General features: G+C 41.8%; 3 protein-coding genes across 7 annotated transcripts; 2 read left to right on the forward strand and 1 right to left on the reverse strand.

Moving 5' to 3' along the window:
• Window positions 1-5321: 5321 nt before the first annotated feature.
• Window positions 5322-12741, forward strand: tbx22 (T-box transcription factor 22). Its single transcript, XM_057360664.1, has 8 exons — window positions 5322-5393; window positions 5683-5845; window positions 6729-6827; window positions 7151-7325; window positions 7419-7586; window positions 10607-10671; window positions 10872-10957; window positions 12396-12741. Exons 2-8 carry the CDS (start codon window positions 5733-5735, stop codon window positions 12716-12718), a joined length of 1029 nt encoding a protein of 342 aa, XP_057216647.1. The 5' UTR covers window positions 5322-5393; window positions 5683-5732; the 3' UTR covers window positions 12719-12741.
• A 12796-nt stretch (window positions 12742-25537) lies between these two features.
• On the reverse strand, window positions 25538-46578 carry LOC130570493 (uncharacterized). Its single transcript, XM_057360821.1, has 3 exons — window positions 45640-46578; window positions 37746-37797; window positions 25538-26283 (listed from the first exon to the last, which is right to left on the reverse strand). Exon 1 carries the CDS (start codon window positions 46534-46536, stop codon window positions 45655-45657), a length of 882 nt encoding a protein of 293 aa, XP_057216804.1. The 5' UTR covers window positions 46537-46578; the 3' UTR covers window positions 25538-26283; window positions 37746-37797; window positions 45640-45654.
• A 10797-nt stretch (window positions 46579-57375) lies between these two features.
• LOC130570744 (uncharacterized) lies at window positions 57376-63431 on the forward strand. Of its 5 annotated transcripts, none has more exons than XR_008964992.1 (6): window positions 57376-59070; window positions 59204-60058; window positions 62360-62655; window positions 62749-62918; window positions 63002-63248; window positions 63338-63431. XR_008964992.1 is itself a non-coding variant. In XM_057361176.1 (6 exons), the coding sequence occupies exons 3-5, from the start codon at window positions 62490-62492 to the stop codon at window positions 63116-63118; spliced, it is 453 nt and encodes a 150-aa protein (XP_057217159.1). In that variant the 5' UTR covers window positions 58722-59124; window positions 59204-59258; window positions 62360-62489; the 3' UTR covers window positions 63119-63248; window positions 63338-63431. The 5 variants fall into 5 exon arrangements, 4 of the variants coding, with proteins under 4 accessions (XP_057217157.1, XP_057217156.1, XP_057217159.1 ...); XM_057361176.1 differs by having other exon boundaries at window positions 58722-59124; window positions 59204-59258; XM_057361175.1 differs by having other exon boundaries at window positions 58722-59070; window positions 59204-59258.
• The last annotated feature ends 8658 nt before the right edge of the window (window positions 63432-72089 follow it).

Consider the following 72089-nt stretch of genomic DNA (forward strand, 5'->3'; position numbering starts at 1 on the left):
GGCCTATTAGTGTAAATGCAATTTCAACTATTTTGAAGTGCGTCTTTTATAACACTGCTATCTTATATAATGCAGTGAAAGTGCATGCATAGTGGATAATTAGATCGTCAAACACTCGATATCCATTCATTCAGAACCACCGCCATGGACAGCACCTGTTAACGTGGCACAGGAAAGTAACCTCATCCTAAGGCATAGTTCTGGGAACACACGTAGAAAAGGTATACCTGTGGTTAAGGTGTACCTTTTGACTCTTCGTAGCACGCTAAGAGACAACGTTATTGGGAAACGCAGCCTTGGTCATTTATTGGTAATGAAATTACCTGCCTGGAACGTGCCAGCTACGTTGTGAGTTGGTAAATCATGAAATTACCAAAAATGACCAATAAATTACACGTAACCGGTACGTCATGTGTTAGCTGGGATGGCGCCGGTAACATACCGCAGTTTTGTCTTTCTTCCTGTAGAGCTGCTTTGAAACAACGCAACAAAAAAGCGATATATAAATTAATTGAATTTAATTGAATTGAAAAGCGTCTGCCAAATGCAGACGCTTTTACCTATAAAGGTACCTTGGTTACCTATAAAGCATCGCGTTAACTTTAAAATCTTGCTTATTACCTATAAAGCCTTACATGGTTTAGCTCCTCAGTACTTGAATGAACTCCTTTTGTATTACAGTCCTTCACGTGCATTACGCTCTCAGGCGTCCTGTCAGTTGGTAATACCTAGAATTTCAAAATCAAGTGCAGGTGGTAGATCCTTTTCCTATCTAGCGCCTAAACTTTGGAATAGTCTTCCCTGCACTGTCCGGGAGGCAGACACACTCTGTCAGTTTAAATCTAGACTAAAGACGCATCTTTTTAATCTTGCATACACTACTCTTCCATAATATAAATCTTCTGAGGGTTTAGGCTGCATTAGTTAGATCAACCGGAACCAAAAACACAACTGATGTACTTGTTGCATCAAAGAGTACAGAACAGTACTCTACTCTCAGCCAGTCTTGTCTCATTGTTCCAAGGTTACCACAGCGAGCAGGATGCAGTTCATGGCCTGACCTGATGGTAGAGCGGAGAATGGGAAGTGGGGACCTGACAAGAGCTGAGATGATAGAGCTGGATAAAGAAGGACGCGGTCTCTTGACATGTCTTCACCACAAAACTTCAAATGCTATTAGATTATTAATGATAATCTTAAACTATAATTTATTTTATTATTAAGTTTATTTATTTTATTTAGCCTTGTTGTGCAAGTTCTCTGGAGCTTGTGCAGAGGCAGCAGCTTTTGCCAGAGGGGAACTGGAATCCCCTGGTTGGGCCTGGGTTCTCCTGAGGTTTTTTTTCTCGATTAGAGTTTTGGGTTCCTCGCCACCGTTTGCATACTGTTTTTGCACTATCTGCCTGACCGGGGGGGCTGCTTTAGAATCTTAAAGTTTTACTTAATTAATATTGCATATAGGAATTTATTATCTGTTATATTTGACCTGTGCTTCTCTCTCCTTTATCCTAAATGTGTGCTCTCACTGAGCGTGTGTGTGTGTGCGTACTTGTCTGTGTACGTACGTGTGTGTGTGTGTGTGTGTGTGTGTGTGTGTGTGTGTGTCTGTGTGTGTTGGTGCGTGTTGTGTGTGTGGAGTGTTTTGTGTGTGGGTGTGTCTGTCTTCTGTGTTTTCAACCTTTTCTTGTTTTTGCAGGTACAACTTTGATTGTTTTGCTTGTAGTCAATGTGTCTCATGTACAGCTGCTTTGTAACAATGAAAATTGTAAAAGCGCTATATAAATAAAGTTGAGTTGAGTTGAGTTGGGTGGCCAACACTCCAGACGCTTGAGCATGATGGGGGAGATACCTCACAAATGCCACCTCGTGGCGTTTCGCCTCCCGGAACCTGGTGACCACAGTGACCACAAGGTGAAATTGGGGCATCAAGGAGGAACGCTCGGTCCCTGTCCTTGATGCCCGTGAGGTTAAGCCACAGATGCCTCTCCGTGGTGACCAGTGCAGCCATAGAACGGCCGATAGCACGGGCCGTCTGCTTGGTAGCACGGAGAGACAGATCTGTGGCCCGGCGTAGCTCTGCAAACACCGTCTCATCAATCACCCCGTCAGTGCTCACATCATCCAGCAGGTCAGCCTGGTACGCCTGCAAAACCGCCATGGTGTGCAGGGCAGCACCAGCCTGACCAGCTGCCTGAAAAGCCTTCCCCACCAGTGCAGATGTAAGCATGCAAGGCTTGGTGGGGAGAGAAGACTTTTTTAGGGACGACGATGTCCCAGGGGAGAGACAGCTCGCGAGCGTCTCTTCCACCCGGGGCACCGTCGTATACCCCATGGTTTCGCACCAACGATAGTCAAATAAATCGACGTCGATGGCACAAACACACGGGAGGAATAAGGCTTCTGCCACGAGCGAGATAATTCGCTGTGGAGATCCTCAAAAAGGGGAGAGCGCGATGTTGCGGCCCCTCCCGGCCACCAGACAGATATCTGTCATCTAGCTTTGAGCCTCTAGGGGCCTCTTGCTCCTGCGGCCAGTCGAGCTTGAGGCGGTCGACTGCCTTAGTCACCGCCCCGAGAAGCTCCTCAAGCGCCGCGTTGTCGCGAGAGGAACGTCCCGAGACGGCACTATCCAACCCCGCAGAAGCAAGAGATGCCTCGTCCTCCGCCCGATCCGAAGAAGCGCCGGCGCACGCTTCGGATTCGGACGCGAGGACATCGCGGTTTGGCGAGCGCACTGGAGACGCGGACGGACCCGCCTCTCGTAAGTCAAACCGCGAACCCCAGGACGAGGAAGAGGCGGCTCGGTCTCTCTTAAAAAACGAGAGCCGAGCACGAAGAACTCGGATGCCGAGAACATCACAGCGTTTGTACTCTCCCTCAAGCCCCAGGGCAGCATGGTCAGCCCCCAGGCACTCAAAGCAAAACTCATGCTTATCAAGATCGGAGAGGAGCCTCTCACAAGGAGGCACACATCTCCGATCTGAATCAGACATGATAATGTAGTTTATGTATTTAGGCTAAGTGACAATGTGCTTAGTGGCTAAATGTACATAAACTACTTCGCTAAGCTTGCTTTCTTTAGCAAAATAAGAAAAGAGGGAGACTTCTCCCTCACACACATGCACACAAAACGGTCCTTGAAGACAAAAGAACCTTAAGACGCGTCCGCTTTCACGCGTATTTATAACCTGCAGGTGCTGGTGTAATCAGCCACGTCACCTGCCGAGGTTATTTAAAGCCAAAAAATTTGGCGTGTTTGACACACGTGCTTCACAACCGGTCGAACAAAGACTGTTCTCCCATAGCGTTTGAAACGCAGCATCGAGTGTAGCTTTTGAAACGGAACAGTGTTTTCTTGAGTTGGGCTCTTGACCCTTGACTTTTATAGGGTTTTTTTTAGCATGCTGTATCTGTGTGCTTTTAAAGTACATTCGTTATGGCAATGCAGTGTGAAACTTTGTGTCTGATCATTTTTAGGTAAATTCTAACTTCTCTGAATAATATTTAAAGTTGAATTATTCTTTTCGATTATTTGTTATTAATATTTAATTAAGTAGACCTTGGAACCTTAAGTCAATCCTATTATGTCACAATTTGCATTTACTCAATTTTATTATGTAACTTTTAAGCAATAAAATTGATTGAAATTTACTAATTTCTAATAAGTTGTATTTAATTAAAAAATTGCTTGTAATCTGTTGCCATCATTTTATTGAGTAGATGTAAGGTATTACTTTTTACAGTGTATCTACTGTAATTGTGCAATGTATTTAGCACGTTCTATGGAACATAAAAAAAGTTCAAATTAAAAGTAAAAAAAATGCTGTATGTGTTTGTTGAACCACATTTTATTACACTTTTGGGTAATGTGGAGGTGGCAATTTCAAGTTAAGTTTTTAGGGCCTATGTAGGCCTATTAGATTTCTAGCTCCAAACAAAATGTTTCTTGTACACATACATTACCAGCACTTTATTAATAATAAACACAAAGTTTGTTCATTATGATTATGAAACTTTCAATTAACGATAAAGGGAAGAGCTAATCAATCCAATTTCTCAGCACATCAGGCATTCAGTTTCTTTAAGTATTGCCTTCTTCAGTTGTTGGAACATATGATAGGCAGTGTGTAATATATAAAGTTTGTAACAGCCTTAAAACCTTTAATCTCACATGGTTCCCCTAAATAATTAGAGGGTAGTTCACAATAGTCTCAAAGAAGAAACCATGGCTGCACTAAACAGCAGCAGGAGAAAGACAAAGACACTGACAACCACCAACTAAGCATTTTGACCATTTCTCTCTTAAACACAACATTTTTACTTTGCATAAAATGTGGAGTAACTTTAATACAGCAATCCAGCAACAAACAAGCATCCCTTGTTGGAACCAACAACTTGCCCATACTATAATCTTTTTATTCTTTACTTTATTACTGTATGTTCAATCATTTAATTTTTATTGTACTGTATCTTTTATTACTTTCGTTTAGTATTTTAAAAGATTTAAACAACCAAAAACATTAATTTAATAATAAATAAAAACTTAAGTCATAAATAGGCGTGTTTAGGTGTAAGCGCAATTCTCCGGCTATCCTGCAGGTCACATCATAAATCTGTCTTCTTACGATGCACTTAGGGCTTTACTATTGCAGCTTTACATACGTTTAGGCAGTGGTTACGGAAGAAAAATAAATAAATATGAAAAATAGAAACATTATAATATATGGAATGCATATTATTCCGATTTTTCTCCAAACGATGTACGTTTATGAAACTTAAGTGAAATATATAATTTGTTGGATTGTCAACCATAAACTGTCGAAGTGTCGAACCCCTATAAAAAATATAGAATCCATCACATAAAAAAGGAGTTCCATTAGCGATCTCCATTAAAACCATTACAAAATTCCTTCTTTTGCAGTGTGATTAGGCATTGTTCCATTATGATTTAAAAGTGTTCTTTTGGTTCCCATCTGCCAGGTAACATCCCACCAATAGCATCCATCACATACCAGTAGACACCAGTATGTAGTTTTCATTAAAACTAATACAATTCCTATTAAATCCAATACATTTTCTATTGTGTTTTGGGCAGGGATGTTGTTTGTTTTTCAGCAGGGATTATTTAATTGCAATATTACAGTATGCTGCCATTAAACAAGTTATGTATTTAACAATTCGTGTATTCAACAATTATTCATTTATTTCTAAATTAATATTTTTTATAGTATCATAAATAATAAATGTTATAACGTTTAGGTGTCATTTTGCGGTTGTCCTGCAGGTGTCTTTGTTTTGTGTTAGTCTGTGTCAGGATAGGTAGATCCACGAGGAATTTTAAGAGCTGCTTAATTTACGATGCTTTGGGGAGACAGTCAACGATGATTTGTAAGGTACTTTTTAACGATCAGAACTTTGAGGATTTTGCTATAAGACTGAAACTTACAGATCTGATTGGGTCAGAATGCAGGGACTTAGCACTCGCGCTCACGCGTTTTCGGTGGAGTCTTTGTTAAAAAGTTGTGAGAAAATAATGAATGAAACTCAGAAGTGTATGTCAGACAGTGATAAAGATACACTATCTGTCATCGACGAACAGGGTTAGTTTACTATAATGTCCAATATGTTTGTTTTATTGCTTGTGTTAAACTATATTCGTTTATTTTTCGTTGACTTCTGTAGATAAACAAAACGACAATAATATCAAAATCACTGAGACACGAAGAAAACTCATGAGAACCAAACGTAAGTCTGCAAGAGAAGTGCTAGTGGATCTTCAGGGCTCTGATCTGTGGAGGACATTTCATGAAATCGGCACGGAGATGATCATCACCAAGACTGGGAGGTAATTGATATTAATTTAAATATTTAATTAAATATTTCCATTGCAGTGAACCCTGTACTCTATGCAATAAGTAGACTACTGTAATCACCAGTCTTATTAAGTAATGTAACTCAAAACATGTATATTTAGGCAGAGTGTCTAAAACGTTAAAACTATGTATTTAACTCCAATTTGCAAATTAAATATTTATTCGGAAACACTTTATTTTACAGTGCCCTTGTTACACGTTACATATTTACTATAGTATTTACTATAAATTATGCATAATTATGTGTAAGTAACACTGAACCAAACATAATCCTAACCTAAGTACAGTTAATTTGTATTACTCAGTACTTAAATGTATAATTACACTGTAACACGGGCAATGTAAAATAAAGTGTAACCATTTTTTCTCCTTATTTAAATTACATTAGCTGAGATCACTTGTCATATATTCTTCAACCTCATCAGACATTATAAGAGAAAACTCAAAATGCAAATGAAAATGGAGGTAGCTAAATGAAGGGTGGCTAATAATTGTGTCCAGTGTTTATTAGAGAAAAAAACATTTATTTCACAATGTGATTTCCCCATACCTTCAATTGCTTTACTTCAATTTCTTTATAAAACTTCAAAGGAGAAACAATGCAGATTTATTTTCACAGCTGCGAGATTGAATTAAAGTGTGTGTGTGTGTGTGTGTGTGTGTGTGTGTGTGTGTGTGTGTGTGTGTGTGTGTGTGTGTGTGTGTGTGTGTGTGTGTGTGTGTGTGTGGANNNNGTGTGTGTGTGTGTGTGTGTGTGTGTGTGTGTGTGTGTGTGTGTGTGTGTGTGTGTGTGTGTGTGTGTGTGTGTGTGTGCGTGTGCGTGTGTGTGTATCTGTTATACAAATTTATCAGGAGAATGTTCCCCTCTATCCGAGTGAAAGTACACAATCTGGATCCATTTCAGCAATATTATATCGCCATGGACATCATGCCTGTGGATTCCAAACGATATAGGTACTATAAACTGAGCTAGACTTTAATGCAAATACACATGTAAAAATGACTAAACGAATTACACATCTGAAGAAACAAAAGTATGTTTACCAGGTAAATATAATTTCTATTGCTGTTTGCAAAAATTTTTTAGTTTTCTCTTTCCTATTCTTTCTTCCTATTCTGATTCCTTTCTTTCTATTTCAGATTTGCTGTTGTGTTGTCTGACTTGGTAGTTTTTTAAATTTATTGTTAAGCACTTATTGACCACCATATGAACGTAATGTTTTTTTGTAATATTAAATACATTTTCTAATATTGCATTATTATATTGTATCCCACAGGTATGTGTATCACAGCTCACAATGGATTGTGGCTGGAAACACAGATCATTCTCTTATCGCCACCCGTTTGTACATACATCCAGACTCGCCATGTTCAGGAGAGAAGTGGATGAAACAGGTGATCAGCTTTGACCGTGTTAAACTCACCAACAATGAAAGAGATGAGAGTGGCAATGTGAGTTTCTTCTTATTTACTGCATATCACCACAACAGTGCAACGATTGATTGAGCACAGAAAATAAAATGTCCAATGCAATTTGAAATTCAGATCATCCTGCAGTCCATGAACAAGTACAAGCCACGCATACACATTACTATGCACAGCCATCACATCGACCTGTCACAGATGCATCCATCACTGCCAGCAGAAGGCGTGCACACTTTTACCTTTCCTGAGACTCAGTTTACCACTGTTACAGCCTATCAGAACCAACAGGTAAGATCATAAAACACTTCTATTTATTCTCTCCTGAAGTACTACACTGAAAAAAGGGTTTCATTCAACCAATTAAATTTTTTAGGGTAAGGAGTCTATATTTTATAACTTAAGCCAATGAAAAATAATAAAGAAAAGGTATATATTTTAATTGGCTCAAGTTATAAAATTTAGATGTGAATCCTTACCCTAAAATATTTTAATTGGTTGAATGAAACCCTTTTTTTTATAAACTGAGAGCAGAATGTCAAAACTTCAATACATTGTATTTTCTTATTTGGGGATCTGATATCATATTGAAAACCTGGCATCTTTCTTTTAAATGAACCGGGATATAAACAGAAAGTAATTTTGGTGTTCCACACCCCTTTTACTCTAACTTACACACAGGCTTGTGCCGGTATCAAATTTCCATGCTGCGATTAATTGATTAAGGTTTCATCGCGGTAAACGGTATTATGGCAGTATTCAATTCTATGAGAAATGCAGGTTGAAAATATAAACCAATTTCAGTGTTTTCCTCTTGATAACAACTTTATTTTAAATAATAAAGAGAACCTCAAACATTTAAATATAAATAAAACAACACACAGTAATGATGTATAAAGTGAGTTTATTCAAACAGAATAAAGTGCAAACTGCAAAAGAACAACTTTTGTTAACTGCTTTTAAATATACTTATGTCTGTACAACGCTAGTACTACAATTCATGTTACTATTATTATTATTATTATTATTGTTGTTTGAATAACAAGCCAAGCCAGTGTGTTAACTATTATAGCAAGCTAAACATTTAAAAACAGCAAATTCACTCGCACCTTGAGACAGTGTATGACTTTATTGCGTTCCATCAACGTATCATTAAAAATAATTATTCTGCCACACTGTCAAATTTCATTACTCGGCTTACTTTTAACCCAAAATATTTCCAAACCTCAGACTTCACCCTTTTAGAAGGGGGATAAATCGTCGGTAGCGTTCCTCCTTCCGCCATGCTTCATCTCCGTGTGTATGGCGTTATTATATGGCGTTATTATAATGACAAATGTCGCGAGCGCATTATTACAAGGCGAGAGCGCATTCTTGTCATACGAGCGCGCGAATCTCTCCGCTCGCACGCCGATTTCCTTTGCTCGTGCACAAAACTGGACGCGCGCTTTCAACTATACGCTGCTCTCTTATGAATTGTCTCTCCTCTCGCTCAGTGAGCGTGTGCGCACTCAAAATGCGTTCCGTGCGTCCACGAATCCTTCGGTACTCTTGCTCTCGAGAGGTCCTCCTGTGTGTTCCAGGCATTATAGGCTGTCAAAAGTAGTCAACCAATCAGGGATAGGCTTCCACGGCGGGCCAATGAAAATGCGACCTCTTAACTACAGTAGGCCTAATTGTTAAAAATGCTTGATGAAGAGTTGTTTTTCGTGTTCTTTTCTACAAAAGTGTCATGTTAATGTGTAATTCTTGTAAAATAGTATATTGTAAATTGCTGGGTTTCATTCTTATAAAATCTTTTAATATATAAATCTTTTAATGAGTGGATTCTTGCGTGTGGGTAGGTGGGTGGATGGGGGGCACCATGAGGTCTTAATATGCCTCTGGATCCACCACGTTCTCAGGTAACAATTTTAATATATTTGATGCAACATTATTCATCAAATGTATATTATAAATGAACGGTAAGGGAGCGTTTGGTATATTGCATAGAAGTTCAGTTGTGTGCCCTGAACTTCTGGAACACTGAATGCAGAACACTTACAGTGTGTGTCTGCAAACGCATTAAATGCATAACCAAATAGGTATAGAATATTATATGATATTTCCAAATGCTCCAGTGCTATTATTGTTTTGATATGTACCGTTACTTGTAGTAAATATTATTTTAGAATAAAGCTAACTTAAGACACCAATCTAAATTGTTCGGTAATCAATTTAGTACTATTTTGACAATATTATGTTTAGTGTAGGACATGCATGAGGACCACATGAACTTGAGGGTGTTGGCCTGTTTTGTCTGAATAACATGGTAGTTAAACTGATGTTTATATGTAGCCTACAAAGCATCCTAATGCCCCGTTCATTTCTAATACACATTTGACTAATAATGTTGCATCAAATATATTAATATTGTTACCTGAGAACGTGGTGGATCCATCTCGCTTCGTTGAAAACGTCGAGTCACTTTCAACCAATAAGATGCCATGTAAAAGGTCGCGTTTTCATTGGCCCGCCGTGGAAGCCTATCCCTGATTGGTTGACTACTTTTGACAGCCTATAATGCCTGGAACACACAGGAGGACCTCTTGAGAGCAAGAGTACCGAAGGATTCGTGGACGCACGGAACGCATTTTGAGTGCGCACACGCTCACTGAGCGAGAGGAGAGAAAATTCATAAGAGAGCAGCGTATAGTTGAAAGCGCGCGTCCAGTTTTGTGCACGAGCAAAGGAAATCGGCGTGCGAGCGGAGAGATTCGCGCGCTCGTATGACAAGAATGCGCTCTCGCCTTGTAATAATGCGCTCGCGACATTTGTCATTATAATAACGCCATACGTGTGGTACTGTTTACATCAGAGTGCGCACGCGTCTTTTTGCTCAGCAGCGCGCGCACACACACGTAGGCATCTCCACACGGGGAACGGGATCGTTTAGAGTTCGTATTCCTACGCAGCATACACGCAGTGTACTTTTATCCGGTTGATGAAAAATAAACAAATACACGTTCAAAAAAATCTATATATTTTCGCGGTATTTGAAAGTGCCCGCGATAACAACATCGTGCTAATCCATTACCGCAATTTATCGCATTACTGAATATCGGCACATGTCTACTTACACAGCATAATTTGGGTTTAAGTTATGCTTAAATTGTTCCCAAAAGACTCCATTATTTACTCAAATCTTTTTAGGAACAGAAAGTGACAAATTAGGGTGCCAAGTCGTCATGTTTTATTGAAACTTTTTTGTATTGAGGCAGTTGAAGAAATGGAGAAACATTAGTACTGACATATTTTCTGTTATGTTTAAGATAACAAAATTGAAGATTGAGAGAAATCCATTTGCGAAGGGCTTCAGGGACTCAGCACGAAACAGGTATTTGAAGTTGTTGCCTATATAAACCGTTTATATTAAACATATATCAAACAAAGCTTTCTAATCATTTTTCATATTGAAATCATTAGGTCAGAATAATTGCAATTATGCTATAGTTACAAACTAATATTATGAGTTTTGAGTAGGTTATAATGAATAAGAATTAACTGTATATTAACTGTGGATTAAATGTATTTTAGGGGTATATTGGATGGGATTCTGCATTCATACCCATGGCACAGCCCTTTCAACCTTGATTTCAAACCTTTTGCTGTGGAGCTGCAAGGTATAAAGTCTACCTACTTTAATAGTCAATTTGTATTGTCTCAGTAATGCAGGTAATACCGAAATGTTAAAGGTGCAGTGAACTAGGACCACAATTTTAACCCGAGCTTTTGTTATATAAGAGGGAATCATATTCAAGCGAACATCCTGTAAGTGTCAGACCTGAAAACGCCCTTGTTACTGAAATAACAACTGTTATTGACACAAGGCTCAGCGAACGGCAGGTCCTGGAATGCACCTATCTATGACATAGATCTATCCTCCACAGAAGAATATCAACACCTACTTCTCGAGCCCCGACTGATTCACGTATGACAGTACTGAACACAAGCTGCACAGAACCAGATAGATCGAGTGTAAGCATCATGCCGTTAAAGATCGCAAAATATTGTGCAGTGCCTGGTTGTGGAAGAACACAGTCGCTGCATAACCTTCCTTCGGATTCCGACAATAGGAATGCGTGGTTGAAGTTCATTTTTAAAGATGTTCCAGCTCACGTGGGGAAAACATTGAGCGTTTGTTCGCTTCATTTCAACGCGGATTCCTTGAACAAGTCTTTGCGGAGAGACTAAAATTAAAAAGCAGTGCTGTGCCATCAATATTGGATCGGATAGGAATGGTGCAGCAATCTTATGTGAGTAAAACATATTTGTACTATGCGTCACTATTGCTTTGTTAGAGATCGCTTGATATGCCCAGATAGTATTACCTGGGGACCTCTAGTCATTTGTAATGATTGTAATCGGCATCGCTGTGATTTGGCAGGCTCATATATCATTTTTCAAGGTTTTATCCACAGTTTGGATGACAATAATGGAGGCTGTTTTGAAGTGTTTTGATATTATTTCTGGTGCTAGGTAATATCCATTTCTGCCAACACTGTCATTTTGGCCGGGTGTCTACCCTTTGTTTATTTATCATGAAAACTATAACATTTGAGACCCGCGATCGCGGTGATCTTCTGTCCGCTTCAAGGGTCTTAAATGCTGATATGTACGGTCATATATCACTAAACACCATACAACTATAGGCTATACAAACTATACGCAAAGCCTTGCCATCACATCCGGGAAATAAGTCCGTAAATTTGAGTAAAATCACATTACGTAAAGTTACGTGTCTAACCAAATTCACAGAAGGCTCCAACTAAGTCAACTACGCAAGCTGCTATCCAATCATAGCAGTGGGCGTTTACTTCCAAGTCTTCTATGTGGCCCGCCATTAAAAACCGAGCGTTTCTCCAGCCGGCCTCAAAACCAGGGTAGAAAATAGCCTATTACTTATTGATTTTGATGTTTTCGAATGTAAAAACCATGCAAACGTCATAAGTAGACACCAGACAATAGTATGAAACAATAAAAACAGCCAGTTCACTGCACCTTTATAATCAAGAGTTTGAATGGAGGGAGCCATCTCACATTGTGTTTGGCTTAATGCAGGCAGTTGTGAATCTTCAGCAAGTCTCTGCATCACTTCAACGCTAAAAGCCTTTTTGCCCAACCCCTGCTCTACAGTAGCCCATCCCATCACATCAGGTCCAAATTGCTTTCCTTCAAGCAATTTTCTAACATACAGAGCCTACTGCAACCCCGGCCTTGATAGGCTCAGTGGTTACATGGGATTGCATCCCCTGTTAGACCTTCCCTGCAAGTCTATGCTGCAGGTAAATCCTGCAGGATTCTTTCAGGACAGATCTTCCCATGCTTCCTTTCCCACATATTTACACCAGCTGCACCTCTGGAGACTATCAAGCTCAGAATAACAAAATGTTATCTGCCATTTTTTCTCCCCACCTATATACAGTATATATATAGTATTAAAGAGATAGTTTACCTTCATGTCATAAGCTCATGTAATTTCTTTCCTTGTTCATCAGAATTAACATGGATATTCTTTTTTATCCTGGTTTCTGTCCTTACAATGTGAGTGTATGATGCCTGTACCTTTCCAATGCTTCAAAAGTACAAAAAAAATTAATAAAACAATTACCTCAACCCATGTCATTTTCAAGTGTTTTGAAAGCATACAAATGAGTTTGTGGAAAACAATATAAACATGAATATCATGGACCTGTGCAAATTGATATTTTCAAGTTAAAGCATAGCATTGTTTTTTAATAAATATGAACTTGTTTTGCATTACTTGATGCCTGAAAACACACAAATAAATTTGACCAGTGACCAACTTACCTTTAGGAACTTCATATATATATATATATATATATATATATATATAACTTCATATATTCATAAGTAAAATATTATACATTCATCAATGGTTTATTAAATTCATTGCTAATACTTGTTTGTTGTTTTAAACCAGACATGATCAAATGTGGAAATTGTGGTGGAATCCCATCTGAGGGTTTTTCCCCCCAAAATCATTAAAAACCACACTAATGTAATGTAGTAGTATAATGATGTATACTTAAAATAGTTGTATAAGTAGAAAAAACAAGTGAAAATAACTGTGTAAGTAGAAAAACAAACATGGGACAAAAAAATGTGTTTCAAGTTTAGACACTTTTTGAGTTTCCCCTCCCCTGCTTCACAGAGCTTTGGTCCACTAACTGCTTTCCCCAATTATCTTACCTTTGCTACACACATAATTACGGTGGGAAGGAATGAACAAAGTTTGTCAGTAGTTGTAGAACTCCAGTAGGTTCACTTTAAACATCCGATTAAGCGATTCTCTTTAATATTGTCATTAATAACTTTATCATCATTTTTAGTCAAAACAATGTATTTTTACATGAGTTTACTGACTGGCCGCACTAGTCTCATCCAGCACCATATTGAGACTAAGCCGGGCGTGGTAGTGCGCAGCCGGCCGTATCGATTACCTGAACACAAAAAAGTGGTTCAGACGTTATTGAAGGTACAATGCGGGATGTTTTGTATGATCTATTAACAGAAATGCAATATAACATACAAAACTGTGTCTTTAGATGTGTATAAAAACCTTACGTAATGAAAAGTTATGTTTTTATTACCTTAGAATGAAACCAGTTGTATCTACATAGGGAGCAGGCCTATCTACTGTACATGGAATTTGTTATGTAGCGCAGCCATGTTTTGTACAGTAAGCTCTAACGGACAAACAGCTCTACAGAGCGTGTTTCGTATATGTTGGTCTTCTTCGTGTGTTTTTTTAGACGCAGCTTGCGTCATCACTGAGTTGAAGACGCACAAAGTAGTAAGTCATAGTACGGAGAGGAGGAGTAGTCGTCGTCTAGCTGAAGCAATTGATTGTTCTGTCTTAGAAGTTTTGATAAAATGGAGGACCATGGGTATTGTGCACAAGAGCCGACAGAGCATGAATCTCCGTCGTCAAAGAAGCGCAAACGTGATGCTGCCAGACGAATTAGAGACAAACGGCGGCAGAAATCCAGGATAAACATCGGTGTATCTATTTCCAGATGGAAGGCACTGTTGAAAGACAAATGTTTTCAAGGCGATGCCGAAGTTGCCTGTTTTCTGCTAGACTGGTAAGATAATTCAACATTTTCAATGTTTACCAAACAACTGTTTTGTTGAAACGGTAACGTTATCATTTTATACAAATGGCCATATAACCTCTGAATAATAATGTTTTTCCTTCCCTGCGGTACGTACTCCGGTTGTTCCTGACTTTACAAAGGGGGAGACAAACGTCTACTAACTTACACCTAACTGCCTATGTCGCTGTCAGATCAAACGCTTTGAACAGCGTTGCTATTTATGATTAGCTACCTTTAGTTACTTCACTACTCTCAGTGTGTACTTTCGCAATAGAATACATGTTAAATGATTAATTACGTTAATATATTGCCTTACCTTTGTAAAGAAACATCGTTGCTTGTATCACTGCTATCCGCTGTCTCAGTAGACGACATCTTTTTTTTACTGTTGCGGCCACCGTTGTACTTCGAAAGGGAGGGGTGAGCAAATGACTCAGAGATTCGTTGCAAAACTATAATACAACGCTAGTGGCCTCTGATTTTCAAGAATTGCGCCTTTAAGCGCCATGCTAGATATGGGAGTAATAGAGGAGTCCAGCAGCGATTGGGCGAGCCCAATAGTTTTGGTACCTAAAATGGACGGCTCAGTGCGATTCTGCATGGACTATCGCAAGGTGAATGCTGTGTCAAAATTCGACGCATATCCAATTCCGCGGGGTTGACGAATTGCTTGATCGGCTCGGCTCGTTTTTATTCGACCCTGGATTTGACAAAAGGATATTGGCAGATCCCCTTATGTACTTTATCCAAAGAAAAGACAGCTGTCACCACTCCATTTGGATTACACCAATTTGTCACCATTCCTTTCGGCTTATTCGGAGCTCCGGCCACCTTTCAGTATCTCATGGACCGCATACTTCAGCCGCACGTTGCTTACTTGGATGATATCATCATCTATAGGCAGGGCGTAGCCAGAACTTTTTTTTAGAGGTGGCCAGGTAAGACCCAGTGATTTTATTAGGGTGACCAAAAAATCCTTACAGACAGAAATTCTTTAACTTCTACTGTAATTTACACCAATTCTTCAATTACACATAGTTTGCTGGTCAAAAACATACACAAAGAACGTAAAGTAAACCATTTATTTGCAATGCTTTCATGTGCTAACATTATTTTAAAATAATTTGCTAGCTATCATTTGCAGTAAGTTAGCTTTTTTTTATATAGAAAATAAACATTGCAGTACCCCAACTTAAACTTTCGCGAAAATGTAATTAATGAATGAAATCCAGTTAAACAAGACTGATTTTACTGACCTGATCCTCCTGCTCGCAATGAACTTCCATGGTACACAGACAGCTAGTACACTGTCAAGAAGCGGTTAGCAGCTGTTCAGCTATAGCGCTCAGACTGTTTGCGTCAGTGCGTCAGCGTATGACATCATATTAACGCGAGAATGTTCTCGCGTCTTGTTTTGTGTGGAGGTAGCAAAATTTGATAGGGATGCATAAATTAGCAGAACACCGGTGCTGTACATCAGTCGTAAGCTGGTTATAGTTGTTAGAGACGATGTACAGCACCATCGAGAAAGAATGTCTAGCGATTTGGTGGGCCGTCATCACGCTCCGCTATTATCTCCTGCGACGGGAGTTCACGCTCTGTTCGGACCATGCGCCCCTGCAGTGGCTCCACCGCATGAAGGATACCAACGCGCGGATCACCCGTTGGTATCTAGCATTACAACCCTTCAAATTTCAGGTGGTCCACAGGCCGGGAACGCAGATGGCAGTAGACGACTTTCTCTCCAGGAGGGGGGGCTGCAGGCCGGATGCTTCCCCGGCCTCAGTCGGGCGGTGGGGGTATGTGACGAGGGGGGCGTGGTTAGACATAGTTTCGTAGTCTATCTATTAGAATGGCATGGTCTGTAGTATCTGATGTGGTAAAAGTCGATCTTGAAGTTTAAAAAATCTCTCAGACAAAGAAGGTTCAGGTGTCAAGGAGTTAACTTTATTTGATCAGGCCAAACAAAGTGAGATGTCCCAAGTCATCTGAAAACCAAGTGTTTTCCAGCCTACAGTTATAGTGAAACTTAGGAAAGGAGGTGCTTTCCTAAACCAATCAGGAAATTCCCTTTATCTTTTATTTTTTATTATCCAATCATTCTCGTCTGCCACTATTATTTTCTTGGCAACAAGGTTTGTATCTAATGGTGGAATGTCGACCTTTACTTTGTTTTTAAAAATAAGTTTTCCTGTTGGTACCTGTTTTCAGGCCACAAAGTGAACTACATGTTCAACCTTCTGAACTTTATCTAGGTCAGGCCTTAAACAGATCTCAAAGACATCACTGAATTTTGTATTGCTGAAATCTGTTCTATACTTGGTTAAAATGATTAAAATACACGTATATGTTCAAACAACACTCAATCAATGCTTAAGTATACTGATTATGTCATTAAATCATTAAATCATCTTCATATATTCACTTATAACATATATTCACTTGTAACACTCAATCATTGGTCTGATTATTAACACATCTATGGTAATATCATTCCTATGAATACTTCTTATAAGGGGGGTGTACAACAGAGCCCAAAAGTGCAATGTGCAAATACAACAATCAACAAAATGATCAGAATGATCATTAAATCAACAAAACCAACAAAATGATCAGAATTATGCACAATATATCAAAAGCAGCAGTCAGGTCCAGTAGGACTAAAAGAGAGATGGCGCCACTATCAGATGCTACGAGAAGATAATTTGTCACTTTAAGTAGTGCTATTTCCGTGATTTGGTTGGGCCTAAATCCTGACTGATATTTTTTATATAAGCTATTATCCTGCAGGAATGTGCATATTTGGCTTGAGACTACTTTTTCGAGCATTTTGGATAAAAAAGGTAGGTTTGAGATTGGTCTAAAGTTAGCTAATTCTACCGGATCGAGTTGTGGCTTTTTTTAAGGGGCCTGATGACTGCTAGCTTGAAAGCTTCTGGGACATATCCTAATGCAATTGATGAGTTTATAATAGTTTCAGTTACAGCAGGAAAAACCTTTTTAGTGGGTTTGTGGGAATAGGGTCTAAAATGCACGATGGACAGTCTCTGAAAACTGCTAGGACTGCATATCTTAGCAAACTTATAGAGGAAAATCATAATTACTGTAGATACCTATTCAACACAGTTGCGAAACGTAGATCCTCAACAGATTTAGAAGTTAAATTACCGTACAGTAGCAATGATTTTATGAACTTCTTCTCTAATAAAATTGAGATCATTAGAGAAAATGTTTCAGCTGTGTGGCCGGCCAATGAAGCATTCACTAATACACTTAGTAACAAAACCCCATGTGAACATCTTCAGTTATTCACTGCAATCGGTCAAGAAGAGTTCACAAAAGTGATAAAATCAGCTAAATTGTATTTCCCTTTCTGTCGGTCTCTCGACGTTGTGTCTAACCGACAGAATGGGGTTTGTCTTGAGAACCTATCATCTTCTGAGTATTTAGAAAAGGCCAATGAAAATTGGCGAATGAAATTTGCATGCCGGGCTCCTCCCCGGATGTCCGGGTATAAGAGGGAAGCCGGCGTGCTCATTCATTCACCTTTTGTTCTTCAGAGCCTACGCATCTGGTGAGCTTCTCTACGATCTGGGTGATCATTCTTTCTGCTGGAATCTACGACGTGGACAGCGGACGGTCCCTTCCTGCAGTGACTCTCCCCTGGGCGTCTCGGCAGTTCCGGAGGTGTTCGAGCAAAAATTTCCTTTTCTAAAAGAGTAAATTTCTCCAGCGTGGCTTGTCCCGCTGTTCTCATGGGTGCAACACACTCATCGAGGAGGGGGACGGACACAATGCCTGCTTCCAGTACGCTGGGGCAGACGTTGTGGATACGTCCTGCCGCACTGCGGGCGGTGACGATTCAGACGTTGCGTCACAGGTGGCTGTGTTCCCACGGGACTCAGCCACCGCCTCGTTTGCTCCCCGTTCCGTGGCGGCAGGACTACGGCCCTGCCGTCCGCTATGGCAAGCAGCGAGGGTGATATGAGGATTACTGTGAGCGATAATCCGCCAGCCACGGCTCACGGACCGTTCACACCTCGTTTCGCTCGTCTGACCGTTCCCCAAAAAAGACGGTCCGCCATCTTATTCCTCAATCACGTATTCGGACACGATGCGTGATGATGAGATTTCTCTTGCAGCATCGGGGGGTGACGTACTGCCATCCGACTCCGACGATTCCACGGGCTCCCTCCCTCGGGGGGTCGAGCCCAGGAAAAAGCAGATGTTGAGATGTCAGCCATGCTTTCCCGGGCCGCCGTGAGTGTTGGGTTGCAGTGCCCGCACTGCCTCTCCCGGCGCTCGTGGCTGGCTACATGGCGCCTGGGGTTTGAGCGCGGCTCCAAGCCGCGCCCGCCCCCAGTGCCGTGTTTACCGGAAATGCATGAGGAACTTTGTAAGACCTGAAACGCCCCTTCCCGGCACATTTCACGTCAAACAAAGTTCTGTCACCCTCTCTTCCCTCGAGACAGCTGGAGGATGCGTCGGTGTCCCCCAGGTGGAGTATGCCGCCGCAGTGCACTCGTGCCCGTAGGTGGTGGCCACTTGGGAGGGCTCGACCTAGACTCCCGTCCAAAGCATGTGGTGTCTCGGCATCTCTGGTGTCGAGAGCTTACATTGCGGCGGACCAAGCTGCCTCCTCTCTCCACGCTATGGCTCCTGCCAGGCCAGGGCATTGAGAGAGCTCCACGAGGGTAAGACCGACCCAGCGCTTATGCAGGAACTCCGCACCGCCACTGACCTCGCTCTACGGGTGACCAAGGTGACCACGGGGGCCCTGGGTTGGACGATGTCCACACTTGTGGTCCATGAGAAACTCCTCTGGCCAATACTTGCGCAGATGAGTAACGCTGAGAAGGTCCGCTTTCTCGACGTACCCGTCTCGCAAGGGGGGGCTGGTTGGTGTTACTGTCGAGCCGCAGCGGCCCCGCTCACCCCCCGCCTGTCGGGGGGGCGCGAGACCCGCACGCGGCCTCCCCGGAGGGTTCTCGACAGTAAGAAGCAGTCCTCCGTGCCGCAACTCGGCTGCCTCGGCCGTCGAGTCCCGTGCATTGTCTGCTTCCCAGCAGCCCTGGTCCTCTTCAACGCCCTCCAGCTCTGGCGCCCCCCACTCAGGCGGCCCCCCCTGGAGGAGACAGCGAAGAGGAGACCATCGCCCCATCAGCAGCCGCGGGGCAGCGGCTGTCATGGGAACACCTCAGGGGGATCGAGGCTACCATTGGGCCCGACCCCAGCCACATCGCTGGGAAGTCGGATAGGGACGGATCCTGCCCCGTCCCTCCATCTGCTGGCCCCCAACGCCAGGCAGGAAAAACAGCAGAGCCGATCTCCTCCCCGGGGGTCCTCCCCCGGCAAGGAATCCGTACTGCTAGCCATCGAACCACCCTCCGCGGGGGCGATGAAGCAGATCAAACCTCTAGTCCCCCTGTGTCAGTTCTGGGAGCCTGGTCTCAGCTTCCCAGACTGTCAGGCTTGCTAAGGAAGACGATCCGTCTCAGCTACGCGATTCAGTTCGCTACACGTCCGCCCAAGTTCCGGGGTTTACCTCAGTCAGAGGCAGGGATGCCCCCATACTTCGGGCGGAGGTCGCCTCCCTTCTAGTGAAGGGAGCGATCGAGCCCGTCCCACCGGCCGAAATGTTCAGTGGGTTCTACAGCCCGTTCTTCATTGTCCCCAAGAAAGGCGGAGGGTTGCGCCCTATCTTGGATCTGCGTGTTCTGAACAGGCACCTACACAAGCTGCCTTTCAGGATGGTCACGCAGAAGCGCATCCTGGCGTCCGTCAGGCGTCAGGACTGGTTCATGGCAATCGAACTGAAGGACGCGTACTTTCATGTCTCGATCCTCCGTAGGGACGGGCATATCAGTACAGGGTCCTCCCCTTCGGTCTGTCCCTGTCTCCACGAGTCTTTACGAAGGTTGTGGAAGCCGTCCTACGCGGTGCGGGTACTAACTATCTCGACGACTGGCTCAAGTTTTGACACACTCTCGAGATCTGTTGTGTACATACAGGGACCTGGTGCTCCGGGCACCTAGATCAGTGGGGCTACAGGTCAACTGAGAAAAGAGCAAGCTCTCCCCGGCGCAGAGCATCCTCTTTCTCGGTAGGGAACTCGACTCTGTCCTCACGAGTGGCCCCGCTCACCCCCCGGGGGGGGCGCGAGTCCTGCGACGAGGAAGCCCGCACCCTCGCGGCCTCCCAGAGGCAGAGCGCGCCCGGTCAGTGTTGAACTGCCTGAAGATCAGACAGTCAGCGGTCCCCCTGTAACAAGAGGCTCCTGGGATACATGGCATCCTCGGCGGGGGTGGTCCCCCTCGGGTCGATGCACATACGACCGCTCCAACACTGGCTGCAGAGTCAAGTTCCTTGGAGAGCGTGGCACACCGGCAGCAGGCGTATGGTCACACGCTTTTCTGCCGACACACCCTAACCCCCTGGTCTCCATGACCTTCTTGCGGACAGGGGTCCCCTTTGGGATGCCTCCCTGCAAGGTTGGGGTGCCGTGCGCAACGGGCAAGCAGTGTCGGGGCGGTGGACGGGCCCCCGCCTGCGTTGGCATTCAACTGCCTAGGGTTGTTGGTTGTGCTACTTGCATTGAGGACTACCTCTCGTGCAGGGAAGCACGTGCTGGTCCGGTCGGACAGCACAGCTGCTGTGGCGTATTCTTTTACTCACAGCAGCTAACATGACTCGCCCGACGCCTCCTCCTCTGGAGTCAGCAGGTGATCAGCTCCCTGTGAGCCACACACATCCCAGGCGTCCTGAACCAGACAGCCGATGCGCTCTCTCGTCAGGCGACGCCTCGCGTAGAGTGGCGACTCCCTCCCCGCGCAGCCGGCTCATTTGGGGGCAGTTCGGCCAGGCACAGGTGGTCTTGTTGCCTCCCCGGACTCCACCCATTGTCCGCTTTGGTACTCCCTGTCCGAGGTACCCTTGGCACGGATGCCCTTGCGCACAGCTGGCCGCGGGACAAGCGGAAGTACGCTTCCCCCCAGTGAGCCTCATTGCACAGGTCCTGTGCAAAGCCAGGGAAGAGGTGCATCAAGTGGTACTGGTTACGCCCCTTTGGCCTAATCAGGACTTGGTTCTCGGAGCTGAGGCTCTGACAACAACTCCCCCCTGGCCGCTCCCCCTGGCGGACAGCTTCCCCAGGGGAAGGGGCACGTTACGGCATCCCAGGCAAAATCTGGTCTCCATGTCTGGACGGGACGAGGAGAACCTGAGTGACCCACCCCCGGTCCGGTTGGGACGTCACTCAGGCTAGGGCTTCGGCCACTGGGCGGCTATACGCCCATAGGTGGTGCCTCTTCTCGTCCTGGTGCTCTTCTCGGCGAGAAGACCCGCGGAGTTGCTCGGTCGGGTACGAGCTGTCCTGTCCTCAAGAGAGACGGGGGAGTAACCTCTCCCCCTCCACACTGGGAATGTATGTAGCCGCTACGGCCGCTCATCATGACCCAAGTGCTGGGTAGCCTCTGGGACAGCACGACCTGGTCATTAGGTTCCTAAGGGGCACGAGAGTGTGTTTGAAGCAAAAAGACTTGCTGAATAGAACTAACTGAAAAAAAAAGCATTGTATTAACAGTGCTTGCATTTTAAGGTTCTGCAATTCAACATGGTTGCATATTTAAGGTGTGATTTTTTTCAAATGTAAAAATTTCACACACAGTTTCACCGTTTAAAAATTCAATAATCAAAATTCTCCTTTTAAATTTCGTTAAAAAAATTCAACTTGTTTTAAAATACAACCTTTAATATTCGACAGACAAATTTCAGTTCATATTATTTCGGTTTAAAAATTCGCTTCCACAAATTCAATGGTTCAAATTCGGCTTGAAATTCAAAGTTTCACATCCGGGAATCCCAGGAGAAGCAATAGAGCGCCGATTCCGCCAATGCATGATCTCTTACCTGCTGCCTGACCGCTTCACCAGCAGGTGGTGCAAGTCGCTTCTGACGAAGACCAAAGCAAGAAATACAGATACTTTTTATATGTTTGCAGCACAGTCCACTCATCTGCTCGATTAAGTGAATTTATTTGATCTCATAGATCTCTTCTTATGTATCATCAACATCAGAAATTTTAGGTTTCCTGCTCTGGCTCGAAGGAATTAAGTTATTTTTTACTTCAGCACATCGTGTTCACATAAATACATCATCAGCATACAGGACATGTATTGTGTTTGAAGCGGTCAAATAACTGAGATCTCAACTAGGAGCTTATTGACAAATGCTCTGATTTTAACGCGTACTCTCCCATGTGCTTCTGTTTATATGACGTAGCTGCAATCTCAACAAACATTCTTTTTATTTTCCTCGCATGATCTTGTTTTAATTTGAGACTCTCAGAAAATGCTGAATGTTGTGGAATTGTGGAAACGTTCGTTTGTTAATACGAGACAGAAAAACTGATATTTTAGCAAAGCGAACTTCTTGAGCAGGCCAGATAAAATAGACCAGATAAAAATAGACAGCACTTTCTTTAGAACCCGACTAGACCCGAAACGTCTTGTGCAGCCAAGCAAGATACCTCACCACTTCCGTTTGAAAAATGCCCTGTGATTCCCATATTCGTCGTGACGACGTAACATTGGACGTTAGGGACATGGTGATTACTTCCTGAAGACATACCTGGAACCTACCATATTCGTCGCAGAGACATACCAAATAACGTTTCTGGGACGTGGTGAGCATGTCCTAACGTCCAAACAGTCACGTTGTAAAAATCGTTTTTTATTTAAACAATTATCATCCCTCACATGGAGGATTAAATAAATTTGTGATTGAATCTGTGCGTTAAATATTCAATTTTATTCATAATCGGAGTAATTCTCTATTCAAATATGTATAAAGCAGGCTACAGTCTAACGACTATAAAACTCAACACAGCACTTTACATCACAATCAGATATTTTATAGTACATGACATAAATAATGACTGCAACACAATATAGAGGATTTAAAGCAGATATGTATTTACAGAGATGAATAAACATTAATCTTAACATTATATTCTTGTTTTACCACATAGGTTTAGCAGGTTGTCCGTTTTTAGAAACAACAATCAAAAGCTTCTTTAGTCACACTCACAAACATCAGGGTCCGTTCATTTAAACGCATCAAATCGATCAAGAATCACTAAAATACGTGTTTACTCTCACATCTAAGGTATAAAGTAAAGAAAGAATATTAATAAATTGCTAAAGTAATATATCAGGCAGTGAGGTAAAAAGAAATGACCATTAACGTTTAAATGATGCAAGATCAGACGCGCGAACTAAAGTAGAAACGCAGTTTTAATTGTGGTATCGAATTAAACTCCTGTTTAATAGCTGTCAGAAGTCGGATTTACAGCATTCGTCTTGACATTATAACATATTTTACTCGGATCATGAATTTTCCATACAATAACATAAATAGAAATGACCAGACGTTCACAACGTTATTTTCTGGAACGCAAGCAAAAATTCTAAGAAATGGACGTTGCCAAGACGTCCTCAGAACGTGGTCACAAAGTAATGTCACGGTGACCAAATAAAGTACTACTAAACTGTCTCTTTATTATTTGTATAATAAATCAAAAAAAAAAAATTCTCCAGTGTTTCTTCTCGTCTTCATTTGGGACTCCCTTGTCTCAGGACTTTCTCATGTCTCAGTTGTGTCTACTTTAATTTATCCTAAGGAGTTTTAGGAGAAAAAAATCTGAGACACTGTTGATACTACAATGAGAGATAAATAAGAGTCTCAGCTAAATCTCACAAGCTCAGAAAGAGCAACCTCTAAACAATAATATAGTAATCGTCATGAACGGGGGTGAGAGACACGGATAGACGGACAGAGGACCCAAGTGCAGACAGCGGGTAAGGGGTTAAACAAGACTTTTAATAATAATAACTAAATACAAAACAAAGACCCACGTGGGGGTAAACAGGGGGAACAAGAACAAGACTAACTAAACTAACAAGACTAGACTAGACTAGACTAATAACACATCACATAGCAACACAATAAACTAGACTTACTAACTCGACAGGCACTCACCAACTCGACAGGCACTCACCAACTCGACAGGCACTCACCAACACGACAAACACAATACAGTGCAATGATCCGACACATGACAGAGAACACAGGGGCATTAAATAAGGGGACAAATCAAAGGGGAACAGGTGTGGGGCATGAACTAATTAACAACCAATAACGAGGGATACAAAAGGGCGGGAACACAGACAAGGACCAGAGAGAGTATAGAAGGCCGAAAGGGTCAAAATGACTCTCTCCACACATAACAAGGGATCCTGCCGTGATTCTGCCACAAGATCAAGAAAGACATGACAAGATGAGGCAGAATCACGACAGTAATAGAGTATTGAAAGAGATTGCAGCAAGACAATAAAGAGATGTACAATGTTTCCCCCATGACATTCTCAGTTTCAACTCCTTTTCTCTCATATATTACTTGTCTTATTTGGGTCTATTTTTTTCCTCCTGATGAATTTTAGGAGAAACATAAGGATGCAAAGCTGAAACCTAAAATAGACATATAAGAGATTTGCAACCTCATATTGTGAGATTTGTAAAAGCAATCTCTGAGCAATAAAATGTTCTAATCTAATCTAATGAGTCCTGAAGGAGATAACAGCAATAAAATAAACAGAACTCCTATGTTTCCCACACCATATATTTGATTCTGTCTCATCTTCTTCTCCGAACTTACTTAAGTCTAATTTGTGTCTATTTCTATTTCTCCTAGGGGATTTTAGGAGAAACATGGGAGGACAAAGCTGATACCTTAATTATACATATAGGAGATTTGCAAAAATTCTGATGCTAGAAAGAGCAATCTCTGAGCAATAAAATGTTAGGTGATGAGTCCAGAAGGAGATTACAGCAAGACAAAGAAATTTCCCAAGGTTGTTTTACCACAATCTCAGTTTTGACTCAGTTCCTCTCAGACATCTCTCATTTGCATTGATTTCTGTTTCTCCAAAGCTATTTTAAGAGAAACATCTGCTAAACTGCTCACATTTAATCAAGAAACATATGAGAATCACAACTAAGTCTCCTGAGTTTAGAAAAAGTAACCAACGAGGCTGTTTTCAGTTAAGACAGCTCAATCATGAGACAATTCTGAAGTCTTATCCTGGAAAATGCCCCTCAAAGTTTATAATTTTATGAATAAAATATACCACACAATATATTTTTACACATATTCAAAGTTTTTAAATGCAGCACCATATCCAGACAGACTGAAGAGCAGGTAAATTTGGTGACACTTGAAGTTGTCAGCATGTCTCAGGGATGCTGATTACCCATAAATCCAATGAATCTGATTTTTTTTAAACTGCACTATTAGTTAGGATCACGTTTTAAATAGAACAGAATATTATAGCTCAATAGTAACTGCACTTTTTGTGTCATTTTTGTGGTCTTATGGGTTAATAGTGATAACCTCAGGGAGCACCATCAGGATTTACGTTCATTGGCTCTGTCAGCTTCCTGTGTAGGATTTTTATCCATTTGATCCAAAGGCCGCTTAATATGTGAAGGATGTCATAGGATGGGTGGCTTTAGGCTGTGGTATCAGGTGGCAAAGACAAACAAGTGATTTAGAGCCGCCCTGTGGCCACTTCTCTTTGAAGTTTCTCTCTGAGGTCAGTGTCGTCAGGTGTCTGCAACTGTTGCCGTCAGTCTGGAAGCTGACATGGAGGATGTGGCTGGTGGATCTGGATTCCTCCGGACCCCAATGCGGGTAATTGATTTCAGGGCAGATGGCCTTCTTACACCCTGTTTGCTGAGCGTTTAGTGTCCATAGTGTAGCCTGTGGAGTTCTGTCAACAGTAATTCAATTAGAGACGCAGAAGTGTGACTAAATGCAACCCACCAAGCACCTTTCCATATGTGTGTTTTCAACCCATTCACCCACCACAGGTTGCTTTCCATCTATGCTAGGATCTCATCTAGTAATGCAAGGATTATACTTATAAGTTATACAGGAAAAGGACACAACCTTTGCCATGAATCAAATCCCTTGTGTGGGATAACAGCCAATTACTATAATTATGCTGTACAAAAATTACATCTGTGCTAGCACTACTGATCAAAAACTAGCAATTATTCTATATACGGTGTATAATTACAATACATTGTACTATGGATTTATTGTATTTATAGTTACTACAATAGTATATTGTAGTTATTGAGCGCAATGAGACAATATGATGGAGAGAAGAATGGGGTGGTGGGGTCAGAAAATGTCAAAATAGGGCAATTCCAGTGTTATAGATGTGACATTTTGGGTTATAATAATAATATGTTTAATGTATACATAGTGCCTCTCTCAGGCTCAAGCATGCTTTACAAGGGACACCAATTCAACAATGAATCTATCATTTTAAAATAAAAAACAAAATGGGCATTTGCCCAATCGAGAAGTCAATTAAAATGCAGTTGCACAACAATGGATTATGGTTATGGATGACATATAAACAGAGAATGTATTTGTTACCAATATATTAAAACATCTGTTTATATTTGACTAAACCCTTGTTAGAGTCTAAACATCAGAAAAATGTCTATGCACAAGTTTTCTATTTTTAAAAAGGGAAATAAAAATGTGTTGTGGATGTGACAAAAAAGGACAGTTTTTGAGAGACATATTTTGTAGGATTACAGTGTGTTTAAATGCACATACCAAAAGCAATAATACCCAACAAGTGCAGAAGGGATGCCCCTTCATAGAACATAAAATGCTTTATTTAATTTTCATGTGTCCATTTATGAGGTTTATGTACTGTTAGGGGTGTCACAATATACCAACCACAAATAATGGGAATATTTGTGATATTAAAGCAGCAGCTTGTTTTTTTTTTACTGCAAATGTGTGGAACTGTAAAGAATGTGTTTTATTCAGAAATGGAACTGGCAGGAGACTGACAAAAGGGGTTAACGGATGGTTTGCTACATTTTCAGATTTTGAAAAAAGAAAAAGATTATGAAAGAAGATGAATAATAATAATAATAGAAAATAATTACCCAAACAGATTATTTATTTATAACCACTGCAATTTTACATAAAAAATAAAAAGTGAATGCTTTGATTCCATTGTGACTATGATTTTTTTTAGTCCAGCACCAGTATCTGGTTGACACTCCAACATAATAGGTGGTGGTAAGGCATCAATTTAAAAATGTATCTTAAAAGCCACAGTGGTTACATTCATTCTCTCCAGTTCTTTACAGTCATTTTTTTAGTGTGGCTCATTAAAAACAAATCAAAGCATTACTATTTTATGTTTTCAAAACTTCATAAATGTAATACTATTTTCTACTGCCCACCCATAACACTGACATAATTTTTTCTCTAGATTTGACTCTAGATTGCGCAAAGATGGGACCTTAAATAATATCAGCTGAAAAAAATAATTTAAAAGCGTTGGCACGTTTTAAATAAAACACTTGGTTAGGAAAATGACAGAATGAGTATGTCTGCTGGAACCCAGTGAAAGCCACAAAACTAATTGGATACACATGTCCTTCCAGATCAAGCAGAACCAATCAGATCTAGCTTTACTTCCTGCTCTGTTGGACAGCTGTCCCCCTCTGGAAAGTTGAAATTTTCAACAAGGGCGAGGAGGAGGATGGCTGGAACAGGCAGGTGATTTGAGAGTAAGAATGTATAACACAAGCTTACTGCTTACAATGGAGCGTGCAAAAGACAAACTGAGAACTATAAATACATATTTTTAATTTGGATGATAACAGAACCCAAACTAAATTAAGATGAATTATGACACTACTGTTCTCTTCAGAGTTGCTTTATAATTGCATTTGAATAGTTGAAGACTGTATATAATAAATGAGGTGACCGCTCAATGTTTACCAGTAAATATCTAAAGGTCTGTTTTCACAATTTTGCATTATTGCAAAGTAGTTTTACATTATACAGTATACACATTAGTACAGTTATTTTTTCATAAAATGTGCATAACAGTTAAAATAATCTGATTGTAAATAGACTGTTATGTCAATAGTCAGTTTGTAATCATACTTGCTATTATTATCAATTTTAGATTAGCAATACTTAGTAGTAAATAGTAAAAATAATTGTATATAGTAAATGATTACTGAATTGATGATAACTTCAAAAATATTTAAAGAAATGTACCTCATTTTAATTTATCTAACAATGCATATAATAATAATTACATATTCTAATTAACGTTACTGTGAAAATAACAAGATGTCTATAGGTTTTGTATCGAACCATTTTATTCGTAATAATATAATGTGTACGTCTTCAGTTGGCCCCCAGTGAGCAAGGCAAAAGTAGCAAGGAACTAACATTACTGGGAGAAACCAGTAGTGTTGTAGTCGAGACCATCTAAACTGAGTCCAAGACAAGACCAAGATCAGAGTGTTTCGAGACCAAGACAAGACCACGATTTTGAAGGGCTGAGAGCAAAGACCAAGACCAACACTCCTTAAAATCATCTGAAAGAGCCATATAATCTTAAAGGGATAGTTCACCCAAAGATGAACATTCTTTCATCATTAACTCACTCCCAAGTTGTTTGTGATGTGATACAGCAGTACGTGTATAAATTACTTTGTTCTGCTTGACACAAAGATAGATATTTGTAAGAATGTTAGCAATTTTCAGTTCTGGGACATCATTGAAAATAAAATGGTAGTCAAAGGTGCCCCAGAACTGTTTGATTTCCAAAAATCTTCAAAATATCTAATTTTGTGTTTAACAGCACCAAAAAACAATATTTTGTCCTACTATGGTAGTCAATGATATCCCAGAAGTGAAAATTGCTAACATTAAATCCATTTCTTTGTGTTCAACAGAACAAAGAAATGTATACAGGTTTGGAACAACTTGATGGTGAATAAAATTTTCATTTTTGGGAGAACTATCCCTTTTTTGGGAGTGGGGGCGGTACCGTAAAACTTAGTTTCTATTAAAAACTAGTTTAAAATATGTAAAACAAATTTAAATATATTATCAGAATGTCTATTTACAATCAGTCCAAATAGCCCACATTGTCGGCAGAGGCTATTTACAACTCTTTACAACTATTTAGAGAAAATATAAGACCGATATATACTGTAAATATGTGTTCTGAGTTTGTCACATCATAGTGTTTGATGTGACATAGATAAAACTTCTATTTCCAAGTGGGGATTTCTTAGCATATTTTTTTTGCCCAAGCTACCTTTAGCTACCACTAAACAAGCAAACAATATCAAGCATTTACATTTGAGGGACATGAAAGTTACCTAAAAAAGAGGTAAATATTATTGTAAATACTTCATTTATAATAGTTTCCATATCTTTCTGCACAAATTTTAGATTTGTAATTAGTATTATTTAAAAAAATCTGAAGGACCCCCTAAGTTTATTTTTTACCTCTTATAGGGGCCCCTAATGCCTCATGATGGGTCCCGCCGGATACACTCAGCCCTCCCCCCACCTCAATTCGAGCACTGCTTAAAAGTCCTCTTAGCATAATGCACTCAATGCACGGCCGCTTCCGCGTTTACACTCAGGAGGCGAAAACACATCCGCTGCCCCACTGGAAGCCAGTCATCTCTACCTAGAGCTGTGAACATGACAGAGGAGAAGATGAATATTTGTACTCGTTGCTTACACAAAGTTCGCCGGATTACAATAAATGATGTTCGTCAGCATTGTGATACTGTCAGCTACCCCCCTGTCAAGTAAAGAAGTAGGCTACTTTAAACTATCCGTTTAAAAATACATGGACAGCTTGGACGCTATTGCTATTAGCACGTAGCACGTAACGTTAAGGCTGGATAACACTGAATGACATCATCTTTACACCGAGTTTATCAACGATTTTCAGCCCTTAAATATCTTTACCTTTAAACAAGAAATTTGTATGAATCTGACCAGATATCAATAACACAGTTCCCGTCTTATATGCAGGTTTGCTGTAAAGAAACAGACATAGCTTGGCTTTTAAAGGGTATAAATATTGTTTAAATACTGAATCGGTTTTTAATTTGTTACACAATTCACCTTAAGTTGATGACATTGATTTTTTTTATAAATGATAACGTTCTCACTTACCTCCCATTGTTATGTTACGAGTGTGATTTTCAAATCATTAATACTAGTCTATATGTATTTTCTCAGCTCCCAGTCAGAATCAGATGACAGGAGATCAGGGAGAGGATGACATGTTTCAGAATTATGATGAAGTCAGAGAAGACACAAAGTTTAGGAGCAGGACACACCAAAGGATAGCTGTGACCTAAAGCTTCAATTTATTGTTTACATTTTGTGAAGTTTTCCAAGGATCACAGACAAAGTCGTACCACAAGAAATGTGAGAAATAGTTAAGAGCCGGGATAACAAGAGAAGAACAGGGACATCTTTTGAAATAGTAGTGAGCATTTTTACTGTGTATTGTGAGAATTTCATAGTCCATTCATTTTAATCATTTTAAATATTTTACTTTACAATATTCCAATATGAAGCCTTATTTAAATCAAAAGCATTTTTTTGACGTATTTAATAGTTTTTGTATTTGCATTTTACCTGACAATTTCTGTGTATCAGTTATTATATACAAGCTTACATTAATGGAGCACATTTTGAAAATAGAATATCTTTATTGTCATGTCACAGCTGCATACAAAGACATTTTAGTTACATACAAAAAAGCACACACTAAGAACTAAGATATGGATGACTGCACAAGCACATATAATGCATATTACGTACAGTACAGAAATGTCATAAGTAGCCTATATATTTACGTTATTTTTATTTACATTACAATTTGTACAAATAAAACCAAATTAATGTATCCAGTGTTACGTTTATTCTTTAGCATTAGCTAGCGCTTTCACCAATAGACCATATGATCTTCAGTAGCTGACGTGCTGTGGCTCAATCACATCTGCACTCTTAACGTGATGACAACAAACTGTAGTACCAGTTAAGGTTTAAATCCTTACGTGTTATAAAGTAAATCCATGCTCGGAACATTATTAAATCTCTGTGAAGCTTCATAAAACGGGACACAGCCATGCCTGATGGAACCACAGTCACGTGTGTATTTAAACGCTGCAGGTCATGACTAAACTAAAGTTTTGTATTATAGCACCCATTACATGGTTAAAATATAGTATTTTAACAATACGATGTATTTCACTAATCTATATTACACGTTAATTCCCCCCAAAACGAGCGCTGGTAAAGCACATTTGCTATGGGTGAATACAACCCGGAAGCTTTCCCACCCCCTGAGATTTTACCGGAAATACGTAGGCAGCACTCCATGCATTGAATGAATAATAAGTCACTGTAGCGATAAATGGAGGTGATTCATATGTGTGGGAATTTCCTTTTGGTTTCTTTGAGCAAATCAATTCAAACACTAAAAATATAAAATTAACACATTCAAGGCTTGTTTTCTATGTTTTATCTACTCAACACATTACAATTTGTAAGTAAAAATGGCAAATATTCAACCTTTAAATTCAGAAAACCTGTAAATACCCAAGATATATTGAAGTCTTTAAACTCTTTCAACGAAACAATAATAGGATAGTAATAATTGTACTGTGTGTAAAATGTTGCTGCTCATTAAACTTCATTGAAAGTGTGAACTACAAACAAGAGACCATATATAACATTCTTTAAAATGCAAAATGAAATGAACAAGATCTTACACAAATACCTTTTTTTTTAATTATAAATTGGATTTTGTGGGCTGTTCAATTAATTCTGTTGACAGATTTCATTTGTTGACAATACTCTCTTCATCTATTACCAGCAGTAACATAAGAAATCAAACTAAAAATAAGTTTTGGATTGCATTTAAAGCAGGAAGTTTTACATCCATTTATATTAGGGCTGCAGCTATCGATTATTTTAGTAATCGAGTATTCTATTGATTTTCCATCGATTAATCGGGTATTCGGATAATAAGTATGTTTTCTTTATTAAAGAGCAATACTAAATATACAAGAGAAAATAAGACAGGTCTCTTAAAATGAACAACTAATTTGTTTCCTTTTTAGAAAAATTTACATATTTATTGCTGAAATTGCATACGTTCATATCTGTGAAAACTAAACCCATTTACTACATTCCTTTGCCATATTACATTCAACATGCAATATAGGCCTAATACAAATGTATAAATATGAAACATTAACAAAAATAGAAAGAATCATTTCAAAGGTAAACAACTAACTTCAGCTTATGCATGATGCATTTAGTTTATCTAAATTAGTTTTAGTTTCTTGTTTAAATATTAAATAGTAATATATTTGTCCACATAAAAATACCGAGTTAACCGGACTTTTTTTTGGCAGGTCGTCGGAAGACGCTTATTTTTTAGTGTGTTAGCTTCACTCAGTAAAATGTTCTGAAATAAACTCTCAGAGCAACTCTGGGGGTGAAGTTCATGTGTTCATGTCCTCATTCAGCACAGACGCAGACAAATTCATGAGCATCACGCGTGTAGCACGTTAAACTGTGCAGTTCAGGGTGGTTGCCCTGCAGGCTTATTACAAAAACTCCAATTGGTCCAAAACGCGGCAGCTCGAGTTCTTACACGTACAAAAAAGTATGAACATATTAGCCCGGTTCTGTCAACCTTGCACTTGTTACCTATAAAGCATCGCGTTAACTTTAAAATCTTGCTTATTACCTATAAAGCCTTACATGGTTTAGCTCCTCATTACTTGAGTGAACTCCTTTTGTATTACAGTCCTTCACGTGCATTACGCTCTCAGGCGTCCTGTCAGTTGGTAATACCTAGAATTTCAAAATCAAGTGCAGGTGGTAGATCCTTTTCCTATCTAGCGCCTAAACTTTGGAATAGTCTTCCCTGCACTGTCCGGGAGGCAGACACACTCTGTCAGTTTAAATCTAGACTAAAGACGCATCTTTTTAATCTTGCATACACTACTCTTCCATAATATAAATCTTCAGAGGGTTTAGGCTGCATTAGTTAGATCAACCGGAACCAAAAACACAACTGATGTACTTGTTGCATCAAAGAGTACAGAACAGTACTCTACTCTCAGCCAGTCTTGTCTCATTGTTCCAAGGTTACCACAGCGAGCAGGATGCAGTTCATGGCCTGACCTGATGGTAGAGCGGAGAATGGGAAGTGGGGACCTGACAAGAGCTGAGATGATAGAGCTGGATAAAGAAGGACGCGGTCTCTTGACATGTCTTCACCACAAAATTTCAAATGCTATTAGATTATTAATGATAATCTTAAACTATAATTTATTTTATTATTAAGTTTATTTATTTTATTTAGCCTTGTTGTGCAAGTTCTCTGGAGCTTGTGCAGAGGCAGCAGCTTTTGCCAGAGGGGAACTGGAATCCCCTGGTTGGGCCTGGGTTCTCCTGAGTTTTTTTTTCTCGATTAGAGTTTTGGGTTCCTCGCCACCGTTTGCATACTGTTTTTGCACTATCTGCCTGACCGGGGGGGCTGCTTTAGAATTTTAAAGTTTTACTTAATTAATATTGCATATAGGAATTTATTATCTGTTATATTTGACCTGTGCTTCTCTCTCCTTTATCCTAAAAGTGTGCTCTCACTGAGCGTGTGTGTGTGTATGTGCGTACTTGTCTGTGTACGTACGTGTGTGTGTGTGTGTTGTGTGTGTGTGCGTGCGCATCCGTGTGTGTGTGTGTGTCTCTGTGTCTGTGTGTGTTGGTGCGTGTGCGTGTTGTGTGTGTGGAGTGTTTTGTGTGTGGGTATGTCTGTCTTCTGTGTTTTCAACCTTTTCTTGTTTTTGCAGGTACAACTTTGATTGTTTTGCTTGTAGTCAATGTGTCTCATGTGCAGCTGCTTTGTAACAATGAAAATTGTAAAAGCGCTATATAAATAAAGTTGAGTTGAGTTGAGTTCATTCACAGACACACAGAACAGCCAGATGACATGTGTAAATAACATGATTCGGCGTCCACAAGTCCGCATCTAGTTTGATGGACTCAATGCAGCCGGAAAACAAGTTTCACTCGCAAAATAGACTAAAACCAAGTAAAATAGCAGTTCACCATTTCAATAAGCTATCAGTTATTTATCAGCATGAGACATACGTGTGAGCGTGTGAACAGACTAAAATGCGTGTGTCTCGCGGTGAATGCGTGAGTCTTGAGAGCCCTGTAACATGAATAGAGTTTAGTGGGCTGTGCGTCAGTAATAACGGTCCGTGGGGAAACGCAGCGCTCCGTGTGTAGCCTACTGTAGTTAAATGGATTAAACGAGGCTTCGAGGGAACAAAAATGGCCTCGATGATTTTTTGTATTCGAATAACTCGAGTTACTCGAGGAATCGTTTCAGCCCTAATTTATATTAATCCATTTGTATCACTAATATGCACCTGCAATTTAGTGATACTGCTGCAGTTATGGTCTTGACCAAGACCATCATAAAATGATACTACAACACTAGAACCAAGCCTCAACTTATAGGGCCAGTTTTCCTCTGGCACATTAACATAACATCGCTGGTAATAACTTGTTTCCTCATTATTCCTGCTTCCCCTTGTCTCCCTTCTCATTATTTCTATTTACAGTTTTTCTGAATCACTTTGGCACATTTTCCGAAACAATCTTAACATTATCTAAACTGTAAGTGCAAAATAATGTCACTGTAGTAGCATATTACTTCTGAGGTGCCGGAGTGCACAGGGCCCCGCCATTGAAAAGATGGACGGCCTGACACTGCTTCCTTACATTGTAATGAACTGAGCGTAAAACGTCCGACAATTGGCGCTGACATATTATGCAAAAACACCAGTCTGGACCATTGGTGTGCACTAGGGATGTAACGATTCACCGTGAGCCGGTTGAAAATCGGTTATAATGAGCGACGATTCAAATCGGTTGAGGCTTGAACTGAATCGCAATACATTTTTTGAACAGCAGGGGCCGCTATTTTCACTGCAAACCTAAACGTGGATGCTGATATTTCTTAAATGCAAAAAAATCCAAGAAAAGCACAGACAGTATTAGTTTGTTTATATTAGAGACTTTTTCTATTATTAATTTGTTATAAAATTGCAGTTTAGTTTTGTTATTTGAAATAAAACATTATTTTATCATACAAAGAAACGTGAAGCATTTAAGAAATAATGCAAGGGACGTTGTTCATTTCTAATTGGTTTCAACTCATTTTTTCAAAATAAATCGTGAGTAAATCGTGAATAAATCGCATCGTGAGATCAGAATCGCGAATCGCATCGCATCGTGAGCTGAGTGAATCGTTACATCCCTAGTGTGCACATAAGGAATCGTCAGTGGAGCCAGGAGGCAGAGCCACGGTATGAAACTTGTGCCCAAAACTCTCGCACACCCAATCAACCACGCTCCCTGAATTTCTCATATGACTGCCCTATACCGAAGGGCTTGCTAAAACAAGGTTAATACAACAGCTAATGAGTTAATCGTTAGCAATTGAAAATTAATAGTTGGTTATATCTTCAAGCTCCTCTCAAATCTCTGACAGTCTGCTCTGAGAAGCTGTCAATCACGGCTGTCAATCATAACGACACGACCCATTTTTATAGCATCACAAGCTAAAATCAAATTTATCACAAAAGATACCAACAACCTTAAATGATCAAATCTATCTTTCGGGAAATTTTCCTGGAAGTGTAATTTTTTTTTTTATTTTGTCTCAAGTCCCATTCGTTTACATGGAGAGGGCGGGATTTTTGACCTGTACTGCAGCAAGCCACCAGAGGGCGATCAAAGAGCCCGTATCTTCCCTTTTCAGGACGTGTGAGGCGCACACCCTGAACTAATAAGTAAGAGGGACAACAATCAATAAAAATATGTTGGTGCTTTGAATCTACCAAAGAACTATGGTTGCTATGCAAGCACAAAATCTATCCAACAAATGAATTAAACTTCAAAAGACAATAAAAATATTGTTGATCGTTATGATAGCCAATATAACAAATACTGTACACATGGTATATAATGTGGTTTCATAGTATGTGGTATTATAGTAATTATACTACAGTATAGTATAATATATATATTGTAACAATGAAAATTGTAAAAGCGCTATATAAATAAAGTTGAGTTGAGTTGAGAGTTGAGTATAGCATAAATACATTGGTACACTATTGTACTCAATATTCAGTAGTATTAGCTATAAACAGATGCTATCTGCATCACTGCCGGCGGTTTGTTTGTATCCCCACACTTCGCTCTAATATTAGTGTATTTTATTATCGTTACTTATCATTGTCGTTGCTAACTTATCCTGATATCTCAATAACCCTGCTTTTGTCATTTACTTGAAGATTCTAAACCAAAAGTGATAATTAACTTAACGCCGCTAGCATAGCAATAGCGTGTTATCTTGCTTTCTGTTTACACTGTGGAATATCATCTTGCCTCTGGTTTGTCTTGTGTGCTAACTGTTTCTCTTTTTAAGCGAGTATACTACGATTCATTGAGCAACCTTGGTAAGTTGGAATTGCACTTCAAACCCGGTGAGTTATGGCTTCTGTTCCTATTATTGTTACTTGCACCTCATGTCATATGTTTATCTTAGCCTTCTCTGTCAGCTGCGAGGGTTTTATATGCGATAACTGCAGGGAAATAGTTAGGCTGACAGAGATGATCTTAGAATTAGAGTCTCGCATCCGATCGTTATCTGAGGATAGTAAGAGTGTAGGGATCATAGAAAACACTTTGGATGCGAGCAACATTGGCGCACACAGCTCGGTTCCGGTTGAAAATCCCCCGCAGCTGGGAAACTTCGTGACTGTGAGACGGCGTAGTCGCAGGACAAAACATCACTCGACCGTTCCGATTACAGTCTCGAACAGGTTTGCCCCGCTCAGTGATGCACCGACTGCGAAACCTGCTGAAAGTGCCCTAGTTATCGGTGATTCTATTGTTCGGAACGTTAACATAGAGGCACCAGCCACCATAGTCTAATGTTTACCGGGAGCCAGAGCGCCTGACATCAAGTCAAATTTAAATGTGCTGGGTAAGGCTAATCGTAAATTCAGTAAGATTGTTATTCACGTCGGCACAAATGATGTTCGACTCCGTCAATCGGAGATCACAAAAGATAATATTAAAGAGGTGTGTGAGCTCGCAAGCACGTTGTCAGACACTGTAATATTCTCTGGCCCCCTCACTGCTTATCGTGGTGATGAGATTTATAGCAGATTATCATCACTAAATGGCTGGTTGTCTGAGTGGTGCTTGCAGAATGATATAGTTTTTATAAATAACTGGAAGAGTTTTGAGGGCAGACCTGACCTGTTGAAACGAGATGGTCTCCATCCCTCCTGGGCTGGGACTTCCATCCTGTCTAGAAATATGGCAAAAAGTCTTAATGCTAATGCTAAAACTTGACTCGCTGGGGCCCAGGTCAGGGAGCAGACAGTATGGCTTAACCAACTGTCTGCTTGCCGTCTCACGTCGCAGAATACACAAAATGTACAACATGTAGTAATCCGTTCTCCCAAACATCACAAAATAGAGACTGTGTCTGTCCCCCGGATTAGCAAACATAAAATAATGCGTAAACCTCTTGAAAGTAATTTAATAAACGTTAAACAAACTAAACATGAACAAAATACAGATAATCAACTGTTACGACTCGGATTGCTAAATATTAGATCTCTCTCTAATAAAGCACTTTTTGTTAACGATATGATAACAGATCATAAAATAGACATGCTCTGTTTGACAGAAACATGGCTAAAACCAGATGATTATATTGCTTTAAATGAATCTGTCCCCCAAGATTATTATTATAAACACGAGCCTCGTCTAAAAGGCAGAGGGGGAGGTGTCGCAGCACTTTACAATAACTCTCTTAGCATTTCCCAGAAGTCGAACTCTAAATATAATTCTTTTGAAGTCATGGTTCTTCATGTTTCAACACCTAATACTAAAGATAAAACACTTTTTAAATTGATTCTAGCTATTGTATATAGGCCTCCAGGGCACCACACAGATTTTATTAAAGAATTTGGTGGGTTCTTATCAGAACTAGTACTGGCCGCAGATAGACTCCTTGTCGTTGGTGACTTTAACATCCACGTAGATAACGTTACAGATGCCTTAGGAATGGCTTTCAAAGACACTCTTAACTCCATGGGCATTAGTCAACATGTGTCAGGACCCACTCACCTTCGTAATCATACTTTAGATTTAATACTGTCTTACGGTATAAATGTGGACGACGTTAAAATCCTTCAGCAGAGTGAAGACATTTCGGATCATTATCTGGTATTATGTTTGCTTCACTGGCCTACGGCTGCAAATAAAACTCATTGTTACAAATATGGTAGAACAATAACTTCAACTACCAAAGATGCGTTTCTCGATAATCTGCCCGAATTGTCTCAAATCATGAGAAATAACGTTGAAGATCTTGACATTACCACTGAAAATTTTAATTCCACCTTCTCGGTAACGCTAGACAAAGTTGCTCCACTACGTTTAAAGAAGATTAAAAATGGCAGCCCCACACCGTGGTATAATGAACACACTCAGGCTCTAAAGAAAGCGGCCCGAAAAATGGAGCGCAACTTTAAGAAAACTAAATTAGAGGTATTTCGTACAGCATGGAAGGATAGTATTCGAAAATACAGGAAAGCCCTAATAACTTCTAGATCCGCCTACTTTTCATCACTAATAGAAGAAAACCAGCACAACCCTAGGTTTTTATTTAACACGGTGGCTAAATTAACAAAAAATAAATCGTCAGTGACTTCTGATCCTGTATATCAGCATAGCAGTGATGAATTTATGAACTACTTCACATATAAAATCCAAGATATTAGAGAAAAAATTATAACAATGCAATCAGAAGTGAAACCCGCTGAACAAACTAACTACAGCGCCCTTAAGGAGAAAATGCAATTATTTTATACCGTAGATCAAGATGAGCTGTCTAAAATTATTAGATCATCTAAATCAACAACATGCATACTAGACCCTATACCTACAAATCTACTGAAAGAGATGCTCCCAGAAATTATAGATCCTCTTCTTGGTATTATTAACTCATCTCTGACATTAGGACATGTGCCTAAAGCATATAAGGTGGCTGTTATAAGGCCCCTTGTCAAAAAACCCCAACTCGACCCTAGAGAACTAAGGAACTACAGGCCTATATCGAATCTACCTTTCATATCTAAAGTTCTGGAAAAAGTAGTTTCAACTCAATTATGCTCCTTCCTCCAAAGGAATGACATCAATGAAGAATTCCAGTCTGGATTTAGAGCATGTCACAGTACAGAGACTGCTTTGATCAGAGTTACAAATGATCTGCTATTGGCGTCTGACCGAGGTTGTATCTCGTTATTGGTGCTGCTAGACCTTAGTGCTGCATTCGATACCATTGACCACAGCACACTCCTACATAGACTCGAAAATTATGTCGGCATTAAGGGAATAGCTTTGAAATGGTTTAAATCTTATTTATCCGACCGTTTTCAATTTGTAGCAATAAACAATGAGGTGTCACGCAAATCGCAAGTCCAGTACGGTGTACCACAGGGCTCAGTCTTAGGGCCTCTGCTCTTCGCATTATACATGCTACCTCTAGGAGATATAATAAAGCGACACGGAGTTAGCTTTCACTGTTATGCTGATGATACTCAACTTTATATTTCCTCGAAGCCTCATGAAACACAGCAGTTCCATCGAATAATGGAATGCATAGTCGATATAAAAAACTGGATGAGTAACAACTTTTTATTACTGAACTCGGACAAAACGGAAGTGTTACTTATTGGACCGAAAACTGCTATAAGTAACAACCAAGAATACTGTTTAACTATTGACGGATGTTCCATAAAACCCTCGTCGTCAGCAAAGAATCTTGGCGTTCTATTCGATAGTAATCTGTCATTTGAGAGCCACGTCGCCAACACCTGTAAAATTGCGTTTTTCCATCTTAAGAATATATCTAAACTACGTCATATGCTGTCAATATCAGATGCAGAGAAGTTAATTCATGCATTCATGACATCAAGACTAGATTACTGTAATGCGCTTTTAGGTGGTTGCCCTGCAGGCTTATTACAAAAACTCCAACTGGTCCAAAATGCGGCAGCTCGAGTTCTTACACGTACAAAAAAGTATGAACATATTAGCCTGGTTCTGTCAACCTTGCACTTGTTACCTATAAAGCATCGCGTTAACTTTAAAATCTTGCTTATTACCTATAAAGTCCTACATGGTTTAGCTCTTCAGTACTTGAATGAACTCCTTTTGTATTACAGTCCTTCACGTGCATTATTCTCTCAGGCGTCCTGTCAGTTGGTAATACCTAGAATTTCAAAATCAAGTGCAGGTGGTAGATCCTTCTCCTATCTAGGAATAGTCTTCCCTGCACTGTGCGGGAGGCAGACACACTTTCAGTTTAAATCTAGACTAAAGACGCATCTTTTTAATCTTGCATACACTAGACTTCCATAATATAAATCTTCTGAGGGTTTAGGCTGCACTAGTTAGATCAACCGGAACCAAAAACACATCTGATGTACTTGTTGCATCAAAGAGTGCAGAACAGTACTCTACTCTCAGACAGTCCTGTCTCATTGTTCCAAGGTTACCACAGCGAGCAGGATGCAGTTCATGGCCTGACCTGATGGTAGAGTGGAGACCTGACAAGAGCTGAGATGATAGAGCTGGATAAAGAAAGTCACCTGACACGTCCTCACCACAAAATTTCAAATGCTATTAGATTATTAATGATAATCTTAAACTATAATTTACCTTATTAGTAAGTTTATTTATTTTATTTAGCCTTGTGCAAGCTCTTTGGAGCTTGTGCAGAGGCAGCAGCTTTTGCCAGAGGGGAACTGGATTCTCCTGAGGATTTTTTTCTCGATTACAGTTTTGGGTTCCTCGCCTCCGTTTGCATACTGTTTTGCATCTGTTTGGCCGGGGGGCTGCTTTAGAATTTTAAAGTTTTACTTAATTAATATTGCATATAGAAATTTACAATCTGTTATATTTGACATGTGCTTCTCTCTCCTTTATCTTAAATTTGTGCTCTCACTGTGCGTGTGTGTGTGTGCGTGTCTTTGTGGGCGCGTACTTGTCTGTGTACGTGTGTGTGTGCGTGCCTGTCTGTGTGTGTGTGTCTGTGTGTTAGTACGTGTGCATATTGTGTGTGTGGAGTGTTTTGTATGTGGGTATGTCTGTCTTTGTTTTCACCTTTTTCTTGTTTTTGCAGGTACAACTTTAATTGGTTTGCTTATAGTCAACATGTCTTATGTACAGCTGCTTTGTATCAATGAAATTTGTAAAAAGCGCTATATAAATAAAGTTGAGTTGAGTTATACATTGAAAATCTGTAGCAAATACTGTGGTTTACTGTAACATGGTATTTTAATTAGGGTCTAGACCAGCCTAGGTGTCTAGACCAGCCTAGGTGTTTATTTATTTATATCCTAATGTCCATTTGTTTTGACATTCTTTGTTGATCCAGTAGTGTTTGGCATTTTTGCTGGTGTGTTTAGGTGTTCATTGACAGTGTTTAGATGTTTCAATTCACCATAACAGTCAAACATGAAAAGTAAATGTCATTGTGAAGAGGGAGGCGGGACGAGAGCCGTGAGGTAACTATGCGAGGCCGGTGGCGCGAGTGATAATGGGTGTCAGCTGTGCGTTACACCGGTCTCGCATCTCTCACGGAGAAGCTCCTAAAGCATAAGAGGAGGAGCGACAGGAAGGTACGACGAGAGAGAACCAGGCCTGGACATTGTATTCAATTCAATTCAATTTTATTTATATAGCGCTTTTCACAATGTGCATTGTTCCAAAGCAGCTTTACAGGAGCAAATAAGAAAAACACAGAAAGGTAAAACACAGGACAGTGCATGGTGTTTATAGACCAAGCAAGATCATTCTAATAAATAATATCTAATAAATAAATTAATAAATAAATGCAGTCTCCCTGTGAGCAAGCCAACACTGCACTGCTGTGGCGAGGAACCCAAACTCCAATGATGAATAAATGGAGAAAAAAAAATCTCGGGAGAAACCAGGCTCAGCCGGGAGGGCCAGATCTCTTCTGACGTGTCATAGTTGCATTCAGTGACCCCGACCAAAAACCACCGAGCAAACGTCCACGAAGAACAGGGAGAGCCCACCAGCCGCGACCCAGGAAGCCCCACCTGCCGAAACCGTGCAGGTCCAACCCGGTCCCATTCCGCGATCGACAACAGACAACAGAGGAACAACCAGGGAAAAATAGTAATGACATAATTAACTTTATTCCTCTGTTGTCCGACATCGACCACAAAACAAGACCAAACCAGACCAGACCCACACAGTCCCAACAAATGAAACACCCCAAACCACAACCAACAAGCCCCCCCACTCCCTACAACACCCACCCAGCTACCTCCAATCAAAGTCACTGAGTGCAGCCATAACTTCAAACTGCTGTCATGTATGTAAGTTTAGCATTAAATATTGGGGTTATGTGATCATATTTTCTGGACCTGGTTAGAACTCTGGCACCTGCATTCTGAACTAACTGTAGTTTGTTTATTGATGATGCAGGACAACCACTAAGCAGTGCATTACAGTAGTCAAGTCTTGAGGTGACAAATGCATGAATAAGCTTCTCTGCATCAGCAACACATAAAATATTTTGAAATTTGGCAACATTTCTAAGGTGGAAGAAGGCTGTTTTTGTGACATTTGAGATGTGATTTTTAAATGACAGGTTGCTGTCTAATATAACGCCAAGGTCTTTAACTGTATTTGTTGGAGTAACAGTGCAGCCTTCAATTTGCAGGTTATAATCCAAAATATTCTGCTCACGTGTCTTTGGTCCGATAAGTAATATTTCTGTTTTATTAGAATTTAAAAGAAGGAAATTACAAGTCATCCAATGTTTTATATCTTCGATGCACTCTGCCAATTTGGACAGCTGGAAGGAATCATCTGGTCTTGATGAGATATATAGCTGAGTATCATCAGCATAACAGTGGAAGCTAATTCCATGTTTCCAAGGGGCAGCATATATATGGAGAATAGCAAGGGTCCTAAAACCGATCCCTGAGATAACCCATAATTTACTTGCGTTAGATTTGATGATTCCCCATTTAAATGGACAAATTGATGTCTTTCTGATAAGTAAGATCTGAACCATTGTAGTGCCTGTCCCTGAATACCGGTATAATTGTGTAAGCGATCTAGAAGTATTTTATGGTCTACATTATCGAACGCAGCACTAAGGTCAAGCAGGACTAGGAGTGAGATGTTACCTTTATCTGATGCTATAAGCAGGTCGTTTGTAATTTTAACGAGCACAGTTTCAGTACTATGATGCGGTCTAAAGCCTGACTTGAATTTTTTGTGTATGTCCTTATTTTGTAAGAAAGAGCACAACTGAGTTGACACTACTTTTTCTAGTATTTTAGACAGGTAAGGGAGATTTGAAATCGGTCTATAGTTTCCTAGTTCATTGGGGTCTAAGTTTGGTTTCTTGATAAGAGGCTTAATGACGGCCAGTTTAAAGGGTCCTGGGACATGGCCTAGATTAATTGACGAGTTGATAATGTTATAAATGGGCTCAATTGCAACGAGTAATAACTCTTTTAATAATTTAGTTGGTATGGGGTCTAATAAGCAAGTTGTAGGTTTAGATGTTTCAATAATTTTAATTAAATCTTCCTGTTTTATAGGTGAAAAACACTGTAGCCTTTCTTTTGGGGCGATGGTTGGTACTAATTCATAGGACAGACTTGGAGGTTGAGTTTTTACTATTTTGTCTCGTATGTTTTCGATTTTCTCTGTGAAAAAAATCATGAAATCATTGCTACCAAGGTGCGGCGGAATACCCAGGTCAGGTGAAGTCTGTTTATTTGTTAGTTTAGCAACTGTACTAAATAAAAACCTTGGATTGTTTTTGTTAGTTTCTATGAGGTTACGGAGGTGCTCAGCCTTTGCTGCTTTTCGTGCCTTTTTATAACAGTTTGCACTCTCTTTCCACGCAATTTTAAAGACCTCTAATTGGGTTTGTTTCCATTTGCGCTCCAGTTTACGTGTTTCTCTTTTAAGGGCGCGAGTGGTGCTATTGTACCATGGTGCTACGTTTTTCTCATTTATCTTTTTTGACTTCATAGGTGCGACAGCATCTAATGTATTATAGAAAATAGTGCCCAATTTGCTGGTCATGTCATCGAGCGATTCTGTATTTATTGGTATGGTTATTAAAGGAGTCAGATCTGGCAAGCTCTTTGTGAAACTATCTTTAGTAGTCGAGGTAATTGTTCTACCCTGCCGATAACGAGTTAAGCGGCTGATTTCTGCAGTGCACAGTGTACATGTTATAAGATAGTGATCAGTGACATCGTCGCTTTGAGGTGTAATATCTATATTGGTTAGATCGGCTCCATGGGATATAATCAAGTCTAGTGTATGATTAAATCGATGAGTGGGTCCATTGATGTGTTGTGTTACTCCAAAAGTGTGTAATAGCTCTGTAAATGCCACTGCTAATGCATCGTTAGCACTATCTACGTGGATATTAAAGTCTCCGACAATTAGTACTTTATCAACGTTAACCAATAGGTCCGATAGGAAGTCCGAAACTCTTTCATAAAATCAGAGTAGGGACCAGGGGGTCTATACACAGTAGCCAATGTAAAAGATGTAAAAAAGGTATTTTACTTTCATTTGGAACAATTATGTTCAACGCAAGCACTTCAAATGATTTAAATTTATGCTCCGTTCTCTGAGTTACAGTAAGAAAGTCTCTAAAGATTGTTCCGGACACCACCACCTTGACCAACTGGACGAGGCTCATGCATATAACAGTAGCTTGGTGGGGTACACTCATTTACTGTAGACCGTAATAATCATTTGGTTTAAGCCAGGTTTCGGTAAGGCAAAGTATATCAAAACTGTTGTCTGTGATCATTTCATTTACAATAACTGCTTTTGAATTTAGTGATCTAATATTAAGTAGGCCGAACTTTATGAGTTTGTTTTGGTCGTTTATTACATTGTCTTCAGGTTTAATCACAATGAGATTTTTTCTCTGAGTTTTGGCTATTTTGTTATTTTGTAGTATTATTCGGGGGACAGACACAGTCTCTATGCATTTGGAAGCAGTAACGTTTATAACAGTTGAGTGGGAGGAACACACACTATGGTTAAAGTTTTGACTTACCAGTGGGAGACGTAGTCAAACGGTGCGTAGCGTCTTTGAGATGTTGTCAGACAGAAGAGCCGCTCCGATGCTGCTGGGGTGCAGGCCGTCAGGGCGGAAGAGCCTAGGTCGCTCCCAGAACAGATCAAAATTATCAACAAAGAGCAGCTTCTGTTCAATACACCATGACATCAACCATTTATTTAGAGCAAATAGTCTACAGAACTTTTCAATCCCTCTTCGGTAGGTAGGAAGCGGCCCTGATATGATGATCCTCGCCGTGGGCGATGCGTTGCGTACCGTCTCGATCATACTCCTAAAGTCCCTCTTCAGGATCTCCGACTGCCGCATCCTGACGTCATTCACCCCCGCATGCAGCACGATAGCTCCGACGTTAGCGTCGTCCTTCAGGATCGCAGGTACCTGCTCAGAGACATCAAGAACACGGGCGCCAGGAAAACAATGAGTGTGCACCTTACCTTTAGTGGAGGAAGCGCGTACGTTCCGGAAGAATGAGTCTCCGATGACCACAGCGTGGCATTCCGTCTTGCAGAGGGCGGCAAAGCGGTTCCTGGTTGGGCTCTCGAAGACCGGTGGTGGCGGTTGGGTCATCTCTCCAGTCCTGGCTCGCGCCTTTCGCCGTGGGTGTGCCAGTGCAGGAGTGAAGTTCATTTGGGCTGATCGTGTTCTCGAAGCCTGGGCTCTGTGCATAGAAACACGCAGAGTAGAAGTGGTAGGAGTATTAAAATCGTGATGAAAACTTACCGCGGATTTGTGAGCGTCAGCTCGGGATGTTTCCAGCGCCGTTTTATGTTCTCGCACCCGTGTCTGCTTCTCCACAGCCTCCAATTCCGACTGAAGTGCGAACGTTTCCTCATCTGCACTCAGAGGTAAAAACACGTCTGAAACATTAGCCATTAGTGATGTAATAATGAGAACAGTGTGTTAAGCAGTAAGCAGGCAGGCTGGGAATGCTAACAGCCTGAGGCTAATAGCGAATGATCTGATAAAAATTAATTATCAGTGCGTTTAAGTACGATTTTTGGTATGGGATATTCTTAAGGATAAGTTTTACCCTCGGTGAATAACAATTTAAAACACAAGTCTTAAGATATAACAAGAATAAACGATGTATTAAGAATAAGTTTGAAAGAGCTCCGATTCAAACCACGCGCTCTCAGCAAACAGGAAGTGACATCAGAATGTATGTGTTTTAGTTATGTTTGTGTAGTGGGCCCTTTACTTTGGTTTATGCTTTGTTTGTTTATTTTATTAAAAGTTTATTTAATGTTCGCTGGTGCCCGCCTCCTTCCTCCCTGACTTTGAACATTGTTACAGTGGTGCTGAAACCTGGGAGGAAGGAGAGACATGCTGTCGGAGAACCCTCACCGCTGAGGGGGATCGCGGTGCTGAGGTGTTCGGGCAGTGCGGACGAGGCGGTGGTGCTGGATCGTGTGTTCGAATGAGACAAAGACCTCGCGGCCATGCTCATGGGCCGAGGTGGGGTGGTTGTCGTTCGGGAGGGAGCCAAGGGTCGGCGCCGTTTGCCGTGGGCTGGAGCCTGCTGCCATCCGCCATGAAGGGGAGGAGCAGGGAACGGGAGAACCGCTGCCCTCAGCCAGAGGAGCCGTCGCCGGCCGCCAGGAGGCAGAGGAGGATCGGGATGTCCACCAAGTGTCCAGTACCAACACTTGGCACCGTGAGGAAGAGCCTCTCGGCTGGCTGAGGACTGAGCGACAGTGTGTCGGGGAACCGGACCAGATTTTTTTTCTGTTTTCCTCTCTCCCCTCTCTCGTCGCTGTCGCTCCGTGTGCTTCCATCTCCTTTTCTCTCATCTCGTCTGTCCATACCCCCAGGCACTGGGGCCACCGAGACTGGCCCCGGGGGGGGAGTAGAGCACAGTCTCATTGGTACCCCCTGGACTGTGAGGGGCGATGGGGGTATGTGACGAGGGAGGCGGGACGAGAGCCGTGAGGGCAATGACGCGAGGCCAGTGGCGCGAGTGATAATGAGTGTCAGTTGTGTGTTACACCAGTCTTGCATCTCTCAAGGAGGAGCTCCGGAAGCATAAGAGGAGGAGCGACAGGAAGGTATGTTGAGAGAGGACCAGGCCTGGACATTTTATGTGTTTTAGTTATGTTTGTGTAGCCAGCAGTCGACCGTGAGGTGGCTGCCGGCCCTTTACTTTGGTTTATGCTTTGTTTGTTTATTTTATTAAAAGTTTATTTAATGTTCGCCGGTTCCTGCCTCCTTCCTCCCTTACTTTGAACAGTGTTACAGTCATGTTTTTGGGAAGAGTCAACTGTAGTACACAAGAAAGGAACATTTCTATTTAAACAAAGCATGCAATTTTGTACAAATGTGTAATGTAAACTAATGTAAACTAGATTGTCCAATTTCATTTTTATTTAAAATTTCACGTCTTACAAGTTACTTTATTGTAAATACTAAACAGAAAATTGCCACAAAATGACATCGATGATCAAATACTCAACATCCTGTCTGACATCCTGGTTGACATCCTGTCACTCTAGTTCAGGCCAATCATCTTTACCTGGCCCGCCTTAACATTTCAAAAAAGTGGAGAGACTTTAAGAATGGTATGCTTTAAAAAATGCACCTCCTGAGACGCCACATCTTTGAAAGTCCAAAACGCTGCTACATTCAATACGAAAGTAATTCCCGCGACTCGCAACGATTGACGTCTTATAAAGCGATTTCATCCGTCTGTCCAAGAAACATGATGTTATTTGCAATGTTATAATCTGCACTCCACAGCCACAGGAAGTCGGTCTGCGCACGGGATAGGTCGCGTTCCTAAACGCGTCATGTGCCCGTGAAAGTAACTGCAGGAAGAGTACTACAGCCTGACATTGGGTGCTGACGTCTACCAGATTTTCATTTCCAACCAAAATGGTCTAACGTTGCAGTCGACTTCATAATCCCATTTTGGACCAATTGCATTGCAGTTTGTTGATCTCAAAATGACATTTAACGTCTTTAAATCAAGCTCCACCTCTTTTTGTCATAAATCAAAATCTGTACCTGTCAAAAACCAACAAAAGCTGTCAAATTTTGTTGGCATGACATCAAACTTTTAACAGATGCAGGTTTTTGTTGTAAAATAAAAATTAAACATACCGAGAAAGCATGTTGAGAAAACAATAAGACTGGACAGAGGTTAAGATCCAATGTAAGATAACACCAAATTATTCATTTTAAAACATTAGCAAAGAATAGTTTAACTTAATGTAAAACTGGAATCCACAAATGTTTGGTGGTTTTATCAGAAAAATGACAAAGAGATGAACTGGATTATAAAAAAATCTTTATAAAAATACATTTTACAAATAATATTTAACATATTTAAAAAATGTTTTGGAACACAACATTTTTAAAATAAGACTAGATAATACACAACCTTATTGGAACAGAATGTAAAATAAATATTTCATTACTACAACTGAATATTTTTTTTCCTGACACCTCCACCCACCCTGTCTGGTGCATATTTTAAACAAAAGGCGATGGTTGCAATGTTTGCCTCCGTCTCATTTGACATTTTCTGGACACTCTCTGTAAGAAATATGAGAATTCCACAGAATATACGTAGACCACTTAAATTATTGACTGCTACCAGGATAGTAAGAGACGTTCAACCAGTTTCTTGGAAAAAAATGTCTTCCCTAGCTTTAATAGCCGTGAACATTAAACATTCAGGTTATTGCTTTGACTCGTCAAAATATATTTCAGATTTTGACGCATTTCACAAATAGTGAGCAGACAATCTAGCAAAAACTAAACAAAACATGAATACAAATGTCTTAAAGGATTCCTCAGACGAGCACTTTCAACAAGTTAGTATGATTTATTAGGGTCTTCATGAAATGTCTGGAACATATTTTGCTTAAAAACACTCAATGGCTGTGTAAACAAAACCCTTCTTGCCTCGTCAAAAACAGCTATGCTCACAGCAACCCGTTTTGGGGCATGTCTCTTTAACTGATAATGAGTTACAGCGAACCCCACCCCCTTCTGTCCGGCGTGTCAACACAACAAACGTGTAGTGGCAATGATTTAGCTAAATGATATTTCCTGAATTCCTCTGCGGTTAGTTTCGTCTTAAACGTCTCGAATCATTCATCCGGAGACAAAAAAATAAATCACAGCAAACAGCTAATGCGCTTACGTTGTGCGTGTATGCTTACCTAAAATCCACGGAATCTACTGCACATCTCAGGGGAATTATATGGATTTTAGCGCTTGTCATTGACAAGTTATAACGTTACACACACAACGTGAGAGCTAGTTTGCTGTGACAGATTTTTCAGCCTAAGCACGAATGATTTCAGACGTTTAAAATGAAACTAACCCCAGTGTTCGCCCCTGTTCATTAGCAAAACAAACAGCTTGCCGCAGCTGAACATATTAACGCACATAATGTATTAACATACATACAGCTAAACTACAAATGTGTCCATCTGCACTTATATACAGTAAGTTTAACACTGGCTTTGAATGTTCTATTTAGCCCATGACTGTCTTAGCTCCTTTCACTATCATATGCTAACGTTATCCTCCTATATATACGGTACATTTACGTCAATTCAAACTGTTGATAAATATTACTTACATTGGCAGTTTTGTCTGGTTCAGTTGGTCTTGATCCCTCTTGAGGAACAACTTTGAAGCTAATTGTGCTTGTACTGTCCCGGGTTGAAAATGCAATCCGGTTTGAAGTGATTCGCGCAAACAAGCAGGTTTTTACATGGTTTCTGACAGATTTCCACTAAAAATAAAATGGGTCAGTTGTGGCCTAGTGGTTAGAGAGTTGGACTCGTAGCCAGAAGGTCGCTGGTTAAATTCAATTCAATTCAATGCCACCAGGAAATGACTGAAGTGCCCTTGAGCAAGGCACCTTACCCCCGTTTGCTCTGGCAGTGATAACTGTCCACTGCACCCTACTTGTAAGTCGCTTTGGATAAAAGCGTCTGCCAAATGAATAAATGTAAATATAAAATAAATCCACCCCTGTCTCTTCCTAGGTTTGGACTCTGTGCAGGCCCGGATTAAGAATTTAGAGCTGGGCACAAGTGTCTTATGGACCCCCCCTTACACACACACATGTGCTCAATAAAGTTTTAAATTAGCCTAGGGTACTGTATGAAACACCTCTATGTTTCAGGATTACAGGTTTACATTGACAAGTTACAAACTATGATCACAACCTGAAGGACAATATCAACACCTGTACACCACATGATTGCAACAAAGCCTTCCTGGACCAGCAACAACAATAATATTAAGAAATTTACCTGCATACTGTAACTCACTGGCATGTTCAACACCTCAACCTTTTAATTCAGTTCTATCAGATTCTTCCATAATTCAACACAAACACGCCAGATTCACAAAACTGTTCTTCAGAGAAAATATAATAACTTTAAGATAAATTACAGAAAGTTCTTAAGAATATTCTTAAATGCAATTCTAAAATATTTTCGTCTTCATTTTTTCAAACAATAAACGGGCAGTCTTTGTCAATGATTATAATATAAGAGTAATTTGTCCATTTGTTAAAGTTTATTTGTGTAACAAGCACCTCACGACTCACATTCTTATGTAATCGTGTAATGTGTTACAGTAAACGACATTAACGAGTATTATAAGTATACTTCTTTAGCCTATATATTACGACATCATAACATTTGTGTGTATGTAAACATTTTGCAATGTATGTAAAAGCACTGTGGATTATCTAATAATGAAGGCTTAATATTGGTAAAGTAATGCAGTTACTGATCAAAATTATATCAATATAAAATAATTCATAATTGGCAAGGAAGCACCACCAAATAAATGTAAAAAAACGCTAATCTTTTAAGATTTAAGACGGCCGCGAGGGTATATCAACTCATTATATTTACAACAATAAAACCGTTCTCATTGACATATTTTTAGTTTCTGTTGTCAGTTCATGACGCGACATCATCTAACAACTCACAATAAAAAGCGGTGATTTTGGATATATGTTCTTTCACACAGCCACATGGTAACCATGTGCATATTTACCAACGAACTGTCCTCATATTTATATATCCAAACAGTCGATAACAGTGACAGGTTGTTGGAAACGCTATTTTGTACTCATTTTATTCACGGGTCACCTGTCGTACGGTGCTGCTTCTTCCTGCCACTCACTGTACAGAGTGACGCCGAGAGAAGGGATCTCTGCGCCGGGAAAGAGAGACCTTGCGCTCGCGGGGCAGCACTGGCAACATTTTCCCACTGAATGAAAGCTAAGGTTTATCCAAGAAGTGGATAGATTTGTCGCTATGTGCTTCTTCTGAACAAAAGCCGCTAGATGGCTCGTAAAAGTGACTAAATCAAAAGACAGATTTTCTAATTTAGAAACCCTTTTTTTGTGCGCACCTCCATGTGTGCGGGCCAGAGAAGCGCACGGCAGAACGAATATGGCGTAAACGCTGTTATGTGAAATTTTCTTCCTCTTGCTTGGGCCCCAATCGCACATGGGCCCCTGGGCCTGTGCCCATAATGCCCATTGGATAATCCGGCCCTGACTCTGTGCAGCGACTACATTGCATGTTGTCCACAAACTTTAGCCATGGAGTCACGTACACCGCCGTCGCTTGTGAAAACAACAATGGCGGAGCATGGAGGGTGGAACTGTGTAGATTAAGGGCGGTAACATTATAATAAAATCCACTTTGGACGTCACAATCGGAGCGAATTCTGAACGGCTCGATTTCTCACATGCTTGTAGGGAAAGGCACACCAAAACAAACTTACTGGGTTCTTATTTTTCACGTTTTCTGGGTTGCTAGATGCACCGGGGACCCGATTATAGCACTTAAACACAGAAAAAGTGGGGTTTTCATCTGATGTCTCCTTTAAGGTAAATGAACATATAAATGACATGTCAGTATGAATACAAAAACAATTGTTAGAGTTCTGAACAATTAAGATCTCATATGGAAAAAAAGTTAGGCTGGCGACAGGAATGACCTGCCAATCAACAAGTGTATATAGGAATGTTTGTTTTATTTATGTGTGACAACTGCATAACTCAGAAAAAAATTCAGAATAAAAAATGTTTAGACTAAAAATAGTTAATGATGTTAGAATTTGAAGTTGAGTGGACATTCTTATTATAACGTTGAGAAGACGTTGGATTTTTATCATCATACCAACTTACTAAATGTCAGTACGTGATGTCAATTTGACGTTGGCTTGACATGTTGGGTTGACGTTGGATTTTGGTTTGTTTACAACACAACCTAAAATCAACAAAATGCCAACGTCTAATAATGTTAGAATTTGACGTTGAGTGGACGTTCTCATTATAACATTGAGAAGACGTTGGATTTTTATCATCACACCAACTAACTAAATGTCAGTGTTTGACGTCATCTTGATGTTGGCTTGAGATGTTTGTTTGACGTTGGATTTTAGTTACTTTACAACACAACCAAATATCAACATAATTTCTACGTCGGTATTGGACGTCAAATTAACATTAGTATTAGAAGTTGAACTGACATTGAATTTTTGTCACCTGAAGTCGTAACTAAATTGCAACCAAATGTTGACGTCATATGACGTTGTGTGCCAGCTGGGACACGACGTCATATGACGTTGTGTGCCAGCTGGGACACTACGTGAACTGTTGTCTCAGATAAGGGAAAAACTATGTTATTTTTATTACTGCATTCATTATGTATGATTTAAACAGCTATATTTACGAAAAACAGCTGTTCATCTCCATCCAGAACTTGCACTTCCAAAGATCTGTCCTTCTAGGTGTGTGGGGCACATGAATGCGATTGGAATTCACCCGAAGATGCGATAATAGCGTTCAGATTGTAAACTGATTTGCTTTATAAGACACCAGTTTAATGTCAAGGGGCAGGGATTACTTTTGTGCTTCACGCAGGGGCGGGGCGGGGCGGAGCGGGTGGGGGGGGTGTTCGCTTTTGGGGCTCAAGGCACGAATGTTTTTATTCCAAAGCCCCGAATCTATTCAGGTTTCTAAAATGAATTCATACAATACACTAGGTGGCAGCATTTAGCTTTAAACTCGGTAGTCCTCCACTCCAGTAACGTTAACCTAACCGAGAAAGACGTTCAGATTAAAACTAGTGATAATTAAATGTGTGCAAATTAAAATGCTGAATCAGTACACACAGTAAACACGCTTTTTCAAATCGGTCATTATTACAGGACCATGCTGTAACACTCCCATTTGTCCCTTGCCTGGTTTTCTCCGTTTTTGCCCATGGACGTTCATTTGATACACAGATTCCTCATCAGAGCACAGATTCCTCCGATCAGAATCACCTGAATTCTGATAACACGCCACCTGCACCCATTCCCCAAGCACTATATATACTCCTTTGTTCTACCACCACTTTGTCGATTATTGTGTTTCAGTTGTTGTTTGTCAGGGCCCGGTCTCGAATTCGGGTCTCCGGGGTGTGAAACCATTACACGTAAAACTCCACAAAAGGTAGTCCACAAAAATCAGGTAATCCACAAAACGTAACTCCACAAAGGGTAAATCCAAAAAGGAAGTCCACAAAATCAGGTAATCCACAAAAAAGGTAATCCTCAAAAAAGGTAACTCCACAAAGAGGTAGTCCGTGAATCCGTAGATGAGCAAAAGTCACAGGGTCACAAACGGGCTGTAACGTGTAATCTTAGCGGTACTGAGGGGGACACTGGAGGTATAAATACGCTCACAGAAACGAGGCACAGGTGCAAACAATAATAAAGTCGAGAGATCTAATAAGGTCCGATGGGGACATCTAGTGGCCAGGAGCCGGCCAACTGATGACATTGTTCTAGCTTCTCTTGCCTGCAATCTTGGAATATTCCAGTATCTGTTTTGGATTTTTTTTCCTTGTTTTTGTTATCTAACTCTGGTGGAGCTTCGCTATTCTGAATTAAAAACCTCTTTACTGGAACTCGGTGGTGTTCTCATCTGTCCGATCTCAGAGCGTTACACATGCCCATATATTTGGGCTAAGCCCCCAATGTCTACAACGTCTGGCTCCACCTCTGGCTTCATGTATTAGAGTTTTTACTTTGATTAATTTGACTTTCATTAATTCAACCAAATATCTTCTTGAATGAACAATGCCACCCACATCTTGGAAATACTGGGGGACTGTGGGCAAGTAAATTAACAGCAATTTAATTTTGGGGTAAACTAATGCATTAAGCCAAGGAATATAAAATTCAAATAAAAAGACAATATCCCTTTTAATTAAATATCATGAAAAGGCAAAAATACTGGATGCAATATTTGTGTGCATGTTTTAATATATGACCTAAAAGTAACAGCAACAAAAAAACAGTATAAAAGGAACAAAATGCAATGAATAACAGAAATACAAAATAACAGAAGAAATGTTAATATTGATTAAAAAACTGGCCCGCATCCTATTTATACTTTTGGAATCTGGCCCTCAAAGAAAAGTAGTTGAAGACCCCTGCCCTAGTTGGTCCAGCCCAGAGGTGAGAAAAACTATGGCCCGCGGGCCACCCGCGAGGCGATTTTTAAATGTATTCAATAACATTGCGTTTCAGTTTGGATTTTGGAGAAAATTACTAATTTGATGTAATACATACAAAATCCATTAGATGGCGAGAGTCTGCGATGCAGCATACTTGAGTAAAAATGAAAAGAGAGGGATACATGCGCTAAGACGGACGGACGGGTTTAAACGCTGCGTTCGCGTCTCGTGTCTTTTGAAGCGTCTCGTGTCTTTTGAAGCACCTCGCGCTGAGGAGGGACGAGTGTTGTGAGTTTTGGATTACTATAGCATGACATGGCAATTTCTGTTATCAAAAGCGCATCTCGAGACACTTTGCGTCCTGAGCGCTGAGAAAGAGATACGACGGTGACGTATAGTTCTGCTGTTCTTCAATCGGTCACTAATGCTTTAAGAGACTGCTTTTACTTTCACTTCTTATAGTCTTATAAGTTCTTATAAATGGCGGAGACTGTGTGATATGGTTATAATGGATATAAATTAAATTGAGAGCTGTTTGCAATGCCAAATGTTTACCTCGTATTGTAATATTACAATGTTTTATTTTTAGAACTGTAGCCTATTTAACAAGTCTGATTTCATTGGTACATATAACCAGATCGATATGCACAAAGGGTAGAGGTGCAGAAAAGAATTAGTGGTGCTGTTTTTTCTTTTTTAAATATAAAAGAGTTAGATCAGATCAGATATTTACTTCATTTTAAAAGCCATAAATTCAGTATTGAGCAGAATTAAGTTTAGCCTTTTGGTTTAGCCCTCCACTACAGTCTCATTTCTCATGTGGCCCCTTGGGATTAATTGAACACCCCTGGATTTAGAGAAATATTTGAAAAAATATAATAAAAATAATGCATACTGTAAATTATTATGGCTAATAATGTGTAAAGATTTTCATCAAGATCAAATCTGATGTTTTCCCTTGGCATGTACCGGGGGAAAAATCTACTGACGCAACATCTCCTACAATGTGTCGCTCTGATTTCATCACAGACTCTGGATCTTGTAATTCTAATTTTACCTCCTCCTCTATTATATCTTCCCCTAACACCAACACACATTATCACATTCTGACTTTTCACTGGCGGATCTAGGGGCGGTGCCAGAGGGGCTCTGGCCCCAGTTGAAATCTTATTGGCCCCTGAAGTGCCCCTTTCCTCTCAGGTGTAGCCTACACCTGATATGCGTTTTGGTCGATCGGATCACAAGTGGACGACGTTAAATACAGGTGTAAATGGGGTGTGAAAAGTTTTGAGCTTGATGACTTTCTACCGCATTCGACCGGATTGTTTTTGTGGTGTAGACGCTCATGTTTGAAGGCAGGGCTCTAGACTAACTTTTTGCACTGGTTGCACTGGTTGCACTGGTGCGCCTAACTTTTTTTCTTAGGTGCGACATCCGACGGGTTTTCCCAGATCGCATCACATATGTCTAGTCAGTAACAATGACAGGTGAAAACACGCACATCCCTTCGCGAGCATATCACGCTCTAATGAAGGGAAACGGGGAGTTACGAATTGCCCTCATTGTAATCCGTCAAAATGACGGACAAAATCTGTCAATGACAGAGAATTTTCAGTTAACGCGACCTCTGGTACACACACGTACAGGAATATCTGGACCACGGTCAATCAGAGGGGGGTCCGCCCTTCACTATCTCTGATTGGTTTAGACCACGATATGGGCCTAATGTGTGTCTGTTGTTGAATCACAGGGTGACTTTTAGAGTCGCAGACTTTTTTTCCCCCCCGAACAGCTGGTCGCACCGGTGCGACCTCATATTTTTTTTAGTCGCACCCTGGAAGGTGTTCGAGCCAGTGGCGGAGCCAGACAATTTTCATAGGGGTGGCCAGACTGAGACCATAGCTCACACAGGGGTAGCACAGAAACTGATATCATCTTTTTTTTCCTATGTGGCAAGTCACTGTGGATCTAGTAGTGTTTCTAAGTCACTCACTCATTTACTATACAGGCAGTGATTGCCATGTAGAATTACATCATGAAGATCCACATAAGCTTTTTAATGTATTACTAAACTCATTTTAAAAAAAGATCTGAAACAGTGTGGCATTGCAGAAGGTGGTGTCTTTTTAATGAAGCTGGTGATAAAGCTCACACCATAATGACAATTTACACGACATAAGAATATACCAGAATGCACTTTTATCAAACAAACATTACAATATCACAGAACACACTCAAACTTACTTAAGTCGTATTCTTCGGTTGCTGTGATTTAAAGCAAACCGATTCACAAATTCATCAATGTCAATGGAAGTTGCTCGCTTAGACTCCACACTCAAAACACCCAGGTTACTCAATCTTTCATCATCCATAGTTGATCTTAGGTAACTTTTAATCAGCTTCAGCACTGAAAAGCTCCTTTCACAGGCAGCTGTACTCACAGGTATACTTCAGCTAATAAGGCAGGTGGTGTACTGTACCTGTATGTTCACTTCCATGAAGAGCAACAGATGAGCGCTCTCCTTCAATGTCTAACTCTGTCTCATCACTGTGATCCCGCATCTCCCTCTCCACACCACTTTCCCTCCTCTCATTACTCGGCTTACTACACTGACTGACGAAGTAGGAAGTAATTTTCCTCTTCATTTTGCCTGAGAGGTGCAAAACCAAAATATAGTAACCTTAACATTATGGGCAAGCATTTCAAAAATATTCCTTTGCAATACTTTGCATATTATCATTTGGCTGCCAACTGCCAACAAAACATTTGAATTCCCTTTCAAGGATATGACACAGACAGACCACCACCATTAAGCTAAATCAGCACTGAAAGTTGACTTTACTTTTAATGGCCTTCTACAACGCTCTTTTACTTGACACTGACACAGTGAAACTGTTTATAGCTTGCGACTTTCATACTGCTAAGTTAACAGCCTAAATTAACTTCGCAAACTTTACCATGTCTGTTTCAACTTCAGCACGCCAGCCATAATATACATAAATTAAGACAAGAAACATTTCAAACATAGGTAAGTTAACAAGAAGAATTACGTTTATTCACTGTGATCTCTTCTCTCGCAGCGGGAAACAGACAGTCCTCTTACTGCACGCGCAAAGTCCGTTGGAGCACACGCGAACAACAACAACAACACTACTTCTGTAATTGTGTTGGTGGTTGAAATTCAAGTTTAGTGTATTACCGCCACCTTCAGTTTGGGTGGAGAAGTACTTGTTTGAGGTGCGCTGTTGAAATGCATCCATATGGGAACAAATGTGTACAGAAATGGTTCCCGCAAAAAAGTTGCCGGCAAAGCGGTGATGGGGTGGCCAAAGATGAATTTATGGTGACCTTGGCCACCATTGGCCACCCGCTGGCTCCGCCCCTGATTCGAGCACCCATAAAAAACCGCCTATTCTCTGCGCGCTAGCTAGACAGGATTTAACGGCTAAAGACCTAAAAGGTTTGTTTGAAGACAAAAAAACGTACAAAGCACAGTGTTTTCTCACCATTCCAGACTTATAACACACACTTACAGTCTTACAGCCTCACTGCTGTCAAAGCAGAAATAAAAAACACTGCTTTCAGTTTGTTTTTTCAGTATGTTAATCTCCGGTCGCGTTCATATTGTAATGGGATATGTTTAGGAAACTACAAATCCCATCAGGTTTAGCACTATAAAAGGAAGTGAGGAGATTTGTTGTTCCTTTTCCTCCTTTGGTTCTCCTGTTAATGGGAGATGTTTGGGAAACTACAAATCCCATCAGGCCTAGCATTATAAAAGGAAGTGAGGAGATTTGTTGTTCCTCTACCTCTCTTTGTTCTCCTGTCGATGGGGTTTGGATGAAAGTTGCAGCTGGCTTATTTAATGCATAGTGGCAGTAACCAGCAGTTAAGGAACATCTATCTGCAGACACGGTAAATACGGAGAGAGAGCATGGTGGTGTGCTGAACATATGTTTTGTTTAGAAGGTAGTTGTTTTACTATTTGATGGATGTGTGTACATGTGTATTTAACACATGCCATATGATATTATTTTGTTTGTTTTAGTGTTATGGCGAGATGGCTGCCTGAGCATCACAAATCAGAATAGTGGATGGTAGAGGTATTATTGCTTTTATTTCTTAAAACTTAAGAGTTTATAAAATAAAGTTTTAATGGTTTTTATAATTTTAATGGTTATTGCGAATGTGTTTTATCTTTTAATGTTTTGGGTATGTGATGTTTTTCTTTGATATTTTAAACAAGTCCTTTTATTAATGAATTGTGCTTTCCCTTACAGGGATGCAATTAAAAAAATAATATTTTTTAACAGTGTGTGCAGTACTGGCACTTCTGTATTTTAATCTTTAGCATACAATCACTTCGAGTCAAAGCATCATTGTATGGGTTACAAGTAATGACATCGCACTACAGGGAGGGAGCACTTATCATCAATATTAAAAGCCAATTCTTCTATCCATGTAGTTTTAACTCTTTTTGTATCGTCACAAGATACATTTTTTTAATGAAAAAGAAATCAGCATGAACAATCAAATCATCTTCTTTCTACCACTAAATGTCATATTTGTGCCTGAAAACTTGATTTTCCTGTTAGAGCAACACATCTCTGGTTAACTGGTCAGTTCTTATAGCAGCCCTTGTTAGATCATTTCTTGATCTGCTTGAACTTGTAAACAAGAAATAGATGGACGTTCAAACGGCTCATCTGGTCCAAAGCTGTTCAATCCATTGCATGTCAAGCCTTCATACCGTGGCAGTGGAATGGGCTTCATCTGCCTCAGCTGCAACCAATTTCAGGTACTGTTGCCAGACTGCAACCACAAGACCTTTGGCTCCCAGAGAACATCTGTCCAGCCAGATTAACATCAAGACCCCTGACTGACACAGAAGGGATTTTTGAGGGTGGAGTATTTTATTAGCTGTTGTTGAATGCCTGTTGTAATGCACAGTCATGTTGAAAAGTAAAAAAACAAGGCTAATAATTTGATTGGATTTCATTCCTTATTTAAGCAAATCGCAGGTGCTTTGGCAAATTTGAACAAAGAGTTCATTGTCTACAATTTGCACAATAACTAAACGCACATGGCATAAACTGAAAAAAATATTTTCAGGGAAACTGTCAAACTCAACACAGCTTCTTTCATTGTAAGCCATTACATGCAAAATTATCCATTCAATTATCAAAATCTAGACTGTCTGCATAAATATCAAATTTAAATGTTCCACATAACCATATGACATGCAATGAAATGCTTTTTATGACCACTCATTAACAAATTAAGGTTAAACAATACATTTTTAGTACTGAATTGAATTTACAATGTAATATATATATGACATACAATGTTTCTTATGTCTGCTAAATTAAAATTGATCAAATTAAATTGCAATTAAATTGGAATGACAATCAACCCGTCAAGGGTTACTTACACCTTGTTTTGATAGTCCACTTTAGATATTATTAGGGGTTTACCGAACCGTCACAGGCAACATTCCAAATATAGTCATCATCCCTATGCCCTACTCATTCGAAGGGCAGATCCCTCGGAGTTTAGACTTTGGAGTGAACAAGGCATTTGCATCCATTATTGTAGACGATTGGAATGCACTTGGCAAAGGAAGCGACGTAATTTCTAGTGATGGGTCGTTCATGAACGATTCGTTCTTTTTGAACGAATCTTTAAAATGACTCGGGAGTAACGAGTGTCTCAGCGAGTGATTCGTTCATTTTGTGTTGACCGCGCATGTGCAACATTGTACCAGAAACAGTAATAAAGTTCGTCTCTCGAGTCATCGGGTCCGAGTCCTTTCGTTCTTTTATACCGGAAAGAGAAATGATTAGTTCGTCTCTCGAGTCATCGGGTCCGAGTCCTTTCGTTCTTTTATATTATATTCTTTTATATTATATTTTATATTATATTTATATTCTTTTATATCGTTCGTTTTATTATAAACGCAACACTTTTGTTTTTGCCCCCATTTTTCATGAGCTGAACTCAAAGATCTAAGACTTTTTTATGTACACAAAAGGCCTATTTCTCTCAAATATTGTTCACAAATCTGTCTAAATCTGTAAAATCTGTGTTAGTGAGCACTTCTCCTTTGCTGAGATAATCCATCCACCTCACAGGTGTGGCATATCAAGATGCTGATTAGACAGCATGATTATTGCACAGGTGAAACTGAAAACATCACAGTTCCCTTTCATGCCTAAGGCCATCAAACGTAACGTGTAACTTAGTTGACACGCGCCGGACGGCTAGTTATGGATGCTGCGCACCGACGCCCCCAAATTTTTCCCAGGTCGCCCGGCAGTGCCGAAACGTAGGGGAGAGCGCCCGCGATCGAACGGAAGCGTCATGGGGCGGCGGCGACGCCCGGGGGACCCATGAAAAATGCCCAAAGTGCCTAATTTTTGAGTCACGGAACGAAGGGTTAGGCGCTCTCTTGGGCAGAACCACGAGGGGGCGACTCGACGTACGGTCCCAGCCTAAGCCGCGCGCCAATCAGGTTGCGACCGGGTCTCCCAAAGAGCGCCTGAACATCCCCCTTGCAGCCTACGGGCCGGCTCCGGACCCCGACGTACACGAGAAGCCTACGCGTGCCCCTTGTAACCTATTTTGGGCGGGGCTTCCTGCTGGCCACGCCTCCATCCTCAGAACGCCTACGCATCCCCCTTGCAGCCTAAACTTGAGGTAGGCCTGCCCGACACCCCCGAAGCCTGCCCGAAGACCCGGATGCCACCCGGTGCCCCGGGGGACCCCGTCTCGGAGCTGACTGCCTCGTTTGAGCCCAGCGGCTGTGTGACACACGCTTAAACAGCCCAAAGACCTTTTCTTTGACTTTCGAGTCGAACGTGCACATAAAAGCGCGGTGTTCATCTACACCATGATTTCTCACATCTGCGATTCACTGGAAGGGCCAAAAATTAGGTAGACAGAGTAAGACCCCTGTCAGTGGTCTCGTTTGCTTTGGCAATGATTTATCCAGCTTAAACCAACAGTAGAGTGTATAAGAGGAACATCCCTTCATTATGACGTGCATTAAGGCTCACAGTTGTGCTCCAGAAGCTTAAAAATGGTGTGTCCATTAGCTACCTATGGGAGCCATGCCAAAAGTGTTACGTGTGGCATGTACATTAACAAGAGAACAAGTTGCTTGTATAGCCCACAATTATGTTCTGCCTTGTTTGTTTGTGTGCAGCTGGGTAAGCTCCCTCCGTCAATCCGGAGTGACAGAAACAACGATCAAACACTACGTCGATAATGTCTCCCAGTTCATCGACTTCATCGCGGAGACACCTCCTCAGACGTCACGCCTGAGCAAGAACGTGATGATCGGCCTAAGGCGGGAGATGAAGGGCCTGAGGAAGTCCTTAAAGAGGGGGGTCGACATGCACAGGACTTCTGTAAAGGCTTCCAAAGAGGAGAAGGTGCTGAGCAAGGGTTTGCTTTTAGAGTGCCGGAATAAATCAAAGCTGGGCATTCCCGAAGCACTTGGTAAGTTTTATGTGAACTGAACATGTTAAAAAATTTTTTAATTTTATTTATTTTTTTTTTTTTAACTCCTCTTTGCTCTCCCACTGTGTTCAGCTCTCCTGGAGATGGACCCCACGCTGAGAATCCAGTGGAAGTTTTATGGACTTTTCTCTGCGTTCCTGTCATCTGTTTTTGGGCACAGAGGGGGTGTCTTCCAAAATATGACCATCCAGGAGGTCATGGAGGCAAAGAGGTCATCAACGGAGAACGCCTTTCTCATAAATGTGAGTGTTTCACATTTTCACTCTCCTTGGCTGTCCGTGTGGTGTCCCGTTCTGAAGCACCTTTGGTTTTTATCTGTCCGCAGATAAAGACCCACAACACGAATGAGTTGTACGGCCCAGCGCAAATTTTTTTGATGGAGGAGGAGTACGGTACGCGTTACGCATCTGAAGGACCAACTTCCGGGCGGCCTAGGAGCTAAATTCTTTTTCTTTGTGTCAACGCCCAACCCTTGCAAGAACTTGAACAATTACTTTCAAGAGGCATGGAAGGCAATGGGCCTGCCAGGATGTCCGACCTTCACAGACGTGAGAACGTCCATCGCCAGTCACGTAAGTTTTGAAATAATCCATGTCAAATGTGAAACGTACTTTTCTGAGGCTTTTTTTGTGACTTACGGAATTTTTTTTCTCTTTTCCAGGCCAAGTTCACGCATGCTCCTGAGAACCGCCTGAATCTTTGTAAATTTATGTGCCATGATGTCCGCATGGCGGACATTTTTTACGTCACCAACCTCACTGCTAAGTAGGCAGTTGAACACAGAAGGCTGTTTGAGGCAGCACTGGAGGGTCCTGAGAGGTCGTCGGCATCTAAATACATACCTTAACGCAGACGCCAGGTCGCCTCAAAGGATCACCCTCGAAAAAAGCGTAAACTGTTGGAGCCCGAATTCAGCTCTGGCAGCACCACTCCCGAGGATGACCAAGTGACTTTCCAGGAGTCGGGTGTGTCTAGCGTAGAGGACAGCCAGGTAAATTGATATTCTCTTAACAAGACAGAATCTACGGTACGGTGATTTGTATCACAGCGTCTAATTTGCTTCTGCCAATTTTCTTCGACAGGGTGAATCTGAGCCAACCAAACCCAGCCAAGACATCGAGGCCGAGAGAAGAGGCGAGGAAGATGAGGCGTCGGAACACGGACAGTTGAAAAGGCAAAGGAGACCGATCGTCCTATTGACGCCCCTGAAGTCGGCTTTAAGAAAAAAACATTTCATTCTCTCAGCTGTCCCCGCTGAAAGTGAAAAAGACTGTCGTCTCAACGTCTCTGACACTTGTTGGAATGGGGCGACAAAGACTTCAAAGAAAATGCGCAAAGGACTTTATGGATACATGGAGGAAGAGAAACAAGAAGTGAACTTTTGAACTTATGTTTTTTTATTTCCTTCATTTCAGGTGCCTTTTCCAGTTTGTTGACTGTGTTTTGTACATGCATATGCTTATAACTTACTGTTTTACATATTTATTCTTATTTAAATGTAAAGCGTTCATTTGTGTGTGACTTGTTTTTTTATTTTTAATAAACTTTGGCGATTGCAATTTAACATTTTTGTTGTTGTTTTTAATGGCCATCAATATTCTTTTCAAAACTTTAAGTAAAACCCACGGTATATTGCACAGAATAACTAATTTATATATTAAGTGTGTGTTACAGCTTTGTGACATCTTTATTATGCTTAAAAAAGTGTGTCCATTATCTACCTATGTACGCCCTGTCGAGTATGTTATTATTGGGAAGCATTTTTGCACTTCGGGTATATATTCGTAACTTATCTAATGGGGACCTCTTAGGTAAATAATGGACAAAGCCTATTAAGGGTTATTATTTAACCTTGGCAATGAGTTATATAGCTTAATCCAACAGTAGAGTGTATGAGAGTCACAGCCCTTCACAATGACGGGCATTAAGGCTAACAGTTGTGCTCCAGAATCTTAAAAATGGTGTGTCCATTAGCTACCTATGGGAGCCGTGCCAAAAGTGTGTGTGACTCAGTTTGGCAATTACCTGTTTATTACAGCTTTGTAACATGGTTATTATGCTCAAAATGACAATACATGTTTAACTTATTTAATGGGACCCTCATAGGTAAATAATGGACAAAGCCTATTAAGGGTCATTATAAGCCTGAGTAAGGAGTTATATAGCTTAATCCAACAGTAGAGTGTATGAGAGTTACAGCCCTTCACAATGACGTGCATTAATGCTCATAGATGCGCTCCAGAATCTTAAAAATGGTGTGTACATTAGCTACCTATGAGGACCCGTCAAATAAGTTACGACTGGCACTTCCTGTGACTCGGCAAAACCACAGGAAGTACCAGTCATAACTTATTTGACAGTAGCCTCGTAGGCTTACAGTGGACAATACTGTAAACGGTCAATTTTTAAGACTGTAAACAGCTTTTGTATGACAAACCTACAGCTATGTATCCTAGAAGCACCCCATATTGGTATATTGCACACTTCAGGCTATTAAAATGCTTATTTTGCTTACAAATGCACTTTTCACAGAAATACATCTCTGAACAGCATTTTCAGCAAAATTCCGCTTTATTCTTGTACAGAAACCTCGGGGCTTCGAATGCTGGTTCTTCACACCCTCACGCACCACATATCCGAAGCCAGCGATAAAAAAAAATCACAAAAAATATTCCAGAAAAATAAACGGCCCACAACGTCCCCAAAACGTGCTATATAGTACATAACGAGGCCGTACCGACTTCAAACTTTGGGAACCGAATGAGGGGGCGGCGAGCAGCTACAGAATTTGAATCGGGGTCATTCGGAGTCCCCGGAGCCGTTCGAGGGTCTCTGTACGATAGGCACCTATGAAAATAATAGGACAGGTTGCAGGTGTCAGAGGCTCCCGTACCACCCGCGAAGGCCCCAGGAGCCCGAAACGTTACAAAAACTTGCGTCAGTTGGCCCTCGACGACATACCGATTACCCGGCTTGGGAGACCCCCACGGTATACCGTACCGAGTATTAAGACCCTGTGACCCTTTGACCCCTGTATTCTAGAGCGTACATTCGCAACCTATATGTAGGCTGCTGGTGTCTTTTTGGGCAAAGTGAGAGGTCAACGAGGTCCGAGGGGCGCGGAACCCCAGAACATGACCCAGGGCCCCGTGACGAGGCATATACGTGAATTGCAGGTCAATCAGACCATTCTGTACCCCAACCCTAATTGTCCATCAAGAGCTTATGAAAACGAATGGGATAAGTTAAGAGTGTCGGCGGCTCCCGTTCAGACCCCGGGTGCTCGAGGGGCCCCAAACTTTAGATTCTAGTAGTCTGTAGGCCCTTGTTTAACATACCGTGAGGGTGGCTCTCTAGAACCGTGGGAAACGATTTATAGTGTGGTTTGAAAAAGTCTCTCATGCAGGCTTCTTCATTTCATAGCCTGAAAGACCCTCTTGAATGAGCAAACTGAACAAAATTAAGTTTCAATCTTTTTTCAAGAATAAGATACTTCGAGGTGACCGAGAACCACGGTACTCGATATCCCGGCTTGGGAGACCCCCACGGTATACCGTACCGAGTATTAAGACCCTGTGACCTCGCAGCGAGTAGGCAGCAGGGCGCAAACTAGCAAGTCTAGGCGCGCTGTGGACGTGAGGAAGACTATGGCAGAGTTAGGCGGTCAGGGGAAGCGAAAGGCTCCTCGTGGATGCCACCCTTGTGATGTCCATAGCATGCTCTCTCGGGAAAACGGCCTAAACTCAGATAAGGGAGAAAAGTCCAAATCATAATAAATGTGAGCGAGAATTTGGCGTCCAATTCAGGTATAAGACCCTTCGTCTGCCTAGTCGACCGTGGCACATCTATATGAATGGACATTGTCCACGATTTACCTAGCTTCCCTTGCGTCGGTCTCTCGACGTTGTGTCGAACCGACAGATTGGGGTTCGTCTTGAGAACCTATCATCTTCTGAGTATTTTGAAAAGGCCAATGAAAATTGGTGAATGAAATTTGCATGCCGGACTCCTCCCCGGATGTCCGGGTATAAGAGGGAAGCCGGCGTGCTCATTCATTCACCGTTTGTTCTTCAGAGCCTGTGCATCTGATGAGCGACACAGCGATCTTCAGTGATCAATATTCTGCTGGAATCTACGACGTGGTGCAGCGGACGGTCCCTTCCTGCAGTGACTCTCCCCTGGGCGTCTCGGCAGTTCCGGAGGTGTTCGAGCAAATTTCCTTTTCTAAAAGAGCAAATTTCTCCAGCGGGGCTTGTCCCGCTGTTCTCATGGGTGCAATACACTCATCGAGGAGGGGGACGGACACGACGCCTGCTTCCAGTACGCTGGGGCAGACGTTGTGGATGCGTCCTGCCCGCATGCTAGGAAAATAGAATACAAACATTGAAATATTAAAACAATGCTTGATTACCTAATGTACAAAATTCTGGTTGCATCAAGCATATAAAAGCCACAATCCTTAAGGACTTATAAAAATGGACCGTTCGCACCTCGTCTCGCTCGTCTTACTCCTCAATCACGTATTCGGACACGATGCATGAAGATAAGGTCTTGCAGCATCGGGGGGTGATGTACTGCCATCGACTCAGGAAGCCCAGGAAGAAGCGGTCGTCGAAATGTCAGCCATGCTTTCCCGGGCCGCCGTGAGTGTTGGGTTGCAGTGCACGCACTGCCTCTCCCAGCGCTCTCGGCTGGCTACATGGCGCCTTGAGTCTGAGCACGGCTCCAAGCCGCTCCCGCCCCCACTGCCGTGTTTACCGGAAGTGCATGAGGAACTTAGTAAGACCTGGAAATGCCCCCTTTCTGGCACGTTTCACGTCAAACAAAGTTCTGTCACCCTCTCTTCCCTTGAGGTTGAGACTGCTAGAGGATACGTCGATGTCCCCCAGGTGGAGTGTGCCGCCGCGGTGCACCCGTGCCCGTAGGCGGTGGTTACCTGGGGGGGAGCTCGACCTAGACTCCCATCCAGAGCATGTGCGGAGCTTACATTGCGGTGGAACAAGCTGTCTCCTCTCTCCACGCTATGGCTCCTGCCAGGCCAGGGCGTTGAGAGAGCTCCATGGGGGTAAGACCGACCTAGCGCTTATGCAGGAACTCCGTGCCGCCACCGACCTCGCTCTACGGGCAACCAAGGTGACCACGGGGCCTGGGTCGGACGATGTCCACACTTATGGTCCATGAGAAACTCCTCTGGCCGAACCTTGCGCAGATGAGTAAGCCGAGAAGGTCCGCTTTCTTGACGCACCCGTCTCGCAAGGAGGGGGCTGGTTGGTGTTACTGTCGAGCCGCAGTTCTCGACAGTAAAGAAGCAGTCCTCCCGTGCCGCGACTCAGCTGCCTCGGCCGTCGAGCCCCGTGCACCGTCTGCTTCCCAGCAGCCCTGGTCCTCTTCAACGCCCTCCAGTTCTGGCGCCCCCCCCCACTCAGGCTGCCCCCTGGAGGAGACAGCGAAGAGGAGACCATCGCCCCATCAGCAGCGGCAAAAGTCGCCCTCATGGGAAGACCTCAGGGAGATTGAGGCTACCATTGGGCCTGACCCCAGCAACATCGCTGGGAAATCAGATGGGGGGATCCTGCCCCGTCTCACCATCTGCTGGCCCCCTCCGGGGGGCTAGCGCCCACTTACTCTCAAAAGAGAGTCTCCTCTCTCTCTGGGTTATCACAGCCGCTCCCACCCTCAGCACGAGGATGGCAACTCGACGTTGCGTCACGGCGAAGCTGATGTCGAGTATAAACACCAGCCCTCATCACTCTCAGTCAGACTGCGTAGTTGCCAGGCAGGAAAAGCAGCAGTGCCGATCTCCTCCCCGGGGGACCTCCCCCGGCAAGGAATCCGTACTGCTAGCCATCGAACCACCCCCCGGGGGGACGATGAAGAAGATCGAACCTTTAGTCCCCCTGTCACAGTTCTGGGAGCCTGCGGGTTCCCAGACTGTCAGGCTGACTAGGGAAGACGATCCGTCTCGGCTACGCGATCCAGTCGCACAAGTTCAGGGCATCCTATTTACCTCAGTCAGAGGCTAGGATGCTCCCGTACTTTGGGCCGAGGTCGTCCACCAGCCGAGATGTTCAACAGGTGTTGCAGCCCGTACTTCATTGTCCCCAAGAAAGGCAGGGGGCTGCGCCCTATCTTGGATCTGTGTGTTCTGAACAGGCACCTACACAAGCTGCCTTTCAGAGTGATCACGCAGAAGCGCATCCTGATGTCCGTCAGGTGTCAGGACTGGTTCATGGCAATCGACCTGAAGGACGCATACTTTCATGTCTCGATCCTCCCTCGACATCGGCCGTTCCCACGGTTCGCATTCGAGGGGTGGGCATATCAGTACAGGGTCCTCCCCTTCGGTCTGTCCGTGTCTCCACGAGTCTTTACGAAGGTCGTGGAAGCTGCCCTCCTTCCCCTTAGGGAAGGAGGTGTGCGGGTACTAAACTATCTTGACGACTGGCTCAGCTTGGCACACTCTCGAGATCTGTTGTGTACACACAGGGACCTGGTGCTTTGGCACCTAGATCGGTTGGGGCTACAGGTCAACTGAGAAGAGCAAGCTCTGCCCGGTGCAGAGCATCGTCTTTCTCGGTATGGAACTCGACTCTGTCCTCATGAGCGGCCCGCTCACCCCCACGTGAGACCTGCGACGAGGAAGCCCACGCCCACGCGGCCTCCCGGAGGCAGTGCGACTGACTACAGAGCGTGCCCGATCAGTGTTGAACTGCCTGAAGCTCTCGGGCAGTCAGCGGTCCCCCTGAAACAATTTCAGAGGCTCCTGGGATACATGGCATCCTTGACGGAGGTAGTCCCCTTCGGGTCGATGCACATACGACCGCTCCAACACTGGCTACAGAGTCAGGTTCCTTGGAGAGCGTGGCACACCGGCAGCAGGCGTAGGGTGATCACGCTTTTCTGCCGATGCACCCTAACCCCTTGGTCTCCCATGACCTTCTTGTGGACAAGGGTCCCTCTAGGGCAGGGACAGGCACGTCGTGGTGTGACGGTTGCCTCCCTGCAGGGTTGGGGTGCCGTGTGCAATGGGCATGCAGTGTTGGGGCGGTGGACGGGCCCCCGCCTGCGTTGGCATATCAACTGCCTAGAGTTGTTGGCTGTGCTACTTGCACTGAGGAGGCTACTACCTCTTGTGCATGGACAAGCACATGCTGGTCCAGTCAGGATAGCACAACTGCCGTGGTGTATATCTATCGCGCTCACGGCAGCTAACACGACTCGCCCGACGCCTCCTTCTTTGGAGTCAGCGGGTGATCAGCTCCCTGCGAGCCACACACATCCCAGGCGTCCTGAACCAGACAGCCGTTGTGCTCTCTCATCAGTTGACGCCTCGCGGAGAGTGGCGTCTCCATCCCCGCGCAGTCCGGCTCATGTGGGAGCAGTTCGGCCAGGCACAGGTGGTCCTGTTTGCCTCCCCGGACTCCACCCATTGTCCGCTTGTCATCGTACTCCCTGACCGAGGCACCCCTCGGCACGGATGCCCTTGCTCACAGCTGGCCGCAGGACAAGCGGAAGTACGCTTCCCCTCAGTGAGCCTCATTACACAGGTCCTGTGCAAGGCCAGGGTAGAGGAGCATCAAGTGGTACTAGTTACGCCCCATTGGCATAACCAGGACTTGGTTCTCGGAGCTAAGGCTCTGACAACAACTCCCTCCCTGGCGAAGATCCTGCTTCCCCAGGGGAAGGGGCACGTTACGGCATCATATGCAGAACCTGGACTCCATGTCTGGACTGGACGAGGAGATCCTGAGTGACCCACCCCCGGTCTGGTTAGGACGTCACTCAGGCTAGGGCCTCGGCCACTGGGCGGCTATACGCCCATAGGTGGCGCCCCGTCTCATCCTGGTGATAAAAAACTGGATGAGTAACAACTTTTTATTACTGAACTCGGACAAAACGGAAGTGTTACTTATTGGACCGAAAACTGCTATAAGTAACAACCAAGAATACTGTTTAACTATTGACGGATGTTCCATAAAACCCTCGTCGTCAGCAAAGAATCTTGGCGTTCTATTCGATAGTAATCTGTCATTTGAGAGCCACGTCGCCAACACCTGTAAAATTGCGTTTTTCCATTTTAAGAATATATCTAAACTACGTCATATGCTGTCAATCTCAGATGCAGAGAAGTTAATTCATGCATTCATGACATCAAGACTAGACTACTGTAATGCACTGTTAGGTGGTTGCCCTGCAGGCTTATTACAAAAACTCCAATTGGTCCAAAACGCGGCAGCTCGAGTTCTTACACGTACAAAAAAGTATGAACATATTAGCCCGGTTCTGTCAACCTTGCACTGGTTACCTATAAAGCATCGCGTTAACTTTAAAATCTTGCTTATTACCTATAAAGCCTTACATGGTTTAGCTCCTCAGTACTTGAATGAACTCCTTTTGTATTACAGTCCTTCACGTGCATTACGCTCTCAGGCGTCCTGTCAGTTGGTAATACCTAGAATTTCAAAATCAAGTGCAGGTGGTAGATCCTTTTCCTATCTAGCGCCTAAACTTTGGAATAGTCTTCCCTGCACTGTCCGGGAGGCAGACACACTCTGTCAGTTTAAATCTAGACTAAAGACGCATCTTTTTAATCTTGCATACACTACTCTTCCATAATATAAATCTTCAGAGGGTTTAGGCTGCATTAGTTAGATCAACCGGAACCAAAAACACAACTGATGTACTTGTTGCATCAAAGAGTACAGAACAGTACTCTACTCTCAGCCAGTCTTGTCTCATTGTTCCAAGGTTACCACAGCGAGCAGGATGCAGTTCATGGCCTGACCTGATGGTAGAGCGGAGAATGGGAAGTGGGGACCTGACAAGAGCTGAGATGATAGAGCTGGATAAAGAAGGACGCGGTCTCTTGACATGTCTTCACCACAAAATTTCAAATGCTATTAGATTATTAATGATAATCTTAAACTATAATTTATTTTATTATTAAGTTTATTTATTTTATTTAGCCTTGTTGTGCAAGTTCTCTGGAGCTTGTGCAGAGGCAGCAGCTTTTGCCAGAGGGGAACTGGAATCCCCTGGTTGGGCCTGGGTTCTCCTGAGGTTTTTTTTCTCGATTAGAGTTTTGGGTTCCTCGCCACCGTTTGCATACTGTTTTTGCACTATCTGCCTGACCGGGGGGGCTGCTTTAGAATTTTAAAGTTTTACTTAATTAATATTGCATATAGGAATTTATAGTCTGTTATATTTGACCTGTGCTTCTCTCTCCTTTATCCTAAATGTGTGCTCTCACTGAGCGTGTGTGTGTGCGTACTTGTCTGTGTACGTACGTGTGTGTGTGTGTGTTGTGTGTGTGTGCGTGCGCATCCGTGTGTGTGTGTGTGTCTCTATGTCTATGTGTGTTAGTACGTGTGAATATTGAGTGTGTGGAGTGTTTTGTATGTGGGTATGTCTGT

Source organism: Triplophysa rosa, linkage group LG19 (assembly GCF_024868665.1).
Source record: "Triplophysa rosa linkage group LG19, Trosa_1v2, whole genome shotgun sequence".
In the NCBI taxonomy this organism is placed as follows: Eukaryota; Metazoa; Chordata; class Actinopteri; order Cypriniformes; family Nemacheilidae; genus Triplophysa; species Triplophysa rosa.

What these genes read in the sequence shown, in the direction of transcription:
- tbx22 (XM_057360664.1), top strand. Translation starts at nt 5,733, where the DNA reads ATGAGAACCAAACGTAAGTCTGCAAGAGAAGTGCTAGTGGATCTTCAG. An exon ending in AGGGACTCAGCACGAAACAG is followed by an intron (nt 10,672 to 10,871) that starts GTATTTGAAGTT and finishes AATGTATTTTAG; the next exon opens with GGGTATATTGGATGGGATTC. An exon ending in TTTTGCTGTGGAGCTGCAAG is followed by an intron (nt 10,958 to 12,395) that starts GTATAAAGTCTA and finishes GGCTTAATGCAG; the next exon opens with GCAGTTGTGAATCTTCAGCA.
- LOC130570493 (XM_057360821.1), bottom strand. Translation starts at nt 46,536, where the DNA reads ATGGCTAATGTTTCAGACGTGTTTTTACCTCTGAGTGCAGATGAGGAA.
- LOC130570744 (XM_057361174.1), top strand. Translation starts at nt 62,256, where the DNA reads ATGGGAGCCATGCCAAAAGTGTTACGTGTGGCATGTACATTAACAAGA. An exon ending in GGGCATTCCCGAAGCACTTG is followed by an intron (nt 62,656 to 62,748) that starts GTAAGTTTTATG and finishes CACTGTGTTCAG; the next exon opens with CTCTCCTGGAGATGGACCCC. An exon ending in AGAACGCCTTTCTCATAAAT is followed by an intron (nt 62,919 to 63,001) that starts GTGAGTGTTTCA and finishes ATCTGTCCGCAG; the next exon opens with ATAAAGACCCACAACACGAA.